The sequence below is a fragment of the Durio zibethinus genome, chromosome 7, assembly GCF_047325235.1.
Source record: "Durio zibethinus cultivar Kanyao isolate XHJ-2024 chromosome 7, ASM4732523v1, whole genome shotgun sequence".
Classification (NCBI taxonomy): Eukaryota; Viridiplantae; Streptophyta; class Magnoliopsida; order Malvales; family Malvaceae; genus Durio; species Durio zibethinus.
Window position 1 is genome coordinate 12,535,760 of NC_143168.1, and position 72,089 is coordinate 12,607,848.

Consider the following 72,089-nt stretch of genomic DNA (forward strand, 5'->3'; position numbering starts at 1 on the left):
TTTATTATGTATCTGTTGATATATATACTTTATTATTATTTATCTATTAATATTTTTATCTATTAATATATTATCTTTATTTTTTATTTTTTTTCTTTTCTTTTTTTTTTGATTACCCGATTGGGATTAGGATTAGGAATAACCAAGATTCTGGCGTGAATTTGGGGCTGGTAGAGTTGAAATTGGATTCAAAGATTGAATCCGAATCCAGAGGGAATTGGGATTGATTAGAAACTCTTCTGATCAATCCATATAAATAAGTGCTGGAATAAAACAGAAAGGACATTGATAGAGAGGGAGCGAAAAGAGAAAGGAAAAAGCCGTTCAGAAAGGTCAGAAGTAATTTTAGGATTTTTTGAAGAATTTTAGGCGATTTTTTTTCTGGAAATTTTTGGAAAATTTTCAGATTTCGGTAGAATTTTTCGACGAAGTTTGAATTTTTCGATGAATTTTTTGACATCGGTTGAACTTTTCGACCAGCTACCTAGTTTCTGGCAATTATTTCCAAAAATCGACCAACTTTTCGAAAAACTTTCGGTGAAAAACCTAAATTTTGATGATATTTTTAAGAATTTGGTGAGATTTAACAGGAGTTCTTCGTTCGGGTAGAGAGAGAAATGAGGAAAGAAAGGGAAAAGAGAGAGAGAAAATAAGAGATCTACTAAAACATAAAGGATATAGCATTTTATACCTATTGAAAATGATGTCGTTTTGATGTTACTGTTCCCAGAAGATCTGCGCATTTTGAAATCTGGCGACCTGACCCGAGCGTCGACCTGCGTGTGACCTAAGCGCGAGCCATTTTCGAAGTTGAGTCGAGCTGAGTTGAGCCGCGTCTCCGAGCCGTTTTCTTTCTAAAATCGAGCCGAGCCGAGCCGTTCCAATGTTTTTTTATTTTTTATTATTATTATTATTTATTGAGTAGATTAGAATTATTTAGTATTTCTTATTTTATTTTATTTTATTTTTATCTTTATTTTTATTTTATTGTTTTATTTTTTTTAAATAAAATTCCAAAAAAATGTTTTTAAGGAAAAGTTGAAAGTATCAATTTTCTTTGAAAATAAATCTTCAAAAAAAATTATTTTTAAGGAAAAGTTGAAAGTATCAATTTTCCTTGAAAATAAGTCTTCAAAAAAATATTTTTAAGAAAAAGTTGAAAGTATCAATTTGCTTTGAAAATAATTTTTTTAAAAAAGGATTTTTTGAGAAAAAGTTGAAAGCATCAATTTTCCTTGTACGAAAGCAATGAGTTTTTTTTGAAGAGAAAATGATTTATATCTAAAGCTAAATCATTTTTCTTTTTTTTTTGTTTTATTTCTTTTCCTTTTTGTTTTCTTGTATTTTTTTTAATGTTAGATAATCCGATGATAGAGCCTTTGCAAGTGAAACAATAGTCTCTTTTCATACTCTTGAGGTGAGGAAATCTTCTCAATTTTTTGCTAAAAGTATTAGAGTTAATTAAGAATAATTTTCAATAATTAATTACTTGATAAATTTTTAAGACTTATTGGATAATACAAAATTAAGCTGGTACCATCTTTGGATGGGTGTTATGAGGGTGCTATAATCTTTTTCACACATAATCGTACTCTCGAACCCTGTTCTGGTTAGTAGACCTGAATTTATTCTTTTAGGAACCCTTAGGCTTAGGTGTTCCCTAAAAGGATAGATTCCTTAGATAGCCAATCGCACCTAAATAAAAAAGATTGGTGACGACTCCTTTAAGTCAATGTCTAGCGATAGATCTCCGGATCTAGACGTTATGACACATAGTCCTCAGTTCCCATTTACGATATTAAGACATTGCCCAGCACTAACCCATCTACACTAAACCCTTATTCTGCCTAGCACCAGCTTTACCGATCCTTTCTCCACCAAACTCGAGCCTATATCTAATCACGACCAACCTAGTCGCACTAACCTAGCTTACTAGCGCACTTTAATCCATACTTAACACCGACCTCTCCTCAGTATAGCCCCATATCAAGCCTTTCAGTTTCCACTAGCCCTGTGCTGAGCACCATTAACCCTTATTGCCAAAACCTAGCACAATCCCACTAAACTATTTCCCACCAACAACCCATTATACCAAAAAAAAAAAAAAAACACAATAACACCAGACAGATCCAACAAAAAAACCAACAAAAGCAAAAAAAAAAGTTTTTATCAAGAATAAAAACTTTGATCTGGGCATTTTGAGATTTTTTTTTTATAAAAACTAGTTTAGGAAAGGTGTTTAGGAGATCAAGGGAAATGTTTAAGGATTTTTTGAAAAATTTTGATTTTTTTAACCTTGCCAAAAAGTAGAAAAATTTGAAATTTTCGATTGAATTTTTCGGTAGCCATATAGTTTTAGCCCAAAATCTAGGTTTTTTTTTTTAAAATTTTTCAGTAAAAATTGAATTTTTTAACCTTTATATTTTGGAAAAGCTGTCTAAATCTGGGCTTGTTTGAATTTTTCAATCAGCTTAGATAGAGAAAAAGAGAAAATTTGAGGAAAGAAAGAGAGGAATAAGAGAAAAATAAAAAAAGTAAGATTTGAGCTATTTACAGTATAACAAAACATGATTATTTTTGCTAAAGGACATCTGCGTGTCGACCCACCATCTGGACTCGAGGTCCACGCAACTGACCTGTAAATTCGCCCTTCTTTAAGTCAAATTGCCCTGAACCATCCAAACTAGTTTGAACCGTATTGGATTGCGTTTTGTCTACAAACTGCTTTCAGCCGCTTGAACCACTTTGAATCGGTTAAAATGTGTTGAACTTATCAGACCACTTTTGAACCAATAACCAGAGTTGATTATGAGTATTTTTGGTATTTCTTTCATAAATTTTTTAAAATTTTATTTTCAATTTTTTATATATATTTTTTATTTTATTTTTGATTCTTTTGATATTTTTATTTTATTTTTGCATAAACTTTTGGTGTGAGAATAAAATAAATGTTAGAAAAGACTTAGGTAAAATAAAATAACTTTTATTTGAAATTTAGTAAAAGTAATTAAAAAAAAATATGTATATATATAATAAATTTAAGACAATATCCATTTTCTTAAACACTTTTAAGAGAAGAGAATAAAAATAAAACTTATGAACAAAAAGTAAACAATGATAAATAAAAATAACAATAAGTAAAATCACAAGTGGTGATTTTACTAATAATCTTAAATTAAGAAATTTTCTTAAAAAATTTATCAAAAGTGTCGGGAATATTTTGAGAATTCTTGTATTAAAACTCTTAAAAAATATTTTTAAGTATCAAAATAAAATCATAAATAGTGATTTTGTTAAAAATATTCATGCCAAGAAATTTTTTAAAATATTCTAAAAATGTTAAAAATATATTAAAGTTTTTTAAGCATAAAAAAACCATTATTAATAAAAAAAATAAAGTGACAAGTGGTGATTTTATTAAGGGATTTTCTCAAAAAAATTTACCAAAAATGTTAGGAATATTTTAAGAATTTTTCTAATAAAACTTTTATAAAATATTTTTAACTATTAAAATAAAACACAAGTGGTGATTTTATTAAAAATATTCATACCAATAAATTTTTTAAAATATTCTAAAAATGTTAGAAATATTGTAGAAATTTTCAAACACAAAAAAATATATATTAATAAGATAATGATAAAGTCACAAGTGATGATTTTATTGAAATTCCTAGATAAGCAATTTTATCAAAATAGTCCTATTATGTTGGAAATATTTTTAGAATTCAACCAATAAGATTTTTACTTACCTCAATAATAATATAAACAATAAATAAACATTTTAAAGATTAAAATTCTCATTGATGATGAAATTAAGAGAAAATTACATGTAGTGGTTTTTTTTCTAAATTTTTAGAATCATAGCAAAAGTGTTGGTATAAGAGAGTTATAGTATACTTTACTTTGAAAATATTAAGATTAATCCGACAGCAAAACATTTTTAAGGAAATAAGTGATTTCTTTGAGTACTTTTGAGGTGAAAAAATTTCTTAAGTTATATCGAAAGTGTCAGGAATAGCTTAGAAAATTTTCAATAAAAAAAATAAAAAATAATGAAATAAAAAATATTTGAAAAATGATCTTACAAAATTAAGTGGTACTGTTTTTAAACAAGCATTATAGGGATGCTATAATCTTTCCAACGTGTAACCGGACCCCCAAACCCAATCTCTAATTGTAGACTAAAAGATAGGATTGATGGTCAATCACACCTCAACAAAAAAAATTGGTGATGACTCTTAATTACTATGTCTAAGGATCGAGTTTTCGGACGTTATAACAGCTTGGCAACTTCACTAAGAAAATAGAGAGTCGAGCCAAAAATCAAGTTTATATGATCATAAGTCTTGGTTGAATAGTCTAGTTTTCTTTATTCATTTATTTTATTTACTTATTTGCCTGATTTTTTTATTTGTTTATTTATTTGAAATATGTTAAAAAAATCTATTCCTTCACACACTACACATGTTTATCATAACAAGGCCATAGACTTAAGCTCCATCTTTCTTAGGAAGGGGTAGAATACTTATACTCTCGTGAGGTGGTAATTTTCGCAATGACTAGCAAAATACTTTCACTCAAATTGAATCCTTTTCATTTGAAGCTTATTATGGGTGAGGATTAGAGTACCTTACTAGTTCAGCGTAGATGACAATGAGGAATAATTTGAGAACCTTTTAGCCTATATCAAATCTTAAATCTTGCATATAGTGAACTCTAGGGTCCAACTTTAAGATAGAGCCATGTCATTCCCTTTTGTAGAAATAACCCAAAATTAGGTCATATACCTTTTATTTTACATAAATTGTGCATTAACTTGTTTTGTCTTTTTCGTTATTTATATTGTATGCTAACTTTATTTTTGTTTTTTACTTTCTTTTTGCACAGTTCATGTAAACATCAATAGGTTTACAATTATTTATTTATTTGTTTGTTTATTTATTTATCTATTTTCATTCATTTCATGCATTTCACTCATTCATAGATCATTATCATTCACTCATCATGCCATTGCATAATCTAACAATCTTTTACTTTATCTAGGTTCGTAATTCAGAAGGCATAGGAGATCAATTGAAAACACAGATACGAGCTTTGAAACTTAATTAAGAGGAATTTGGTCATGACATACAATAAATAAAAATAAGACTTACCGAGTTAGTGAAAAAGCTTGAAATGGCTCATTCTTAAGAAGCCTTATCACACCCAATTTGTTTATGCATTAAGTATACACTAGCTTAAGACCAAAAAGCTTTTCACAATACTAATGCTACCAATGTATTTGATGGCTCAAGAAAAGACTAAGTTAGAAAAGAAGTAGAAGAGATAAGGTTTTCTAACTTCGTCGAAACTCCACAAATTGGTTTATACCCAAATCTACATTCTTATCCAGGTATCCCTCAATAATCTTTTTTGGCAGCCTAAACAAAATCTGTTCTCATTCAAACCTTACAAATTAACCTAAACCTATACTATTTCCCAGTTATGAACAATGCATCCCAAAACCCTAGTGCTTTTCAATCCATCCAGCAATCAAGTTTCCTAATAAACTATTTAGCATATACACCTCATTCTATGTGAAGGCCTATAATGGTGAGACAAACAACTATTTAACCTAAAAAGTCATTGAGTAAAAAAAAAAAAGAAAACTATCATATATCCAATCTCTATGACTTACACTAAGCTTTTCTTATAATTTTTTAAAAATCATCTGATTACACCATTTCTTTTAGAGTCACTAAAACCTTCTTATCCTAAGTGGTATGATGTTGATGCTCGGTGTGATTATCATTATGAAAATATAGGTCATTGTATAAAAAACTGCCTCAGTTTTAAACATAAAGTACAATATTTAATCAAAGCTAACCGGTTAAGTTTTGAAAATAAAGGAGAGCTCAAGATTGTTGAGAATTTATTGCTAATTGTATTAATTGAAAAACTTATCAATGGCGATACCATGATCTTGAAGTTGAAATATATGATCAGGTAATAGATTTTAGGATTATTTAAGAATGTTATTTAGAGATATTTGTTGTCATGGTGATTTTAGTTTTAAAAGCTTTTTTATTTGATAATATTCAACGCATGCATCTATCCATTCATTCTTATAAATCTTTTTTGTTTGCATAAATTTGTAGCTACCTATCATCCTAATTCTTAGTTATGGAAATAATGGTTTAAGGGCTAGATCATTAAAAGTTTTCAAGAAATCTACTTGCCATTTATCTAACAACGACAGAGTAAGAATAAAATAACTAAATTAAAAAATTTGATAAAGCTCAAAATGAAATGAGAGATATTTGGCCCAGATAAAAAAATGTTGAAAATTTTGAATAAAGAAGTGAAAGAAGCCCACGATTGAAGAATCCAAGATTTTTCATACCCTACTGGGTTTGGTTCACGTCAAGTCTAAGTATCTCAAGGAGTACAATCACAACAAGTCTCACTTTTTAGGGCATACTCTAATATTAGAATACCTTCAGTAGCTGCACAAAGATAACCTCAAGGATACACTATTCCTAAAAATAAATATGATCCAATTCAAATCCCTAATGATCCTGAAAAGCTAAAAAAATTAAAAGAAAGTTCATTTGAAACAATAGAAAACTCAAGTGCCTAAAAGAAGATAGATCTTATAAAAAAAAGGCTTCAGGTTTTTGAAAAAATAGATTTTTATGGATCTATGGATGCATCAAAATTTTATTTGATGTTGGATGTGAATGTTCTGCCCAAATTCAAGATCTTAGAATTTTAAAAAATATGATAGGACTAAATGCCAGTGATACATGTCATTATATACTGCAAGAAAATGACTATTGATTTTTATGATGACAAGCTCTTGATTTATGAATTTCAAGATAGTCTTACAAGGTTTGTTGCTAAGTGGTATACTCAGTTAGATGGAACTCATATTATTTCATAACAAAATTGGTGAGGGCATTTGTAACCTAATACAAGCACATTGTAGATTTAGCCCTAGATCGTTTGTCATTGCAAAATATGAAGAAAAACGTTATTGAGAGTTTTAAAAAATATACTCAAAGATGTAGAGATATGGTCGTCAAGTGCAGCCATTATTCACAGAGAAAAAAATCATTGTTTTATTTGTTAGCACTCTTTGAGCACTTTATTATGACAAGATAATTGAAAATGCCACAAAAAATTTTATAGATATGATAATTTCTGAGGAGATAATTAAGATAGCAATCAAAAGTGAAAAACTCAATGACAGATATACAAAGAAAAATGAGACATCTAAGAAAGAAGAAAATGTGCAAACTACAACTCATAAGGAGCAACGAAGTAATGGTTTTATCCCTTATTATCCTTATCTAGTTTACCACCCTTACTATCTTGCCATAAATAATATTTCATCAAATTTTTACCCAAATAATTAGGGGTTCAATAAAGCGTTCACCTCTAAACCTTTGCATTTATACCCCAATAAGTCAATCAATCAAATCCCTTCGGGAATAACAAAAAAGGCAGCAAAGTAACAAAAAAAAGAATTGTGTTGACCTTATTCCTATAATTTACACCAAATTGTTACCCCAACTTATCCAAAATCAACCTTTAGAGCCTGTGTGTCTAGAATCCCTTTAACCCTTTTACCCAAAATGGTATGATCCTAATACAAACTATGATTACCATAATAAAAATCAGGACCACTCAACAGAGAACTGCTCGACATTGAAATACAAGGTTAGAGATCTCATTAAAGTTGAAAAATAAAATTTGGAATGAAAAAGGATCGTCATGTCATTGAAGACTTTCTACCTTGATACATTAGAGGGGAGGTGAACCAAGGGTGTTAAAGCATCGATATGAATAGTTTTGATGTAATGGTTAGAGGAGTTCGAGAATGGTTCTATGTGCTTTTATGAGAAAATGGTGGACACTTCGTTCAATGTTGCAAAGATGTTAATTAATTCAAAATAAAAGACTATGACCCTTTTGTTTCTTTTTTAATCTTTTACTTCTATATTAAACATGCATATGAACTTCATGACTTGTATAAAGTCTGAATCTAAATGTTAATTGAGAGAAATTTTTTTCATTTTTCTTTTTGTCTCAATTTTTCAAATTTTGTTTTCTTTTTATAATAAAAAGTCTAAAAAAAGAATTGGTGGTCGTTATTATGAATTTATCTAAATAAAATATTTTTTGTGTCCTTTTCATGTCCCAAAACCACTCGAAACACCTTAATGCTCCAAAGGACATAAGTTTGAATTGTGTGACGCCTCTTGTCAATACTACAAACATTGAAATGATCAATATGCAAAATCTTTTGAGTTCCTTGAAAATCAAACAAATATAATTTTTTTTTTATCTAGATGTTGGTGATTTGATAGGTGTCAAGGCTATGCATCAAACATAAAGTCATTCAAATAACTGTGAATGCACAAATACACCATTTTCGCATATAAGAGCATATTGTCAGAAAAATATGATTTTTTATTACCTTAAGGCTACCTAGGTCATGCCACTATCTAATGATGATGTGCACAATTAGGACCTAAATAAACCTTTTTAACATAATTTTCATTGTCACATAAACCTTATTGGCTTATTAAGATAAGACAAAGACTAGTTGTCATATGAGTTGTGAAAACAATAAGAAAAGAAAAAAAAGGTTGATGGTTACATTATGCACTTAGAATATTCAAATGATCTTAAAAAAAAAGTAAACAAAAAAACCAAAAAAAATGATGAAAAAAAGAGGTGGTAAAAATAAAATTTAGGTTTTTCAAGGAATCACTCTTCAGCATAAGTGACTAGGCTTGAGATGACAAATGGTCATCTTTTTTCATTCTTTCATAGATAAGAAATTATCCATTGCTACCTCTTTGAACCAAATGAATTCTTTCTAAATGAACCTTGATCGAGGATCACCATTTTCATTAGAAAAAAATACAAGGAAATATTTATTTGATGAAGTAATTCTTTGACAATAAAGGAAGAATTCTTTATGTTGTAAGGGCAAATGTAAAATAAATTGAGTTTTAAAAGTTTTGATTATATTCCAACAAAAGTTAAAATATGCAAGAAAAAGCAAAAGTGAAAATGATACAGAAAAAAAAGAAAGAAAAAAGGAGATGATATGATGTTAAGACTGAAAAATAAAAAGGATAAATGCTCGAAGAAAAGTCTTTTACATGATATGAAATAATTTTTGGTCTCATCACTTTTAAAGGCATGTTTTGGGCCTATTTATCCATTCTTTCAGAACTTCAAATCCTGGCCTATGTTACATACATCGAAAAGTTTATTTTGATCAAACATGAATGCTTGAGTTAAAGAGTTTGTTCCTTGTAGAATCATCAAGACCAACTCTGTTTTTGCCTTTTTTCTTCTCAAAATTTTTTCTTTTACAAGAGTACTTAAGTGAATGATGAAATGCCAAAAAAAGAAAAAAAGAAAAAACGAAGCTTTAGGGTGAAAACAAAAAAATGAACAGTTTAGAGTAGAAATGAGATTACAACATGAAAACTCATTGCAACCAATAATTAAGATGTGTGTAAGGGCTATCATAGAAAATCCTGGCTTTTTCTAATATGATTTTGAACTTACCATAACCGATCTTGATATCTATTAAAATACCACATTGTGATACAGAAAATGGTATCGAATTTTATTCTACCTCAAAAGAATCTTTCAATAGAATTTATTATTGAGCCTAGATAAATAGAAATTCAATTTCCCCCATCAAGTTATGAGGTTTATTTTGATAATTAAGACTTCAATTTGACAATTAACCATCCAAGCTGTTTGAGAAGATGGAATTACATCTTTGTCCAAACATGTGTACAATAATGATCACCATTTTAATAAACTTAAGAGTCACATTGTTTCATGAAGGTTGACTAAGGCAATTCTTGTAAGAATTTTATCATCAAAAGTTTTTGGGAAGGAAAAATAAAATTTTAATAAAATAAACAATTTTTATAAAAATAAGTGGCACAATGGAAAGCACTTTTTAATACAAAAGTATATTTAATCAGTTAAGTTTCACCATAGTTCAACGATTTATTTTCTTCAATTCCTTTCCATCAAGTTCAAGCTGATCATATGCATATTTGATTTGAAGATGAAGATAAAATGGAAAGGAACGTCAAGAAATCCAAATTGTGAAGAAAGAAAGTAGAAATTGATGAAAAATTAGTAGCAAAGAAATGATTTGAAATTGAAATGAGATGTAAGATTCGGGATTGAAAGAAAAATAACATTGAAAATTTAAGAAAAGAAGATTTTGGGCATTTGCATATTTTGACTTGATTTTTTTCAATTAAATTTTTTTTGAGTATTTGCATATTTTGACTTTGTTTTTTTATCATTAGCTTGTCCATCATTGATAGGGATGTACGTATTTGCATTATCATTTTAAGAGAAGACATTTGCATGTATGCATTTGTAAAATACATTTGCATTGCATTTGCATTATCATTTAAATAGAAGACATTTGCATCGTAGTGGTGTTCGCCAATTTTAGAAACATTAAAGAAGAAAAAAGAAAAAGAAAGGGGCAAAAACATATTTAAAAGATAAAAAATTTTAAGGAATTTCAATGAGATGGCACAAAATGAGAGCTTTAAACCTAAACTAGTTGGCATAAAAGTTGGAATCTAGTGAAATTGGCATTACTAAAGAAAAATATTGTGATCAATTATTTTCAAAGTATTCGGTGGTGATATTCGAAACTTAAAATAGGGATTTCATTTCTTTAATGAAGATATTCGAGCCTGTTTTCAAAATCATTCGGTGATAATATTTGAGTATTAAAAGTCTGAATTTCATTTTCTCGATGGTGATATCCGATTATTAAAGCTTGAATTTCATTTTTTTAGTGGTGATATCCAATGCATTTCAAAATCACTCGATGGTGATATCCAAGTTTAAAGTTTGAATTAAATTTTGTTCTTTACATTTGCATTTTCTCGATGGTGATATTCGAGTTTCCTTCGATGGTGATATCCGAAATCATTTACATCATTTCAGTGACAATATCCAAGTTTTCTTTAATGGCGATATTTGAAATCATTTGCATCTTTTCGGTGGTGATATCTAAAGTTATTTTCTTATAATGACTATTATACTTTCATTTCAATTTATTTTTGTTCAAAGCTTCTAATGAAAAAAGTTTTTAGATTTGATTTTTTTAAAAAAATTCAACATATGCTTGTCTAAATAAAATTGTTGTCTTTTATTTTTGCCTTATTCTTGATTCTTAGTAATATGCTTCGAGTGACAACTGTAGACATTTAATTTTATCCGGATTGATTGAAATAGATCCGAATTGTATCTGGATGTTCGATTTAAACCTATTTGGATATTTTGATCATGTTTTTGTTATATATATTACTATTATTTCATTAATTAGTTTAGGAAAAAAAAGAAAAAAAGTAAAAAAAAAAGTAGAAAACTTTAAAAAAATTTTAATTAGTTGAATTGCTTGAATTCAGCTATTGAATTTTTTCTTATCACCCACCTTATCACTACGTAACTTGGCAACACAAAAATCAACCTTAAAGTCTTATCTAAATCCAAGAAATATGGGATTAGCTCTTTAAATTAAGCCTAAAAAAATTACTAAGGAATGGGGTAATTAAAAAAAATCTTGCAAAAAAAATACCCTATAAACCTAAGCCTATCCTTATTAGTTACCAATAGGTAGCCAAAAAATAACACCTAGCCAAACACAATCCTTAACTCACATTTACATTATCAAGACATTGCCTAGCACTGATTTAGTTGCACTAAACCCTTCTTCTGCCCAGCATCAGCCCTGCCAGTCCCCTATCCACCAAACCTGAGCCTATAACTAGTTATGACCAACCCACCCACACTAGCCTAGCTCACTAGCACACCCGAACCCATACTTAGCAACAACCTCTCTTCAGTATAACCCCATATTAAGCCTTTCAGTTTCTACCAGCCTTGTGATAAGCACCATCAATCCCTACTACCAAAACTTAGAACAAACTCACCAAACCATTTCCCACCAACAATTTATTCTACCAAAACCAAAAACAAAAAAAAAAAAATCACAAAAAAAATACCAACAACATCACCACATAGATCCAACAAAAAAAAAACCAATAAAAGAAAAAAAAAGTTTTGCTAGGAATAAAAACTTTGATCTGGGCATTTTGAGTTTTTTCTTTAGGAAAACCAGTTTAGAAAAATGTGTTTAGGATTAAGGGAAACGTTTAAGGATTTTTTAAAAAATTTTGAATTTTTTTAGCCTTGTCGAAAACTAGGAAAATTTGAAATTTTCAGTTATCGTTGAATTTTTTAGTCCCCGACATTTGGGTTTCATGTTAGAATCTAGGTTTTTTTGAATTTTTAGATGAAAATTGAAATTTTTTGGTAGTCATTTTTTTTTTGGAAAAGCCACAATCTAGGCTTTTGTAAATTTTTGGGTTGGCTTAGAGATAGTAAGAGGGAAAATCTGAGGTAGAAGAGAGTGAAGGAAAAAAAAAAGTCAGATTTGGGTTATTTATAAATAAGCAAAACTGCACCATTTCTGCTAAAGGAGGTTCGCGCATCAACTTGTCGCTTGGATCAAGGGTCCGTGCAACCGACCTGTAAATTTGCCTTTCTTTGAGCCAAACCACCTTGAATCGGTCTGAACTCATTTGAACCGTATTAGACCATTCAATTCATTCGCAAATCACTATGAGCTGCCTGAATTGCTTCGAACCGATTGAAACGTGTTGAATCGATCGAATTGCTTTCGAATTGTTGGCCAGAGTTGACATGGGAATTTTCGATATTTTTTCATAATTTTTTAAATTTTTTAAATTTTATTCTCAAAATTTTAATATATTCATATTATTTTATTTATGATTTTTGCGATATTTTTATTTTATTTTTACATGAACTTTTGGTGTAAGAATAAAATAAATGTTAGAAAAGACTTAGGTCAAAATAAAATAACCTTTAGATGAAATTTAGTAAAAATAATTAAAAAATAATATAAATAATAAATTTTAGGAAGTATCTATTTTCTTAAACACTTTTAAGACAAATGAATAAAAGTAAAAATGAAATAATAAAAATAAAACTTATGAATAAAAGTAAATAATGATAAATAAAAATAACAATAAGTATAAGTAGTGATTTTACTATAATCTTAAATCAAGAAATTTTCTCAAGAAATTTACCATTAATGTTAGGAATATTTTGAGAATTTTTCTAATAAAACTTTTATAAAATATTTTTAACTATTAAAACAAAATTACAAGTGGTGATTTTATTAATAATATTCACGTAAAGAAATTTTCTAAAGTTATCTAAAAATGTTAGAAGTATTTTAGAAATTTTCAAGTATTAAAAATATTATTAATAAAAAAATAAAGTGACAAGTGATGATTTTATCATGAAATTTTCTCAAAAAAATTTACCAAAAAATGTTGGGAATATTTTGAGAAATTTTCTAATAAAACTTTTACAAAATATTTTTACCTATTAAAATAAAATTACAAGTGATGATTTTCCTAAAAATATTCATGTTAAGAAATTTTTTAAAATATTCTAAAATGTTAAAAATATTGTAGAATTTTTCAAACACACAAAAAAAAAAAGATAAAGTCACAATTGGTAATTTTATTGAAAATTTTAGATAAAGATTTTTCTCGAAATAGTCTAAAAATGTTAAAAATATTTTAAAAAATTTAACCAATAAAATTTTTACTTACCTTAATAAAAATATAAACTACAAATAAACGTTTCAAAGATTAAAATTCTGGGCGATGATGAAATTAAGAAAAAGTTACAAGTAATGATTTTTTTTCTAAATTTTTGAAATCATATTAAAAGAGTTGGTATAATCTATTTTGCTTTGAAAATATTGAGATAAATTCGACAATGAACCTTTTTAAAGAAATAAGTAATTTTTTAAAAATATTTTTGATGTAAAATTTTTTTTTAAGTTATATTGAAAGTATTAAAAATAGTTTAAAAAATTTTCAATAATAAAAATAAAAAATAATAAAATAAAAGGAGTATTTGAACAAAAATTTTATAAAATTAATTGCTATTATATTTAAGCGGGTAGTGTGAGGTATTATAATTTTTTTTAGATGTAATTGTATTTTCGAACTCAATTTTAAATTTAAAAATCAAAAGATAACATTGATAATCAATCATATATTAACAAAAAATATTGATAATGAATCTTGATTATTACATTTTAAAATCAAAATTTTGGATGAATACGTTAATGAAATATTTTTGTATTTAACCCTTTTTCAAGTCTAATTTACCAATAATCTTTTAATTAGAAAATCTCTTTAATTTTTTTTTCTTCATTTTCTCTTTTTCCTTCTCTCCCCTCTCTTTTCTCTCCCCTTTTTCCCAGCCCCTCCAGCAGCCGCGGATCTGACCGTCAAAGATCAGATCCGGCAACGACGCATGCTCGCTTTCCCTCTCTCCTCTCGTCCTTCGTCTCTTACTCTGTCAGTCCTTTCTTTAGTTTTAGCCGCGGCTCTTCCTTTTTTCCTTGCGGCCGAAAAAAGCAGCCCTTTCCCCTTCACCGGCGTTTTCGTCGCCGACTCCTTCAGTTCTCTTCTCTCACAGGTGAGAGAATTTCTCTCTCCTCCTTCCATCATTTCATCTCTCTACTGCTGAGAGCAAAACAATCACTTAAATCGCCAGAAATTGATGAATTGTATATATTCTTCGCTTGTAGATTAAAAATAGAGATTTTAGTTAATTACAATTATTATTATATGAATGAATTGAAGTGAGACTAAACAGAGAGTGAAAAAGGGAGATCAAATCACCCTCGGTTGCTACTCTCTTTGATTGGCTTCCATCGAAGCAAGCAATGCGTTCATTTTTACTTAGGATCTAAAATTTGGTTCATAGAAATTGGTGAGTAAGACTCTGGAAGCTTCTTCCCTGTTTTCGATTTTTTTTTTCTAGATCTTTTGTAATTCTTTCAGTTTTATAAAATTTCACAACTACATTTGAATTTTAATTGAAATTTCTAGATCTTTATTAGCTATCTAAGATCCAAATTTCAAACAATGAGTCAAGATTTAAAACTTTATTTTGTTGCCTAGAAAACGAAGGAACTAATTTTAGCTGTATTTGAATTTTATTTCAGTTAGAGCGTAGCTATTGAGCTATTGGGATCGACAACATGTCGGATGTTGCAGAAAACAATGCGGTAATTTTTCTTTTTGTCTTAGTTGAATATTCTTTGAGACTTTAGGGTTTTATTGTTGTTATTAGTATGTTAGTATTACAATGCTATCTTATCAATCTTTTCAGACTCACCCAAATGAGACCCCAAAAAATGTGTTTGATTTTGGAGCATTTGTTGGAGACTTGATTGTAGAGGAAGATGCCAGCAGGTTCTTTTAATTGTTTTAATTTCTTAAAACTCTTGAGTCTGACAACAAAATGGCTTCTTTTTCATAGGAGTATCAACATTTTATTTTTGTTTTTGTTGTTTGTAGTGATGATATATCGTTGGAGGGGCTTCAGCAAGAATTGGAAGAATGCAAAAATGATGATGTAAGTAATTTTCGTATTGTTCACTTTTAGACCCTAATGTTTTAGGCTATTATTAGACCACACATGTAATGATGGAAAAGGAAATAATTTCTTGTTCAGTGGTGTGCTACATTTAGCAAACTGAGTTGGTTGAGCTGTAGAGGCTTATATGTTTTTCCCTCACATATATAATGTAGGTGGTTGCCAACATATTGTCTAAAGGTATAAAACTAAGGGAGTACACAAAGGGTGTTGAGAACAACCTTCGACAAGTTGAGTTGGATTCAATTCAGGTTTGTGATTACTATAAGATATCCCCCTGCACACATTGTGATGCATACTATTTTGTTTTACATTCTATATCTATATTTTTCTAAGCCTTTCTTTCTATCTTGACTTGATTTATGGTTATGTTGGATTTGGTATTTTGTTACTAGAGCTTGTAATGCTTGGGCCGTACATTAACTGTGTTTCTATTTGTTGTTTTTGCCTTAGCCATTCTTATAGCATGTAAGAAAGGAGTAGTAATTAGCACATAAGGTTTCTCTGGAGGCTATTTGTGCCTTATGTTATAAGGTTGTTATGCTGCCAAGCCATTTGTTCAAATTAGAAGTGATCTTTGCTTAAGCTATCCTTTATTATCTTCAAGCTTCTTATTTTGACTTATATTTTTGTGTGTGGCTATCACTATTGTCCTTATTATTTGTTTGTACAAAGGCATGGGATCATTCTATTAATTGGTGTTCCAAGTATTGTGGTGATGCAGGATTATATAAAAGAAAGTGATAATCTAGTGTCTCTCCATGATCAAATTCGTGATTGTGATAGCATCTTGTCACAAATGGAAACCCTTCTCAGTGGATTTCAGGTATGCTAGTTCCTGAAATACAGTTTAGCTTTGATGCTATTTGTACCATTATAACATCTTTTTTAGTAATTTTTCTTTCCCTTTTTTAGGTTCCATAACTAATTAATGAACATGTGAAGTTTGAATATTCTGGAACTTTAATCGAACTTGTCATTTCCAAGATTGATTATAAAGAGCCACTTTTAGACCCTGAAGTATGTAACTAGATGGCACTTGGTCCTTTAGACATTCAAATAGGGATATTAAATTTTCACAAAATTGCGAACTAGAGAGCAATATTGATTTGATTTGATTTCCTATTGCTTGATTTTGAAATGACTTTTGAGCTTGTTGGACCTGGCTAGTTAGGTTAAGGCATAGATTAATTTTAGTTAATTTGTGACTGGAAGGCCTTTTGAAAGTAGTACAATCGGGTCAAGCTGTGTGAAAAATAGTCATAATGCCTTGCGAACTAATGGGAAGTATAAGGTATCAGGCAGCTAATTTCTTTGGTCTGAGGGTTTGATCTTGATTACCTTTCCTTGAAAAGCTCTGTAGCCACTAACTTATGAGTAGGGTAAATAGTTTGATTCTTCGATACACTTTGTCTGTACGACTGGTATGTAGGTACGACTTAGCTTATAATCTGGATCCTTCTAATGCTATAAGTCTAGGATTGGTTGCAAGATAATGTTTATAAATGGGTTAATATTAAAAAGACTATAAATGCTGGATGCATTCATGTGTAAGCTACTAGGGGGCCCATGGAGTTGTTTGCTTTTATGTTTGCAATTATTTCTGACAATGGTATTTGTATGCCCCTTTAATTTTTTTCTTGCTAGCACTTGTGAACATTAACCGGAAATTAGCTCAGCAGTGATAAGTTTACTAAGATGTATTTGAATCTTTACATAGGAGGCAAATTAAATGATTCCTTTTGTTTAATCTCCTTGTCATGCTTATATTGTGCATACAGGATTTTGTGGGCTTATTAATGTTGCTTGCTGCTCAACCTTTTGTACTTTTATAAATCAGCTTTCCTTTTTTTTTCTCAATTACATTACAAGATTATGAAATTTATTTTTCATAGTGGAATTGTTTATTGTGAATTTATTTTTCAGGTTGAGATTGGTTCTATAAGTTCAGACATAAAAATACTCCAAGAGAAGTCTATGGATATGGGTCTAAAGCTAAAGAATCGCAAGGTATGCTTCCTTTAGGAAAAATATTCATTGTTTGTTTGCCTTGGAGTTAGCATAAGACAAATGCTCGGTATGTTGATCTTTTGGATGAACAATAATTGTCATCTCATATCTTGCCTCAAGTTTGCAAAGATAGAGAAAATAAGCCTTCAAGAAATGAGTTTTTGGGTATATGTGCTTTATTCACGTGAAAAATGCTCTTTCTTATCGTCCCTGCTTTTTCTTCTCTTTTTCTCTCTCCTCTTGGGGGGTGGTGCAATCTAGGGGAAGCATATTAATGTACCTCTAAGTATCTTTTACTGTTGTATGGTTTACACAGATTTTCTAAGATGGTTGAGGATATATGTTCTTTGTGGTTGTTTCTATGTGCTTGATTTGATTTATAATCGCAAATGTTTATCTATGCATGTTTCATGCATCAAGGGTCATTCAAATATCCAAGAGTTAGGTTCTTTCCTTTTCTATCATTAATTTTGGGGTAAAATACAGAACAACACCTTGTGATTCAGGGTGGAATAAATTTGTCCTCTTGATGTTTAAAAAGTTACACTTAGTGTTTAACTCTGTTAGCATAACCCTTAACATCGTTAGTCACATTTTGTCTTCATTTGCTACATGAATTTCTTGTTTTTCTTTTTCTTTTCTTTTTTGTTTTCCATATTTTCATTTGTTCTTTCCAACTTCCATAAACGTCTCTTATGCTTTCTCTACCTCTAAACCTTTGCAACTGGTTTTTCTTTTCAATTTTGGTGAATCCAGAACCATATCATATGGGTTTATCATAAAATTTGAAATCCTGATTTATTTCTTTAGTTTTGACATTTTTTAAAAATATTTTAACTTTGTAGCAACAAGTGCATATTAATCATACCTTATTGTCTCAAAATAAAAAACTCATATATTAAAAATTTCAAGATCCAATTCAACAACTTGGGAACCAAAACAATTCAAAACTCACATTTTAGAAATTTCAAGACGCAATTTAGATTGGAAACCAAAATAATTGAGCTTGGCAGAAATAGGGATGGCAACACCATTGAGTGACTCACTATGGCTTCCTGATTATCAGAGGTGGTGGCAATAGAATCGGAGCCCATTTCTCCTGATTTAGCTCTTACTTTTTTTGTCAGAAAATTATCAATTGATTACTTGGAGTTTCTAGGTTTGAACAAGAAAGAACAGAAGAGAGAAATAAAAAGATGGGTGGGTAAGATAATTAGGGGAATAAATTAGGAAAGATGAGATTCAATGGCTGATTTCTAGTTCTTGGCCGTTATCGAATTTGTAAAAGGAAGGAGAAAGGAGGTGAGACAAAAGGTTACGGAAAAGAAAATATTTTATTTAATTTGCTTGGCATGATGACATTTTTTTCTCATATCCTTGTCATAAAATATCTGATGAGTGTGGAAGAGATTTGGATGAGTGTTGGCCTGGTGGGTAACGTTGGGAGATGAAGGGAGAGGAAGCTTGAGGAGATGGTGATGAGTGGTGGCCTGGTGGGTGAGGTTAGGAGAAGAAGGAAAAGGAAGCTTAGATCTAACAATGTTAAGGGTAATGCTAATGGAGCAAAACACAAAAGGTTAAATGTCACTTTTTAAACATCAGGAGGCAAATTTATTCCGTCCCTAACCACATGATTTTTTCTGTAATTTACCTTTAATTTTATTTTAAAAAATATATAGGCAGATTGCCATAAGATCGCACCCCAGACAAAAAGGAAAAAAACACCAGTTTTTGTTTTGTATGAATTTTTGATGTATAATTCTTTTTGGAGTTTCAACGGTCTATTCCACTTTCTACTTTCTTCTTCATTTGAGGATGGTGTCATCTTTTCATCACTGAAGTTTATTATTAAAACCTTTATATGTACTCAACCAAACTTTTCAATTTGGTTTTCCTCCATTGTCCTTGCATTCATTTGTACACGTCACTTGAATATCAGATGTAAGTTTCTGTGAGACTGCATGGTTAATTCTGTTAAAGGATGTTTAATTTGCTTCTCTAATTAATTCTTATGCTCTTTAACTTGGTTAATTTAAACTCTCATTTGAGCCTGTTGGCAATATCTGCTCTATGTTGTGGGGACCATAGATGCTATTGTTGTCTTTGTTGACATATATATCATGGTAATCCGCTGTCTGCAATAAAACCTGTAAATCAAATAAAACAAAATTTTACTCCTATTTTCAAGTCTGACCTGGTCTGACACAGTAGACTAGTCCTATCCTATTGAATGTTCTTCTTTAAATTTTTTAATCTTTTCTTTCTGTTAAATTGTAGTTTCTTAGATTCCAACATGGTTATGCTAATTCATAATTTTTTTTTTTTTTTTTGGGAACAGGTGGCAGAGTCAAAGCTGGCTAAATTTGTTGAAGACATTATAGTCCCTCCAAGGATGGTTGACATAATAGTTGATGGAGAGGTATTTATGATTTCTGTTTGTCCACTTTATGTCTCATGTGCATATTATCAATTTGACTTTTACTTTGAAAATTTTTCCCTATTGTCGTGCTCAAAAGTGTCTTCGGTTTATTGTCTTATGAGGAAAAACGTGGTTATTCAATCATTGGGAATTGCATCAGTTACCTAATCATTTTTTTTGTGTGATTGTTTAAGACTCTATGAGGGAATATGAGCTGAAGAATTCTCCATATAGGTCAGGGAGAGTTCTTGATCTGGTGCCTGTTTAAATGTTTTAATGAAGCAATTTATTTGGGACTTTTGACTGCATAGCAAGACACATACTTAAGATGAAAAAAAAAAAAAAAGAGAAAGTTATACCCTCTGCCTGCTCTTTTACCTATTCCCTCTCTAATACCCACACCTGCACGCCCGCAAGAATTTTTTCCCTTTAATCCTTTGTGAACTTAAATGAATGCATCTGAGAAAAGGTGGGGGATCAGACAATTCAGGACAAAATGGGAGATGTGTTTAAGGTGGTTTGGAGATATGAAATGCAGGTCTATTAATGATTCTGTCAGAAGATGTGAGACAACAAGGATGAGAAGGCAAAAAAATTCATAGATGGAAAGTATACAAAAGAACTTGTGCTCTTACTAATCTTACTTAAAACATGGTTCTAAATAGAGCACAATGGTGTAACACGATCCATATAGTCAAAGCTCACATGGTGGGAAATGACTTGTTTTGTTATTCTTTATCTGTTTTGTGGATAAAGTATGTCTTTTGGATGCTTTTGTGGCGGGAGTAACTGTTTTGTGTGTTATTTACGATTTTGGTTTGTAATAATTTCTAGCTCAGTCTTGATTTCTTGAACTTAAATCCTCTCGTGTGGCAGGATAAAGTATGTCTTTTTGATCATTTTGATGCTTGTAGTTTTTAGTGTCCTGAAGTATTCTGCCGTAGTATACATCTTTCATTTTTGCTAATGTACTTGCAGTGAATTTTCTTTCAGGTTAATGATGAATATTTGAGAACTCTTGACATTCTAAGCAAAAAGCTGAAGTTTGTTGAAGTGGATCCTATGGTTAAAGCTTCAAAAGCACTGAAAGATGTTCAGCCTGAGCTTGAAAAATTAAGGCAGAAAGCAGTATCAAAGGTTAACTTAATTCAACTAATGCTTGGATGACATTGAGTAGTTAATCTTATATTATATGGGTGATTTCCACCAAAAAGATTATGTTTTTTTAACCTTTAACCTCCATCACGCGTATCATTCTATTTTGAGTAGATGTCCTGCTTGGAGTATTTTTATGGACATTTCCTAGAGTCTTTTTAACCGATGGAACACTGTGTCTGGAGGTCTATGAGAATTTTCTAGTTGTTGTAGAACTTTATTTACATTTTGTACCCAAACATTTGGCTCAATGATAGGTGAATGTCTCCCCTTCAATGATAGGTGCATGTATCCCCTAACCAAAGAGTTGGGTTTAAATCCCCCTCCCCCAAATAAAAAAAAAAAAAAAAACTGCAAAATTGTTGTTTATCAGTATAATCATGTGTAGCAAAGAACCAATCCCTTGTTAAAAAACTGGACCAATCTTATTTGTTATCTTAAATTAGCACCTACTTTTTATCCTACATATTTTAGATTTGGTTTAACTCTGACCTTGTATAACAACAAAACTGAGAGTTGGAATGCCTTGCTGATATTTTTCGGGAATTTGCTTTGAATTTTTAACCAGAAAAAGTGCTTTTCTTCAGTTTTTGTTGAGTTGGACTGATATCTATTGTATTTAGAAGTTCATATGTATTTTTTTCAAATAAAAATTATCACATGTTTTCTGATTACTATGGTGATGTCAATTTGAAATTGGTTATCAAAAGATGCCAATTGATAATGTAATACCGATCTGTAGCTTACTCTCTAAACTCTAATTTTTCTACAAACTTTATCACTAACAATTTTAAAGGAATACTCTTCATTTATGATTATCTGCACAAGTATAAAGAAATACTCTTCATCTATGCTTATCTTTCTGTAGGTGTTTGATTTTATTGTTCAAAAGCTTCAAGCACTGAGGAAGCCAAAGACAAACATCCAGATCCTTCAACAAAATGTTCTTTTAAAATACAAGTAAGCTTCCTATCAATTCCTTTGGCGGCTCATATAATGTACATATTTTGTTCAACACAATGATGCTCAGATCTATCTCAATATCTGAATTTCTAGGAACACCATGTATGTTTTAAGAATTTTTATCAATTCTAGCACACTCCATTAAATTGTATAATTGTATTAAACCAAAAGCTAATTGGCAAGTATTTAACGTGTACATATAATGGGACTATTGTGTAATAATGACTTCGCTTGTTGTTGCTATAGTCATGCTGAGTTAACAAACAAGGCCCAAGCATAACTGATATAATTCCAAATCTTACAATGTGCTAATCCAACCTAAAGCCAGTAGTCAATTGATTTTAAACTGTTGGTTCTTCTAGGTTGGATGTTTAACCATCTAAAAGTATTGAAGAGTGCCACTAACTCCCTGACAGCAGTTTGGGTCTTTTATTGCTCCTTATAGCCTAGTGGTTTTTAGCTGCATAAGAAGCTTGTATTGATTCATTCATGTCGTATGTACCATGAATCTATACTATTTATAAAAGGGCTGATTGAGTTTGATGTCACTGAGTCAAGTGACACCAACTCACTTGAGGAAATGACACAAAACCCAATTATATAATTTTAAATTTTTTAAAATTCATTTCATTTTTTAAAATTATCCACATTCAACTGATTAAAACTACCCAATATTTTTATATTTACCTAACTTTTTAATTAATTTTTTCTCACTTTTTTAATTTTTTCACATTTTTTTCTTCATCCACAGAGTGGGTGTGACATAATCTAGAATTCATTTAGAATGAGTTCATATCATACGTATGATCTCACAAACCCACTATGACGTGCAAAAGAACCAACTGCATGCATCACGTATGTGTCCGTACTGTTGCATCCTTGCATTCCCACCAACACAGTTTTGTAATTGAACTTTTAATGTTTATGTTAATATCATATGCAAAAGATTTAGTGGGCTGAGTTGGATGATATTTTTGTTTTACATGTTTACTCCACGTATCTAACAATATAGTCCACTTTCATGTTTACATTTTCCCCTTAATTTTATAAGTTGCTGAGCTTGTTTTTGTCATACGTTGCATGTTTGCCATAATCTGATGGGCGATAACCTGGAATTTTAGGTATGTCATTTCCTTCCTCAAAGAACATAGCAAGGAGGTGTACAACGAAGTTCGTGCAGCGTACATTGACACAATGAATAAGGTGAAGGCTTTGGAGCTTTGATTTCTATTTCGTATTTTTGTTTTGTAAAGACTGAGCTTAATCAACTTAGTTTGCGTTGTATTTTATCGGTAATTAATATTTGTTGTTATATGTGTTGCATGTGAATACTTTTTTTTTTTAAAATTTATTTTTAGTAACTATATATAAAAATATAAATATTTTTAAATATTAAGGTTTGAAATATAAATAATTGAAAATTTCTAATATTACTATATAAATTATTTATGTGCTATTAGAATAAGACAAATATTATTTAATTGAAGTCATTAAATATAATTAGAATTTCTATTTGCAAATTGTAATAAATAATATTTTAATGAAAGTCAATTGATGCAATTAGAATTCGGAATTCTTATTTACTAATTGGATAAATCTTATTAATATTTATAATAAAATTTTTTTAAAATGGCAATTTAGAAGTATGATAAAAATGTCCTTTGCCACCCCAAAGTTTTCCAACATGTGTACTTTTATAAATATTATAGGTAATAAAGAAGCTTTATGTAGCTCATATAGATTTGCACTATTTTGGGAACTAGGAGGGGAAGGAATGCGGGATTAGTAGAACAGGGGGACAGAGGTATGGATCCCACTGTTTTGGCCTTTGGGTTTACTTAAGAAGGTGTGGGAAAGGAAAGGAAACAAACCTTGTTTGGCTAAAGAGTGGAAGGAAAAGAAAGAATAAATAATTGTATATGTTTAAAATTATACCATTTTTTAAATTAGAAAAATGTAAAACAAGGTAATTTTGTTAGTAAATACTAAAATTTTTTATGAGGAAACTTTTCCTTCTCATTTTGGAGTTTAAAAAAGGGGCTGTTGAGGGCTTTGGAAGTCTGCATTAATACCTTTAAATCCTTCACCCTATATTAAATTGTTTTACAAATCTCGGATAAAGTACCATTCCTCTGTTCGCTTCTATTCCCTTTATTCCTTTTAAAAGTTTTATCATGCAACTTAATTTACTTTTCTAATTATTGCCGTGCCCTTGTGTAGAACCCTTCCTGCTACAATTTTCAACAAATTAGGATGTAAAATGCCATTAAAATTGTCATGTCAACATGAATAAGCCCACAACTTAAAAACGGTAACTTTGCTAGATTCATTTATAGAGTCCAGTCCACTTATACTCACACGAAAATTTTTAAGGCTGTGTTCTCTCCTGATTTTTGCAGCTATAATTGATGTGGTAGAATGGACCCATATAAGAATTTCTGATTCTCATGAAACTTAAATTTAAAAATTTGTCACTAAAATCATTACCCAGAATTAGAGGGTGGTCAGACAAGAGGTTTGTAGAGGCTATTGTTGAGAAGATTTAAGACAAACTACCTGTTTTATTTCCCACCTAAGTGTCAATTTACTGAAATCTTTAATTCAGATTTTGGATCCCTAAAGACTACAAACCACACTCTTCATTATTTTCTTGCTTAAAGCATATGTAACTTTTTGTCTTCTGTATTGGGTAGCTTTTTTCTTTCTAAAAAAGTTCCTATGTAGAGGTAATCGCTTCATATATTAGGGCTCTCGTGTCTCAACTAACTTATATTGTGTCGTAACTGGCCTTCTCACTTCGAATGGTCTTCCCTCCTTTCATTCTCGAAGCCTTTTCATTTAACTGGATATTTTCCCCTTAAGCACCAGTGAGAATAGAGGAAATTTGTCCTATACGGCCTGTTTTTTGATTTCTTAGTGGTTAGAGCCTTTCTCATGGACTCTATTGTGAACTAGGCTGCATGCCGTATTTTGCCTGTGTATCTGAGCTGAGGTCCTTGGGTGTGGTCTAGCAAGCTTTAAATCAAGTTAAACTTTATTGGCTATTATCTAATGACCAAGACTAAGCAGTAGGTGTGCACTTGCTTTAGTGTGTGAAAAAAGTTAAGGGGTATGCTGCAATGCTTCCTCTTTGAAGTTAACCAGGTAGCTCAGCTCAAGCTTCTATTAATACTGGAGTAGCAGACTGATTTAGCTCTCTCTCTCTCTCTCTCTCTCTCTCTCTCTCTCTCCCTCCCTCGTGCATTGTAAAGCCATACCTCGCTTACCTACTAAGTAACTTGGAAGTTCATGGTGGCAGCTGTATTATCAAATTTTAATTTTTGGTCCATCTACTTGTGTCACATTTACTCTTTTTCCATTGCTGTTGTTACATTTGTATCGGATGACTGTATTTAATAGCTTACACAGTTTGCATGTTGTAAAAGATGAGGATACTAGTATCTGAGATACAATGCTACAAGTGAGTTTTTGTAAGGATTGAATGGTTTTGCACCTTTTACAGGTTCTAAGTGCACATTTCCGAGCTTATATTCAAGCATTGGAGAAATTACAGTTAGATATTGCAACATCTAATGATATGATTGGCGTGGAGACCAGAAGCACTAGTCTTTTCTCGAGAGGAAGAGAACCACTGAAAAACCGTTCTGCTGTTTTTGCATTGGGGGAGAGATTAAACATTTTAAAGGTTTTCTGACAGTTGACTTCGTCATCTATTTAATAATTTGCATTTAGTTTATTAACTATTTAATAGTTTGCATTTAGTTTTTTGATAAACCACTGAATGAGCTATTTTCAATTGTGAGTCTTTGGGCATCAATCACTTCTTTGTTTCCCTTTTCAATGATTCTTTAAGAAAGTTTACATAGCAGACTATGCTTTAGATAAGCAATTTATGAATATAATATAAATAATTTGATTTGATATGTAATTTTTTAGATATGAAGAATTTTTTTCCTTCTATGACTTTTGGTAAATCTGCCAGACACTGTAGATATAAAAATGCTTTACACAGTTTATTATCCCTAACTACCTTCTTCGTAATTCAAAATGACTCTTAACAATGCTTTACTGTTCTATTTTTGTGTTACTTGCTCTCTGCATGTGCATCTTTGTGAATGCGTAAGCCTTTTAAGTTTTATTGTAGTTTTTGAAATGGCATTCTTTTCACTGGGCTTCTTATATATATTTTTTAATCAATTTCACTTTTAGCAAGGCTTCATTGTTTGTCTACAAATAATGAAGATGGTGTATCAAATTGATTTAGTATAAGATTCCATTTTTGGAGCCTAGACTTCTTGTCAAAGATGGATTATTGTAATCTTGTTCATAGCTAACACTCAGTTCATATAAATTGAAGATTTTGTGCTCAAACCCTTGTATGCTTATTTGTCTTTTCTTCACTCTGCCTCCTTTTTTTGGATGGCTGGATGCTAGCTCATTCAAAGTTGATTGAGAAAAGAAAGCTTACTACTTATTGGTGTTAATGTGGAAATATAGTATGAAGTCAGCAGATTGTATAATTTTTCTCTCATGTAGCTTGGGAGAAGTACTCATGGGCTCTTTCAGTTCACTTGGGGTAATTGTGATTTGTTAGAAACATAATAACAAGTTCATTAACTTCAACCTATGTGGAAATTATGGTGGAGAGGAGTAGCTGAGCATTTGAAGGACTTGGGTTTTGCAGGAGATAAAGTATTTGATGGTCTTATTCACATTGCTGGCTATTTGTCTATTGTCTTTTCCTAATCCTTTGGTTGTACATGTTACACAGGTCATGCACTTAGTAAACTTGTCAGTCCAAGAAGTAAAATAAAAAATATATTCTTCTGAGCTTGTTCCTATTGCATGAGACAAAAGTTGATAGATGCCTTCGCTTATTTGATATTGATTTTGTGAAAATGGACATAGGTAAGAAAGATCCCCCTCCAATTGGAATCACCTTTATTACATAGATAGAACCCAAACAGTGCGAAATTATGAACAAGGTTTTATTAAGAAACTTTTTCTTACTTTCTTTTTTTAGGTAGATATATAACCTGGGAAGATCATTATCATGGATTCTCTGAAACCTTAGGAACCTATTTTTGTTCCTTCAATTATTGCCCCGAGTGGCAACCTCAGAAAAGGTTGCAGGAAATCTGTTTCAATTTTTTCCTTTTCCAAGTTCATGCAGCAATGGGCAAATCATGATACCTGGCAACAGTGGCTTAGAGTGTCACGCTAAAATCTTAGCTTTGAGCTAAATCTTCTTCATGCTGCTGAGATTGCTTGCTTAAACCAGTCTTGTTGGTAAAGTTTTGACCTAGCTTCTCCCTCTAATTGAGCCCAAAGGAATTAGCCTAAAATTGTTGAAGATTAGAAACATGTATGTTAGATGTAAGGGTGGTGTGTATTGTTTCTAAACTCATATTTCCTTGATTTGAGAGCTTAAGCACATGGTTTAAATTTATTGGCTTCATGAAATTGATTAATAACTGTTGTTATTTGTTTTCTAGCTCTTAAATCTTGTGTTTCGATTGATTCTGTGGTTTACATTGTTTTATAGGAAATTGACCAACCTGCACTTATTCCACATATTGCTGAGGCCAGCTCCTTAAAGTATCCTTATGAGGTCCTCTTCCGAAGCTTGCACAAGCTGCTTATGGATACAGCAACTTCTGAGTACCCTTTACTCCTTGCTTGCTTTTGACTGTCATCTAATTATAAGTCCAGAGTTCTATGTGTGTTTAATATTTCCTTTTTTCCCTTTTCTCAACATGCAGATATCTTTTTTGTGATGAGTTCTTTGGGGAGGAGTCCGTTTTTTATGAAATTTTTGCTGGTAAAGTGCAGATTTATCACATACATGACTAGGAATATTGTTACTATTACATGGACATTTGTACTGTAGGTTTATGTTATTTGTAGTCCATCTTATGTGCAGCAATTGTCACATGCATAGGACTTTATCAGTGATCTTGAAGTCTTATGTCAGCTTATGACATTCAACAAGTAGTGGAAATTGTCATGCTTTAGGAACTAAAAAATTGATCTATTTTTGAAAACTAAAAAAGGATATAGCATCAAAGATCATTCTCATATCTTCAGGATTATGGAGGGAGGTGCTAATGATTTATCGGTTGCTAACATATCTTCAGGTCCTTTTGCTGTTATTGATGAGCACTTCAATTCTATCCTTCCAAATTGTTATGATGCTATTGGTTTAATGCTTATGATACGCATAATACACCAGCACCAGGTGATTGGTTTAAGTTCTCTTATATTCGTAATTGTCTTTTAGCAATTTGTTTATTTTGGAACTAACGATTGTGTTTAAAGCCTTTGCTGTGGGTATTTTGATAATAGACTCCTATGCTACTTAAATTGACTGCTTGAATGACTGCATGACTAAATTTTATCATGTCAATGGATTCATAAATTTTCTGATAAACTGGGTTTGATTTGCGTATTTATGTATACATTTCTGATGCTTCGGCAAATCTTCATGTGGCGGGTAGCTGATTAAAGAGAATCATGGCTTGTATATGTCCAGAGCAAAGTAAAGCCTTTACATTACATCATTCTATTTTCTGCTTCCGCTTGTGCTCATGCATGTCATGTGCTGTAACATTTTTTTGTAGTTGGAGCAGTGTTTTTGCCTAGTAGGGACACCATAAAGTGGGAAAGTACGACTACCTTGACAAATTTTTTTTTTTTTCGAAGTCAATGCTTCATGCTGCCTGACAGCAAATTTGATTAGCCCTGTTGCATCTCATTCATGATTTCATTCATTGAGGTTTAGGCACATTTCAATCAAACTGCTGGGTTCTCTCGTCTGTACCATCCCCATGTTTTGTTGTCTTTGATTTAGATTATCTATGGTGGTTTACAGTATGTTAAGTGGTTTATTAGTTTTCTTAGGCTCATTGACTTTCGTCCTTCTGAAGCTGAACCCATTATTGTACTCAGTCAGGTGCAATCTATTTTGCAGCTTTTTCTCTGACCTGTTTAAGCTTTGCCTTTATTGTTTTGCTCTATGTCAAATTATGTTTTGCTAGTAATTTCCTATTCTGACATTTTAGTTTTACTTTCTAGCTTATTATGTCTCGGCGAAGGATTCCATGCTTGGATTCATATCTAGACAAGGTTTGTTATCTTCTGATTATAATAAATAATTTTCTCTCTGGCATTCCTGATGGTATTCGCAGAAAATAGCTTCTAGATTTTTTATGCTTTTTCAAGTTCCACACATGTAATGTCTTGACCATCCTTAAGGCATTATGCCAATTGCATATTTATTTGAGCTCATGGAGGCAATGAACATTGTGATATGAAAGCCTAAGTGAAGAATTTTTTTTTTCTCCATAATGAAAAAAAAAAATAAAAATTGAGGGACTGGTATTTGTGGATAATAAATGAAAGTTTTCGTTTCACAATGAAACATTGACTTCTGTTCTAAACATTGTGGTTGCCTTCTGCTTTTGTAATGACAAATTTGATCCTAAAGCTAAGTATCAACTGAATCTGAACAGGTTAACATTTCTCTCTGGCCTCGTTTTAAGATGATATTTGACATGCACCTCAGCAGCCTGCGAAATGCAAATTTCAAGCTGTTATGGGAAGATGATATTCATCCTCATTATGTCATGAGGCGTTATGCTGAATTTACAGCTTCTCTTATTCATCTCAATGTTGAGTATGGAGATGGGCAGGTTAGATACATTAGAATAAGTCATAAGCTGTTGTTTTACAAGTCTTTTGATGAGCTTAATCATCTGAATTATTTATCCTCAAAATATGCAGCTTGAATTGAACATGGAGCGATTGAGAATGGCTGTTGATGACCTCCTAATGAAACTTGCTAAAATGTTTTCAAAACCAAAATTACAAATTGTGTTTCTTATAAACAACTATGACATGACAATTGCAGTACTGAAGGTAAATATCACTTCTCAATTCTTCTTCTTGATTATACTTAATATTTGATCTATAATGTTATGGAGACGTTGAATCCATCATGGCTGAAGATTAAAATTCTGGTTGAATTCTTTTGCTTTTAATGTTAATTTCTTGAAAAAAGTGATTATCTGTTTGTATCAGATGTTAAATTGCTGCCACATCTCAACTGCTTTGATTTCTTTCTTTTTAACTTTTCTTATTGGAATCCAGGAAGCTGGTCCTGAAGGTGGGAAAATTCAACTGCACTTTGAGGATCTGCTAAAGAGTAACACAGGATTATTTGTAGTAAGTGACCAGTTTTTAGGTGTACTTAGACCATGTTGCATCATGGTTAAAACTATAGGTTGGGTGGATAGACGGTTGGACCGTGCTTGCAATGATTATCCTCTTTCTAGTATGTGTCCGAGCATTATCATAGTTTAAACTTTAGTTAAGATAGCATGCTTTTTCATTTATCAAACCACATAAACGGCTAGGATAAAATAATAAAAAAGCCCATGAACTTTATTACTTTATTTAAATAAGTCTTTATACTTTTATTGCACTCAAATAAGCCCTTAACTTTTAATATGCATTCAAATAGGGCTTAACCTTTAATTTGTATTCAAATAAGCCTTTTATTTTTAATTTGTTCCTAAATAAGGCCTTAATATAAATTAATCTTTTATTTGAAGTAAAGGCTTATATGAATACAAATGAAAGAATAAGCGTTTATTTGGGTGCAATAGAAGTATAGGGACTTATTTAAATAAAATTGAATAGTTCAAGGGCTTTTTTAGTATTTTGGTTACTAGGCAATTATCAATGGAGTATTACTTATTGCAAGAGGTTCATTTTTTCTAAAATGATCCCTCTTTTAGAAAATTGTTGTGTGTACTAACTGGCCCTACATTCTTATTTGTGACGGTGTTCACTGTTCCCCATCTCTTGCACTATGGTTCAAAAGAACTATTGTTGGCAATATGCAGGTGTTGATTATGTCAAACCTGCATGTCACTTACGGGAACAAGCACATGCCTGTTGGTGAAGGGCCTCTTGGCCATTTTGCATTTTAATTTTAAATCACAAAAGATTTTAGGATAGGTTCTAGGATGCACAGCGGGATGAAAGGAAGCGGGCTTAACTTTGTCATAAGAGTAGAGAGTGCTCCAAGCGTGGTGTTAATACTTCTGTTTCCACCTTTCTATTAGAAGCTTATCTTTTCTTCATTCATTCACCATGCAGGAGGAACTGCTAGTGGAGCATTTTAGTGATTTGATAAAGTTTGTGAAGACTCGAGCCTGTAAGTATTCCAGTAGATATCTTTCTTACATATTCTATCAAATGCTTTTGGTATGGGTGTAACTGAGTCAAGTTGACTAAATAAAAAGCTTCAGTCCGAGTGGAATACCAAACTTGAGAGTAGAATCTTAGTTTGAGTATAATTGAACCTTTTCTTTTGTAAGCCTTCTGCAATTCAAAATGTTCTCAAGTTAATTGAGCTAAACTTGAGTAGGTTAGATCAATATCAAACTAAAATTTAGCTCAAACTCGAATATTTGCATATTAGACATAAAAAATGTTGGTTATATTAGAAAAAAAGCCTTATTAGACTCGTAAACCACTCAAATTAAGTATTAACAAACAAACTTGGCTCCCCCAGTTACCCGAACTCAACTTAATAGTGAATGAGTTGAGACCTGCATATTTCCAAGTCAATTCCAAGATACTAATAGCAAGACTGCATTTACCTTTTTTGGCACCCTTTATTATGAGATATGACTCATGTGGAAGTTATGTATCAGCGGAGGATCCTAATGCTAGCTCTGAGAGGCCTATAACCGTTGCTGAAGTCGAGCCACTTGTTAAGGATTTTGCGAGCAGATGGAAGGCTGCAATAGAACTGATGCACAAAGATGTGATCACGTCCTTCAGTAACTTTTTGTGTGGAATGGAAATCTTAAGGGCTGCATTGACCCAGCTGCTGCTTTACTATACCAGACTTTCCGATTGCATAAAGAGGATCGACGGCGGTACTGCCCTGAACAAGGATCTTGTGTCCATATCTTCGATCATGTATGAAATCAGGAAATACTCGAGGACTTTCTAATTTTTTGTAATTTTCAATTTAACAAGAGATCTTCCTATCAAGAAGTTGAGTTGGAGCAATGTTGCACGTTCTCGGTATAGTTTTTCTTTTTAATCCAAATTCTTTTTCTTTTAATTCAATTTTGATGAAGTTGAACGACGAAAACTAATGCAAGTTTTCTGTATATTGAATTTGTGCTTCTTTATGCCGTTAGTACTGTTTTCTTTATTATTATTTTTTTTTTGCAAATTTTGTTTTTAAAAAATAAAACAAAAAATCATTAGAAAATGTTGCATTATGAGAACGAGGGAACAAAAAGTAGTATTTTTTTAAATGAATACAAATCATAGGGTGGTCAACAGTAAAGTAAAAAAATAATTAGTGTCAGATGATCTTATTTATTGTGATATTTGAATTTAAAAATTTTTTAATATGTTATATAAATGATAAATTTATTGATATTTTGAAAGTTATTTGTTTGTTATATATTATATTATTTGAAATTAGTTGCGATAAGAGATAGTATCAAATTAATTAATTGCCATAATTCAGATATTATATCAAAAATTTTTTAAATTTAGATATTATATTAGGACTTTCATTATATCTTAAGAGTTATTAAGGATATTAATAAAAAAGCAAATTTTGTAAATGAAAATTTCAATATATATCCAATAAAATAGTTGGAGATTTGAGAACCGTTAGAACATATACAAACCATAATGCCAATGAATAATAGGTTTATCAGAAGTTATCAAGAAATATTTTGGAGCTGTTATCCCCAATGTACAAAATAATAACTTGCCTTTTTGGAACATAAAAGGTATATTCGATAATAAGTTGCTTGTTGAATGAATATTGATTTAATTTAAATGGTTCATTCACCCTTCTTAAAGGTGAATTTTAGTAAAATTAGGCTTTTCATCTTCAGTGTTTGTAATTGTTAGGTTTTAATTTCCATCGTAAAAAAAAAAAAAAAAAAAACCGTGCACATTAAGTCTTCTGAATTCTTTTTACATACTAAATAAAACAATTACTAATTTTTTATCAGCTTTTATTTGGATTTAATTTTCTTTTAAGATGATTTTAAAAACATATTTTCTCATATCAATTTAATATATTCAGGATTTTACTTTTGAAATGTGTGAAAAGAGAGATGATCAAAGAAAAATGAGTGAGAAGATTGATATGGTAAGTGAATGATATAAAAATTTCATATTAAATTTCTTTCATAGTAATTTAAGATTGATATGGTTGTAAATAGCATCAAGATTTCTGTAAATTTCAAGATCGAATCAAAATCTTTTCATGATTCTATGTTTCTTAAAAAAAAAAAAAAAATCTAATGTAACAGTTGAGTCAATCAAAACCTTGAAAATTATACAATCACATAAGATCAATATACAATCTGCATTTGAAAGTTTGATTGTTGTAGTTGTTACATAATATCTAGCAGATTTGCATATAATAGTTAATTGAAGGTAAGTGAAGGAGTACAGTTCCAAGAATTTGGAGGAAATGAAGATTCAAATCTAATTCTTTTGAGTTAAAAAATTCTTTTTGATCAAATTAAATCAAATGAAAATGAAATCTATCTTTCTCCTCTTTGCTCTGGAGTTAGCCCTCCTTGCCCACATTTAGGACAACTTTTCAGCCCAAATCCTTGGCAATCAAAGCATCTGAAAACAATTTTTTCGTCAGAAGCATATTTAGATTATTTGAAATAAACTATTTCCTCCGTATTAAACATCTGGCTTACTTCCATCTCTCAAAGATGTTCCCATTTTTTTTGTTTTTTCCTGTTCCCTGTAAAATCAATCAATCAATCATGCATGATTTCAGTATTAATTAATTACATTCACTCTTCTTCAAAAGGAAATTGATATGAATCAGCTTGAAATTTTACATAAAATTCTTTTTATTTACTAAAAAAAAAAAGAAGAAGAATTGTATAACAGCACCTTGCATCCCGGACACTCTATAGCTCCTTTTCCGCCACATTTCTGACATCTTTTCAGAATCTGCATGCAGTACATATATATATATATATAAATATTCATTGTCAGCTATTAATAAAATTAATCATCTCCATCTCTTTCTATTTTTTCTTTTCTATCGAAATCCAAGTGTTGACCGAAAAAAGAATCCAGGACGCACAGGGTCTAAATAAGTAACAATAACATTTCACAGCTGAAATTCGATAATATTTATATTGTATTTATTTTATATGAACTATATGTAAAATAAAAAATTTATTATTTTAAATTCATATAGTTATATTAATATAAAATATATTTTTACAATTTTTATTAATATTTTAAATTATATTATTTTTATATTATTTTATATTGCATCATTATATCTTTTTTAATATTAAAAAAGAATTTTAGTTTTATTGATGAAAAAATCGAATTTGACTATTTGAGAATGGAAATACTTGTACTAAGCCAAGTGATTTGGTGAAAATTTTCTCTTTTCTGAAATTAGGTTCTGTGACATATTTAATTTCTCATTCTGCATTGACTATAAAAAGCAAAAAATAAAATAAAATGGAAGATCTAAGCCGCTTCCAGTGGCTGAGTTGGTGGCCTATAATTAAACCATGATTAAGTTGTACTTGGAATTAAAAATACTAGTTGTAGGCAATCTTTCTTGTAGAATTATGGTTACTCAAAAAATTAGGTAGAACGAAAAAATTTTACCGAGTTTAAGGGACCGGATTTTGCAGCAAAGGCAGTGACAACTCTGGATCTTTGCTGCTTATTTCCATTAACCATGGCAGGACTGCATCTGCATCGAGGAAGAATTGGTAATGAAGAGAGAGTTGCCATTTTGGGTAGGAAATGGGAATATTGGTGACAATTTTTCATTTTGGGGACTAAATTTGAGGCTGAGCGAAACTGGATAAAGCATACCATCACCTATGATGCCCACTTGGCTTGGCTACATCTCTTTATCACTCAAAATTCTCACACACCCAATTAAATATTGCACATACAAAATTGAAAAAATAAATTTATAAAACGGCTACTCCAAGTCACGTATGGTTTTTTCATTTAATTCATATTACATAATCATATTAATAAAAAAAAAAAACTATTTATTGTACATCATAATATCATATGCATGATTTTATTAAAATAAAAATTTATCATTTAATTGTTACATGTAACGTGTAATAAATAATGAAATTTTTTAAAAAATATAATTATATGATATAATTTAAATAAAAATGACATATATCAAAGTGAAGTAACCATTTAATACGATCCAATTCTTTTTCCAAATGAAAACTTACCTTAAGTTCAAATGTTCAATGCACAATTGTACTCCATTTTAGTTGTTAAAAATTACAAGTAGACAAAAATTAATGATATAATAATTTAAAGATATGCTGCTTTATTGACTACAAAAACAATGTTAAAATGAGTTAAAGTTTACATTGAATTTTTTCATAGTTTTAATTTATTTTGACATTAAAAGATGTTAATTACATATGATATATTAATATGCATGAAATAAACTTTACATGTTAACTTAACTCGTACTTTATAACAATAGTTCAATCCCATGCAACCTCAATTTTCAATTTACGTTACTCTAAAATATTTTGCACATAAAACAAACTTTTAAATGCCAATATATATTTTATTAATTTTAAATATTATTTATAATAATATTTTTTACATTCACGATTCAAATCGCTTATGTGAAGAATTATTTATTTTTTCATTCTCTTAAATTTTTTCTTTTTATTTTTTAAAGTTTGTTTAACTTAAATTAATAATGTTTTATTTGATTATCTAAATTAATTTCATGATAAAAATATTTTCTCTCAAATAATATAATAAGAAAAAATATACTTCTCATGCAAAATGATTTTTTTTTTTAATTTGTAAAAAGAAACCTTTTTTTATTTGATTTGTTTCTAGAACGGGCTTGGACCCCAAATTGAACCCAAAGACTTGTGTCTGATTGGGTAACTAGCCCACTTTTTTTTTTTCTTTTTCTTTTTCTTACCAAACACACTGTTTTGAAAAGATTAAATTTTTTTTTTCAGTTAAAAACTTTCATTAGCAATCTATAAAATAATTTAAAAAAACCCAAAATACCTTTATTTATTTATTTTTTTATTTATTGAATTCTAAAGTTGATATGCATGTGCGAGTGACATCAGTTATCATTTACGCATAGTTTTGGGCTTTAGTTTGTTTGGGTTTTGAGCTTTTTTTTTTTGGGTTGGGTTGTTCTATTCTAAGGGATGGAGTTTCTTTTCGTCTCCACTATCGCTTCTCATTTTGCAAGCATTTTACATGGTACCATAACATGTAAAGTAGATGCGGAGCATGGATCTTATCAGCATATATCTGACATTTATGGCATTTACGAGCATAATCAATGCAATCATTCTCCATCGTCAACCAGTAATATCCTGCTCTTATGATCTGCCTTGCCATCATATGTCCACTAGTATGTGCCTCACATATTCCATCATGCATTTCTTCAATGATTTTCTTCGCTTCAGTCTTATTTACGCACCTCAATAGTACTTGATCCCTACTTCTTTTGTACAGGACATCCCCATCTAGGAAAAAGCTCATAGCCAATCTTCGGATGACCTTTTTATCATTTTTTGTTGCTTGAACTGGGTACTGCTGATCCTTAACATACTGTAGGATGTCATAATACCAGGGCTTTCCATCTTCTTCTCCCTCTACATTAGAGCAATAAGCTAGTATATCCTTAACATCTAGCTTGATGGGCTGAATGTCAGTATTGTCATTAATTCGAATCATTGCAGCTAAAGTAGCCAATGCATCAGCAATTAAATTCTCTTCTCGAGGTAAGTGATCAAACTGGATATCTTCAAATTGTTTCGTCAACTCTAGAATATACTTATGATACGAAACGAGTTTTGAATCTCTCGTCTCCCATTCTCCTTTCAACTGATATATAATTAGAGCTGAGTCTCCAAACACTTTTAGTACTTTCATTTTTCTATCTATAGCAGCTTGTAAGCCCATGACACATGCCTCATATTCAGCGATGTTATTTGTGCAATTGAAATTTAACCTCGCTGTTACAGGACAGTATTGTTCTTCTGGAGAAATCAAAATTGCCTCAATTTCATGCCCCAAGGCATTAGCAGCTCCATCAAAATACATTCTCCAACATTTTTCTCCATGCTTCCTTTCCTCCGGTTGAGCAATAGTCATCAAGTCTTCATCAGGGAATTTCAGCTCCATCGGCTCATACTTTTCAGTAGCATGATCTGTAAGAAATTTTGTTATAGTGTCCCCTTTTATTGCTTTTTGGCTCACGTATATAATATCATATTCTGAGAGCATTACTTGCCATCTAACGATTCTCTCAGATAAATAAGGTTTCTCGAAGATATACTTAATTGGATCCAGTTTCACTATGAGCCATGTAGTATGATAGAGCATATACTGTTTGAGTTTTTTGGCAGTCCACGCTAATGCACAACACATTTTCTCCAATGAAGAATACTTGGATTCATATTCTGTGAACTTTTTTCTCAGATAGTAAATAGCTCTCTTCTTTCGGTTGGCCTCGTCTTGCTGCCTCAGCACACATCCCATTGAATTTCCACATACGGTTAAGTATAAGATTAAAGGTTTTCCTGGACCAAGTGGCACCAATACTGAAGGGTTCGATAAATATTGCTTAATTTTATCAAACGCCTCTTAACATTCTTCATTCTATTTTCCAAGATTATCTTTACGGAAAAGCTTAAATATGGGATCACATTTGTAAGTAAGCTGAGAGATAAACCGAGAAATGTAGTTCAATCTCCCCAGAAAACCTCGAACTTCCTTTGATGTGTTAGGAGGTGACAGATTTTGAATAGCCCGTATCTTATCGGGATCAACTTCAATTCCTCTTTCACTGATCACAAAGCCTAACAACTTCCCTGACTTTACCCCAAAGGTGCACTTGGTTGGGTTTAATTTGAGCTGAAATTTTTTCAACCTCTCAAATAACTTTCTGAGCTAGTGACATGATCTTCATCCTTACAAGACTTTGCAATCATATCATCTACATACACCTCGATCTCTTTGTGCATCATGTCATGGAAGAGTGTTACTATGGCCCTTTGATATGTTGCCCCAACATTCTTTAACCCAAAAAGTATGACTTTATAACAGAAGGTTCCCCACATGGTCACAAAAGTAATCTTTTCCATATCATCTGTAGCCATTTTTATTTGGTTATACCTCGAGAAACCATCCATAAAGGAGAAAATTGAATGCTTAGCCGTGTTATCTACCAGTGTGTCAATATGAGGTAAAAAAAAGTTATCATTTGGGCTAGCTTTATTCAAGTCCCGATAGTCTACACACATTCATACTTTTCCATCTTTCTTAAGAATTGGGACTATATTGGCTACCCATTCTGGATACTTAGCCACTTACAGAAAACTTGCATCAAAATGTTTTTTCACCTCTTCTTTAATTTTTAGTAGCATTTCGGGCTTCATCCGTCTTAGTTTCTACTGAATTGGCTTACATTCTGGCTTTAGGGGTAATCTGTGCTCCACTATCTCTGTGCTTAACCCTGGCATATCCTAGTAAGACCAAGTAAATATATCTACAAATTCTCGAAGAAGGTCTGTCAATCGTTGCCTATCTCCTAATGAAAGTGAAGTGCCCATTCTGACCTCTTTCTTATTCTCTTCATCTCTCAGATTCACTAAGTGCACTACCTCCTGATGAGGTTAAATTGGCTTATTTTCTTGTTCAATCATCCTCATTAGGTCCGAAGGCATAACAAATTCTTCAAAATTTTCTTCATTGTCAAGTTCATCAATGTTAATTGAATTCTCAAAGCTAACCTCTTGATTGTTATCATGATTATCTTCATGTTCATTTAAAGACCTGTAATTGAATGAAATGGGATATGTTGGCAAAATGTGCTTGGAAAGAAGGAAATAATGAAGACACAAGAAGAAATGAATGAAAATGCATCCTTCCTAATTTTTATTAAAAATAATAAATGATGAATGGCCCAAACAAAAAGATCACCCCAATGCCTTGGGCAATAGCTATTGAGATGTTATAATTACATTGCATCAAAATCAAAAGTTGAAGGCATCTCGATGGCACTCCAATTATTGAGCTCAAAATCTGGTGGACAAAGGCAAACCCAGTCCTCTTGATTAATCCCCACATCATCTTCAACAACATTAATGGTTAACTGGGCAAAATCATCTTCCACACTTTTTCTTGTATCTGGGTACATGAATATTCCAGGTCTGAAGGTTCATACAAGTGTGGGATAAATATCAGTCTTGCTGTCTTTCTTGATGGCCTTTTTTTGATTTCTCACTCTGCCATCTCATAGCCTAGGCCTACCCTGTCACTATTGTCTATTATTGTCGGAGGTTCTTTAATTCCCTGTAAATTTTTGCCTAGCCCAAGTCTTAGATACCAGCCCTTATTGATGACTTGGCTCACCACTATCTTTGAAACAGGTTAATTTTGAAATTTTTCTCCTACAGAATTGACCAATTCAAAAGATCGATAGGAGCATTCCAATGCTTCTTCGGTAGCCTCTACATATGGAGTGTTCAATGGTTGGGTTACTAGTATATCTTCTTCCTTAACTACCACTACTAATTGACCTTCTACATTGAACTTGATCTTCTGATGCAAAGTAGAGGGCACAGCTCCTGCCATGTGAATCTATGGCCTTCCTAACAGACAGTTGTAGGATAGAGAAATATCCATCACTTAAAATTTTACATTAAAGGTGCATGACCCAATTTGTAAGGGCATCTCAATATCCTCCAAAACTTCTCTTCTGGTCCCATCAAAGGCTCTCACAATCATTTGACTGTCCTTCATGTGAGTGTAATCAATGGGTAGCCTTACCAAAGTTGACATAGGCATGACATTGATAGCAGAGCCATTATCGATAAGGACTTTGGCTATAATATGGCTCTTGCACTTGACTGTGATATGCAGAGCCTTGGCATTTCTTTTTTCCTTCAAAAGAATCTCATCATTACTGAATGAAATGTGATTTGGCATGACTAGATTTCCAGCCAGGTGGTTCACATATTCAACAGATACGTTATGTGCCACGTATGCCTGATTCAACACTTTTAGCAGGGTATTTCGGTGTGGCTCTGAGTTCAGCAGCAGTGATAATAATGAGATTCGAGCTGACATTTTATTCAACTGTTCCACAACTAAATACTCACTATGTTTTACCAGTTTCAGGAATTCACAAACCTCTCTTTCTGAAACTGGTTTCAGTTGATCTTCTTCAGGTTCTGTTTCAAGATTATTTCGTCTCTCTCCTTCTTTAACCTTCTCTCTTCTAGCTTTCTCTAGCATTTTTAGAGTGTAACATCTTTCACTTCGAGTAATACCTCTTACACCAGTAATATTGGAAGCATCTGCTTTGGAAACCTCTTCTTTCTGTCTCTGAACTACAGTGTCACAATCATATCTCTAGGATATAGCTTTATCATCTTTGTATGGAAAAAGAGTCGAGACTTTAAAAGTTACCAGCCTGGGGAAGAGTTTGTCTATGACTGACTTTGGTTTGTTCCCACATTGAATTGTCACTGGTTTTAGAAACAGCTTTACAAGCCTATCAGTCATGTGCACCTCAACATTCTTCAAGTCTTCTTTTTCTTCATAGATCTCAATCTGATGTGAATCCAAGAGTTTTTGCACCTTCTAGTGAAACTGCTCACAGGTCTCAATGGAATGGCCCATTGCCCCATTATGATACTTACAACTAGTACCAGCTATATATGCTCCATGATAACTGTGTGGACTTACCAGTTGTATCATGTCTGTTTTTCATAAAACATCGAATAGTTGGCTGAGAGGTGTCTTAATATTTGTCACTTCTTTCTTCACATGGCACTCATGTTCTTCACCTATAGCATTCACATTATGATTCGACAAAAGATTGCCACTAACATTCGACGCAGTCATCCCTTCAGTATCAAAGCAAATCATCCCATCTTTGATCAACCGTTGCACTTTGTGTTTTAGGGTAGTGCAATTTTTGATAAAGTGACCAGCAATCCCATAATGGTAGTCACAGTGGGCGGTGGGATCATACCACTTAGGGTAAGGTGACTTGAGGGGTTCCAATTTACTTAGAGCAATCAAATGACTGTTGTAGAGCTCCTTATATAATTTCGTATAAGTTATTAGAATTGGGTCAAAAACAGGTTTCTCACGAGTGGTTAGTTGCTCCCACGAGCCACCAATGGGGTTAGTTGGGCGATTTTGGGGTCTTGGGGTAGGTTGAATATTAGAATTGTACATGGTATTTTGGGGTCTATGAGGGGTTTGATATGTTTGGGGGTATGGTGGTTGTGTAAATGGTTGGTATGGGTGAAAGGAAGTGTTATTTACAGCGGGGTGATATGACAGATATTCTGGTGGTGGGTAGGGTGAATAACCTCTAAGTTACTGTCTATCAAAGCTCACAGCCTGAGCTTCAGTTTCTTTTTTCTTCGGGACTCTTTTGCTAGATGCTTCATTTTCTTCTAGCTTGCCATTCTTGATGGCACTCTCAATGATTTCTCCTGAGATTACTATATCAATAAAATTTTTCGTTGCATTCCCTATCATCTTTTCATAATAAAGAGGTTTTAAAGTACTAATAAACAACACTATAGTTTTTTTCTCGGTCAGAGGAGGTTGTACCTGAGAAGCAACATCCTTCCACCTCTGGGCATACTCTTTAAAAGACTCGTTTGCCTTTTTTTTCAGATTCTATAAAGACAAACGATCATGGGCTAAATCGATGATATATTGATATTGACTGATAAAGTCATGTGCCATATCATTCCAAGAGCGAATGTGAGTTCTGTCCAGCTGAATATACCATCTGATCGTAGAGCCAGTAAGACTGTCCTGAAAAACATGCATCAAGAGTTTTTCATCATGAGCATGAGCTGTCATCTTCCTGTAATACATGGTAATGTGGGTTTTGGGGTACTTTGTACCGTCATATTTTTTAAATTTTGATACTTTAAACTTATGGGGAATAACCACATCAGGGACTAGACAGAGCCTAACAGCATCAACTGACCCATAAAAGCTAAATCCTTCCATAGCTCGTAGTCTTTGCTTTAACATACTGATCTTGGAGCTTTCTTGAACTTCCACTCTTATATTTTCTTTCTCCTTCTCTTTTAAATCATCTAGATCAAGAATTGGTTTTGCTACCTTTTCAGTGAAGATAGGATTTATATAACTATTATACTGCCCTGGGTTAGAAGCTGATGGCATTCCAAGATATGTTGGATATGCGAAGTGTTGTGACGGGACTTTTTAAGTAAATTGAGCTTGAGGTGGGCCAAAGCCTGGAAGATATAAAGGGTCAGCCACTTCTTGTAATGGGGGAACTTGCTGGCTTGTATTTTTTTCAACTCCTTTCTTTATTCATGTTATTAAGAGCTTCCAAAATTTTGCTTAGCTCACTTTCAATCTTCTCCTGTGCTTTTTCTATCTTTTCAAATCTATAGGAATTTTTTTGCTCCATTTGTCTTGCTCTGGATCTTGTGTTGTATCGATAGGCAGGGTTCTCGCTAGATGGAGCTATCCTAGAACCTTGAATACCATATCTTAGAATTAGTAAATTTGTATGATTATCATATGGTTACTTTGTTAAGTGTAATGAATGAAAATACAATGAATGAAAAATACATGTATGCAAAGAACATTTGCCTTAGAAACGGTATTCAACTAAAAAATTTTATTTATTCCAAAAAAACTTTGATCTACATTGAGTTTATCATCCTAGAATTATAGCCATAAAATTGTTTGATTTGTTCATACTGGCCTTAGCTTCTTCTATGAAGTTTAAGAGACGCTGTCCATGTTCTCCTACTAGGGCCACCACTTGTCTTAATGCCTCTGCCTCTTCCACCATTTCTCTTGCCTTACATACCCCTTTATGGATTTGGGTTGTTAAGTGCTCAATGTATTTCTGCCTTGCTAAATTCTCTCTTTTACCACACTAGATTTGGTATGATAATTCTCTATGTTCTCTAACCAATACAGTGATGTGGTCTCCTTGTTCATCTAACTTTTGACTTAGCCTGCTCAAATAACTGTTTAGCATATTAATTTCTGCCTGTGCTTTAGTACTTTCTTATTTCAATTCGGCATATTCTTGTTTCAATCTTTTATTTTCCTCAGTCAGCTCGGTAATGGTTATCTCTTTGGCTCTTTCTCTCACACATAGCCTCTTATGCTCATGGTGTAACCTTGCTAGATTTTCAGTAGCTGTATCTCGTTCTCTAGCAATCTTGTGAACTTTAACTTCATAACTTTCGACTCTACCTTTCCACTGGGCTTTTTCTTCTTGAAGCTTCTGAATCTCTTGCTTTAACTTGCACTTTTCAGATTCAAATTCTTTTGTTGTGAACTCTAACTCTGATGGTGTCTCTTCAAATTTTTCTTCTGTTGGTGGTTGAGAGATTTCATAAGTGAATACCATTTCTTGTCTTCTCTTTGTTCTCCAAACCAAGTACCCTGGGGTGACTTTTTCAGTGAACGGTCCAGGACTCACTCTTTGGGGATTTTTCCATGCTTTAATCATCTCATTCATCCTTTGAAATGCTTTAGGCTCACTGTAAGAGAAATCTAACTGATGAAGCCCATAAGTCATAGGAATAAATTGTTCTCCCCCAAATTGCCTTCTCACTAAGTGTGGTGCATAATTCGTCACTCTCTATAAACCCAGAAGTGGAACCACTGTACTATCACCACATTGATACAACATAGGCTCACGATTCATCCATGGGGCCAACCATCTCACCCTGGCACTTTCCAATATTTGTAAGAAAGTTATTTATTCTTGTTTAGACTTTCGTTTTGACTACCCACTTTCACAGAATTCTTTGATCAAAAAATGATTACGGATATAAAGCTTCGAGAAAGCACCATTTCCTTGTTCAAAATGGCTTTTCATCCACAAGTACAATAACTGTATGCATCCTATGAAGCACCTTCCATTCCGACGATAATAACTTAAAGATCTGATAGTCTCTGCTAATATTACTATTGAAGGATTACAACCATTGATCACATTTTTGAAGAAATTAACCACCACTATTTCAATATACCCCAAAACCTTTGGAAAGATCACTAGTTCGTATATAGCCAAGGTAAATATGTTTAACCCCCGTTCTTCATTGGCATGCTGTATCAGAAACTCATGAAAGAACTTCCAAGGTAGGCAGACCTACTCTTGTTTTTTCTTTGTATGAGAATCCACAACTTCCTTACCTATCCCCATGAGTTGAGCTAAACTTTTACGAAATCCTGACTTATATTTTTTGACAGATATCTTGTCTGGAGTCTTGAGGTGTAGACCCAACAAAATCGAGTATTATTCGATAGTGGGAGTCATATTAGCTTCATTAAAGATGAAACACTTGTATGCAAGATCCCAGAATTGTGCTACAGCTCTGATTAGTTGATCATCGACAACCACTGCTAGAAGGTGTGCTATATGCCCATGTTTCTGACAAAATTGCTCTTGTCTTGATGGACTCATCTTCTTCCAAATATCAACTAGATCCTCTAAATTGTTCTGCTTGAGGAGGATATATGTTTCTTGAGACAGAGTAGAATCATACCCAATGGCAAGCAATCTCCCATCTTCAGTTGAGTCTTTTCTGACTGGGCCCTTACTTTATTGGGTGTCCCACAAGGTGCTAATACTGATGAAGAACAAACTAAGTGTTTATTGGTGTCCATGAAAAAAATTATTGAAGATCATTTTTCAAGCAAATGTTTTTTATGCAACTTTATGATATGCGTATGAACCAAAAGAATAAGAAAAAGGTTAGTATACCCAAAAAAAGTACAAATAACTAAGTAAATTTAAACATCACACAAAGTAAAAGGGATGAATCCTATGCTTTTGGTCAATTCTAAAAGGGAAGAGTGATGGCTCTATCTATAGGTTAGGCACTCTTAAGGTTCACTATATGCGATTTTAGGGTCAAAGTCTAAAGGTCTTCAAATTGTTCCTTACATCCTTGTCCATCACAAACTAGTAAGGCACCCTAATCCTCACCCATTACAGGCTACAAGCAAAAAAAGGTTCAATTTGAGTGGGAGTATTTCGCTAGCCACTGCAGAGGCATTAGACCTCACGAAAGCAATAGGTACTTTACTCCCTCCTAGAGGGACGGAGCTCGGGTGTAGAGCTCATGTTATGCACATGCATATGAATGACATAATTAACAAGGTAGATAAACATGAATGAATAATAACACATATATACAAACAGGTTCAATTTTATTAGGCTTTTAGATAACATAAATTATTTGTTAGCCTGACTCTCAAAGTCCCCAGCGGAGTCGTCAAGCTATCATAACGTCTAGATCCAGGGATCTATCGCTAGACATTGACTTTTAAGGAGTCGCCATCAATCTTTTTTATCTAGGTGTGATTGGCCACCTAAAAAATCTGTTCTTTTAGGGAATACCTAAGTTTAAGGGTCCCTAAAAGAAAAGGTTCAGGTCTACTAATTAGAACATGGTTCGGCAGTTCGGTTATGTATGAGGAAGGTTATAACACCCTCACAATGCCCATCAAAAGATGGTACCAGCTTAAATTTGTGTTATCCAATGAGCCTTAAAATTTTACCAAGTAATTAATTATTGAAAATTATTCTCAATTAACTCTAATACTTTTAGCAAAAAATTGAAAAAATTCCCTCACCTCAAGAGTATGTAAGAAAACTACTGTTTTACTTGCAGAGGCTTCATCGTCGGATTATTTAAAGAAAAATCAAAATCAAAATCAAAATAAAAAGAAAGAAAAGAATGATTGTTCTTGTACAGGAAAAATTGATACTTTCAACTTTTCCTCAAAAATTGATTTTTTTGAAAATTTATTTTTTAAGGAAAATTGATACTTTCAACTTTTCTCCAAAAATATTGTTTTTTGGAAATTTTGATTTTCAAGGAAAATTGATACTTTCAACTTTTCCTCAAAAATATTTTTGAAAACTTTGATTTTCAAGAAAAATTGATACTTTCAACTTTTCCTCAAAAAAACCTTTTTTTTGAAATTTTACATTTAAGGAAAATTGATACTTTCAACTTTTTCCCAAAAATATTTTTTTGAAAATTTTGATTTTCAAGGAAAATTGATACTTTCAACTTTTCCTCAAAAATATTTTTGGAAACTTTGATTTTCAAGGAAAATTGATACTTTCAACTTTTCCTCAAAAACCTTTTTTTTGAAATTTTATTTTTAAGAAAAATTGATACTTTCAATTTTTCCCCAAAAATATTTTTGGAAACTTTGATTTTCAAGGAAAATTGATAATTTCAACTTTTCCCCAAAAATAATTTTTGGAACTTTGATTTTCAAGGAAAATTGATGCTTTCAACTTTTCCTCAAAAATATTTTTGTTGATTTTTATTTAAAAAAAATAAAATAATAAAACAAAATAAAAGTGAAAATAAAAAAATAAAATAAAGAAAAGTAAAACAAAAATAAAAAAATAAAATAAAGGTAAAAAGAATACTAAATAAACCTAATCTAATAAATAAAAAAAAATAAATAAAAAACAAATAAAATATAAAATAAAAAAATTCAAAAAAAAAAAAACCTGGAGTGGCTCGGAGTACGGCTCAGCTCGACTCAGCTATCGGCTCGGAGGGGGGAGACACGTGCGGGTCAAGAAGCGGGTCGACGCTCGGGTCGGGTCGGATCTCAGTAAAACGCGCGGATCCTCTAGGTCACTTAAGGTAAAAATGACATCGTTTTGAGAGGGTATATAAGGCCCTTCCTTCTGTTTTTTGACAGAAAGCTCCTCCCCTCCTCTCTCTTCTTCCTTTTTCGTTTCGTTTCTCTCTAAACGATCGAAGAACTCTGGTTGAATGTTCACCGGATTATGAAAAAAATCACCGGAATCTGGGTTTTTCGTCGAAAGTTCACCGGAAAGTTGGTCAGTTTCTGGGATCCTTCATCAAAAATTGGGCAGCTCGTCAGAAACTTCAAAGTTGGCCGAAATTTTCACCGAAAAATGTAACTTTCGCCGGAAAATTCAACCGAAATATGGAATTTTCTAAAAATTCCCAGAAAAAATCACCAAAAATCTTCAAAAATTTTTTGCTAACTCCCAGAACACTTCTAAACCTTTTCTTAGCCTTCTATACTCTTCTATACGCCTTTTTTCTCTCGAATTAGTAGCTTTTTGCTCATTTATTTTTTGTGTGTTTTGTTCTGTTCCAGAAGGTCCCTTTTATAAGGATTGATCAGAAGGGATTGATCGGGAGTTTCTGATCAATCCCAAATCCTCTTTGGATCGTGATTCAATCATTGAATCCAACATGGACTCTTCTGATTGAATCCCAATCCAATTTCTAGCTAGATAAATCAAAAAATAAAAAAAAATCAAACGAAAATAAATCAGATAAATAAGAAAAATTAACAGATAAATTAAAATTAAATAACAGATAATTACATAAAATTAACAGGAAAAAAAAGAAAAAAAATAAAGATATATACATATTAATAAATACATAAATCTAAGATAAAAAAATAATAATAAAAGAAAAGAAAAGAAAAGAAAAGATATATATACATATATAAAATAATAATAATAATAAAAATAAAAATAAAATAAAAATGTAAAATACAAAATAAAAATAAAATAAAAATAAAATGAAGAGAAAAAAGAAAAGAAAAAAAATACAGACTTACCCATTTGGATCAGGCCCAATTGATCCGAGCTTGGACCAAATTGGATGTTTACAGTAAGTATTATATCATTGAGATTAAAATTAATTGTAAGATATATGTTTAAATTTAAGAGTAAGTATTATATCATTGAGATTAAAATTAATTGTAAGATATATGTTTAAATTTATACTTGTTAATTAGGCGGTTAGGTTAATTTTGAATTAGATCATTTCGATTTCGAGTCACTTTTGGGTTTGGCTAATTCTGGTTCAGATCATTTCAGTTCAGGTATTTCGAGTTTGATATCCAAGTTATTTGGGTTTAGGTTATTTCGGTTTGGATCATTTTGGGTTTAATTTATTAATTTTTAGAATTAAATTAGATTAAATTTAAACAGATTATTTGATCGAGTTCGATTCAGATTAAGTTAGTTTGGATCATTTTGGGTTTAATTTATTAATTTTTAGAATTAAATTAGATTAAATTTAAACAGATTATTTGATCGAGTTTGATTCAGATTAAGTTATACTAACTCTACCAACAACAATTACGTTTTTATATAAAAAAACATTATATTTTATTAATTACAATGTTTCTATACTAAGAAATGTTATTGATATTGTAAATATAAAATTTATTTTGTTATTAATTTTTACAACCAACTACGTTTAGTATGTTAAAAACCTAGTGCTTAACCATAAAAAATTTAAAATTTTAATTTTGAAACAATTTACTATGTTTTTCTTTTAAAAAAAATTATTTTTATTATAATAATTTTTTTGCATAACATATTATAACATATGACTATGTTTCCAACATAATAATGTTGTATAAATGAAAATTTTTGATTTATTTTAATTTTATTTTATACAATATCAACTATATTTATAATTTAGAAATGTTGTTTTTCTAAAACTTTATTAGTTGAAAATAAATATTTAAATTTATAAAATTCAATTATACATAATCATTGTCAGGTGTCCAATTATGTGGATGCAACTTTGTTTGTCAGAATAGGTCTCAATTTATCATACAATTACATTGATTTTCAATAGGGAAACAAGTGAGGTTAAAAGAGGGATGACTTTTACATTTGATCATAAATCTTAAAAAACCTTAGAGAAAAGTGAGTTTCTGATCAGGGCTATCACTTTTTTTTTAAACTAAATCTTAAAAAATCTTAGAGAGGGCGTTGGTTCTCGGAATCTTGGATCTGGGGAAAAGTATGATACCTGAGGTTTTGTTTGATTTTCGGGGCATTTTGTATTCAGATTTACTCATTTGGTTGGATAGAATCTTGGTTTATTCATTCATGTATAATTATCACAATCTCTTTGACAAACTATAGGAAACTTTTGTATTTTGTTTTAATAAAAAATATCCAAATGACAAATGATGCCTTTAGCTACTGTTAGGGGCATTTGATGGTCAAAAGGATATAGTAATCTTTTTCTTTCTTTAAGCTTTTAGCAGACCACCAAGGGGCATCTTTGTCATTTATGCTGACTTGACATGTTAGATTGACTTGACATGTTAGGTCAGCCTGACAGGGTTAGTGCAACTTTAGCTCGGCCCTATCCTTATTGTCTCATTTTTGTCTTTCACAGCTTACCTATAAGTATGGAGATCTAGGTGCCATAAAGACAAGTTCATACCAGACTCTTACTTTTCTTATTCCTTATTGACCTGATCTTACTGACTTGCATGTCAAAGTACAAATGTAGGGACCACACCCTATATTTGCCTCAACCATTGTTATCTTCTGCATTCCTAGGAACATTCCTCAAGTTGGAGCTTGGCACAAACATTTGGCGTGTCAAGTAGGGGAATCTCGTATATTAGTCGAGCACAAAACCATGCCACCAAGGAAAAGAACCCTAGAGAAAAGAAAGGCAGTCACCCTAACGAAAATAGAAACTCACCTTAGCTAGCATTTTGTTCCTCTAACTCAACCTCAGGCAGGTCCAACCATAGAGCAGTTCCAAGCTTTTATAGAACAAATACAAGCTCTCAAACAGATGTTGCAAACCATAATCCCATTACAGGTTTCTAAAGTGCCAGACTTAATCACATCGAGCCGAGAAGCTACCAATGTACAATCAAGCTATGAAGAAGTAGAGGCCTTTTCAGCCTCTAAAAAAGAAGAACACACACATCTGACTCATCACCATCTTACTCATAACTCCATACATGCCACTACCCAAAAATCCAATAGACAAACCATGAATTTCAGCCAGACAAAGACCTGAAAGCTCAAATGTAGTTGAAAACAAAAGTAGTGGCATTTGAGGATGAGTTCAAATTCCTAAAAACTTTTCCCTTCACTAAAGAGATTGATAGAGCTGTACCCACCAAAAGAATCAACATGTCAACCTTAGAGACATATGATGGTACTTCTGACCCCTTTAATCATTTGAAACTTTATAAAAATAACATGATGATGTAGAAGGTAGATTATGCTATAATGTGTAAAGGTCTAGCCACTATATTGAAGGGCGTCGCTTGATCTTGGTATAGTAGCCTAGAGCCTAGGTCAATCACTGCATTTAAGGAGTTCAACCACTTATTCTTATCTTGATTTATGAGTAGTAAAAGAGCTAAAAAAATGACCTTAAGCTTGATGTCGATTCAACAAGGGCAAAATGAAACTTTGAAAAGCTATGTCATGTGTTTTAATATAGAAGCCCTACAGGTTAAAAACCTGGAACAAACAGCCATTGTTGTCGTATCGACAAATAGACTCAATAATAAAGAGTACCACCTTAAGTTGACATTATTGCTAGAACCACCAAAAACTTTGGCCGACGTCCTATTAATAGTAGAGAAATACATCAATGCTGAAGCAACAATAAAAACAAATCAAGATGAGAGATGTTGATCCCCTCTCATTGATGGTCAAAGTGAAAGAGGCTAATCCCCCCTCCTAGGTTGTAAAAAAGATAAAGACTTTTACAATTCTTCCCAGAGAGAGACGACATAGGGCTAGAAACCCCAGTGAAAAAAAAAGCTACACTACACTGAATACTTCCCTTGAGAGGATTTTGATACAAATTAAAAGAAATCCTGACCTCAAATGGCTTAAGCCACTGAGATAGAACACGAGGAAAGATCCAACCAAGAGATGTGCCTTTCATAAGGATATCGATCATAATATTAAGGATTATGTTGACTTGAAAAATGAAATTGTAGCCTTGATAAAGTATGGACAATTGAAGAGATTTATTGGGTAGATAAGGCAAGACCAACGTAGAATGGATTACAAATTAGACACCACAATGCCTACTAGAGGTAGAAAAAGAAGAACAAAATAAGAAAGAAGAAAAGCTTGAGAAAAAGAAAAGTCGACCCAAGAAAAAAGCTGAATTGGTAATAACAGAGCAATCGCTGAGGTGATTGAAGTGATCGTTAGGGAAAGCTCCACCTTGGTAAAAAGAAAGATTAATCTGGGCATAGTAAAGGCAATAGGCATCTTGGCTAAAAAAAAAAGATTAGAGAGATGAGCCAATCTCATTCAGATTGATAGATCTAAAGAGAATCCAACAGCCACATAATGATGCCATAATGATCACAGCCTTAGTATATAATCATATGGTTAAAAAAATCTTATTTGATAATGAGAGTTTGATTGATGTCATATATTACAATTGTATGAAGAAGATAGGGATTGGTGAAGATAAGTTGAAGTCAATCACCACCATATTAGTAAGCTTTGAATATGAACATGTGCTTGTAAAAGGGACTATCAAGCTCTTAGTCTCCCTAGGGACTGAACCAAAAACAATCACCATGGTTGTGAAATTCATGATAGTGGGTGTTTTTTCTACCTATAACATGATATTAGGTTGATCTAGCTAGTCTGTTATGTGGCTCATAGGCTCAGCTCCCCACTTAAAGGTGAAGTTCCCAACATCTGCTGTGGTTGAAAAAGTTTGAGGAGACCAGTTCACAACATGACAATGTTATATCACAATGATAAAGGGTAGGATTAAGAAACATATAGGCAACTCTACTAACATCGAGGTCAAAAGCAAAGAAAAGCAATAACGAAGACCGATAAAAAGTAAGAAACCACCAACAAAAGCATAAAAAGTAAGGTCAATATGATATAAACATGCTCTTAAGTCGCTCTGAGCTATCTAACTCTAAAAAGTTTAATTTTGTCCCATTTTTGAAAATTTTTGATACTACATAAGAGGTGACTGAGCTTTTAAGCCGGCATAAACATTTGAATGTTACTTGGATTGAGTTAACATGCAACCAAAATACAGTAAGAAATGAAATACACACTTTTACTAATGTGTCTAACAAGTTCTTCAACATACTAATCATCACGACATGATCTATTTTCATCGAAAATAGTCCTAACCTAATTGAACAAAAAGAGATAATTGATCAAATGTTGAATTTGGACCAAAGTCGACTTGAGCCAACAAAAGACCTTGTGATAGTTCTATTTCGAGATGACGTTCCCCAAAAACACATGCAGATCAAAGCTAAAGTCTAACATAAAGACCAACTGATTCAACCTATAAAAGATAATGCTGACTTGTTTGCCTGGACACTATCTGACATGTCTAGGATTGATACCAAAATGATGGTCCATAGGCTAAACTTAATCCCAAGGTGAAACCAATCTGACAAGAAAAAAAAAAACTTTTGCCCTCGAAAGGTAATAGGCCATTGAGAAAAACATTGAAAAATTATTATAAGCCAACCTTATCAAGGAGGTTTACTATCCTGAATGGATAGCCAATGTGGTTATAGTTAGGAAGCACAACGAAAAATGAAAAATGTATGTTGACTTTACTAATTGAAATAAAGTTTTCCCAAAAGATAATTTTTCTTTCTTTAGCATAGATTGACTAATGGATGACAGCATCGAGCATGGCCTTCTCAACTTCATGGATGCCTATTTTGGCTACAATCAAATCAAAATGTTAAAAGATGATGAGGAAAAGACAGCCTTTGTTACCGAAAAAGGTCTCTATTCTTACAAAGTCCATTTGGATTGCAAAATGTAGGGGTGACCTACCAAAGGTTGGTAAATAAGGTGTTTAAAAGCCAGATCGATCACAACATAGAGGTATATGTAGACGACATGATAGTTAAGAGCAAGAGTTTGATAGAACATCTAGTAGACCTTAGCAAAACTTTCAACACTCTGAAAAAATATAATATGAGACTTAACCCGAGTAAATGTGCTTTTGAGGTTATATCATACAAGTTTCTTGGTTACAAGATCAACCAATGAGGGATAAAAGTAAACCTTGAAAAGGTTTAGGCAATCATAGATATGAATGCATTAACCTCGATAAAAGAGGTATATAATAAGCATGATAGTCGTGTTTAGCTGATTCATGTCTAGATTGGCAAAATGATGTCTACCACTTTTTAAAATCTTTAAAATTGTCTCTAACTTCAAATGAACCCTTTAATGTCAAAAAGCTTTTGATGAGCTCAAAGAGTTTTTATCCTCTCCTCTATCCTATCTAAACTGAGGCTAGGAAAAATATTGTACTTATATTTAGCAAGCACAAATCAAGCCATCAGTTTGATCTTAGTTCAAGAAGAAAAAAAGAAGTAAAGATCGATCTACTTCATAAGTGAAGTATTGAAAAGGCTCGAAATTAACTACAACTGTATAAAAAAATTGGCCTACGCTATTATCACCTTAGCCAAGAAATTTAAGTTGTACTTTTAAACCCATGCTATTTATGTTTTGATCGACTAACCATTGAGACAGGTTCTACAGAAGCCTGAAGTGTCTGAAATGCTGATCAAATGGGTAATAGAGCTTAGTGAATTTGACTTACATATCTTACCTAGATCGGTATTGAAATCACAGATGCTGGCAGACTTCATTATAGAGTGCATCTCGGTATGATTAGAAAAAAAGTTTAAGAAAAAAAAAGAAATTTCATATAAAGATGAATGGAAGCTTTATGTTAATAGCTCGAACACAAGTCAAGGCAAAGGAACCGACCTTATTTTGATTAGCTCGGAAGGGCTACAATACCCATATGCCTTGAGATTCAAGTTTAAGGCATCCAACAACGAAACAGAATATAAGGCATTGATAGCAGTCCTAAGATTTACAACTAAGCTGAATGTTAAACACTTAATTGCTTATAGCGACTCTCAACTAGTGGTCGACCAGATAAATGGTGACTTTGAAGCTCGGGAAGATGAAATTTGATAATACCTTAACAAAGCACTAGCTTTGATATCCAACTTCAAGAAAGTTAAGGTGAGAAAGATACTGAGGTTAGAAAATTCAATAGCATACTTTTTATCTAAATTGGCATTAGAAACAGTGATAGGAAGCTTGAATCAAGTTTTAGTAAAAGAACTAGCATGTAAAAGCACCAAGCACTAATTCATAGGACAGGTTATGGAGAAAAAAACTTGGATGACATCGACCAAGGCATACTTGACCACTATAATACTACCTGACAAAAGAGTCTAGGCTAAGTTACTGATGAAAAAGACACCTCGGTACATAGTGATTGAGTTAAAATTATACAAGAGATCCTTTAGCCTACCCTACTTGAGATGTGTTGATGAAAAAAAAGTGAAGTATGTCTTATGAAAAATTCATGAAATAATATGTGGAAGTCACCTCGGACCTTGGCCTTTGGCTTATAAAGTGTTAAGGCAGGGCTATTATTGGCCTACCATTAGGAAAGATACAATCGAGCTGGTAAAGAGATGCGACAAATATTAGAGATTTGCTTAAGTGTAACATTTCCCTTTGATCGAGCTCATAACTATCGTTAGTCCATGGCCCTTCATGTATTGGAGGATGAATGTCCTTGGACCATTCACCCCAGCTATAGGTTAGAGGAGATTTATTCTAGTGATAGTAGATTACTTCACAAAATGGTTGAAAGCCAAAGCCTTAGTTATTACCACGAAAGCATAGGTTGAAAAATTTGTGTGGAAAAACATATTTTGTAGGTTTGGATTACCTCAATCTATGATAACAAACAACATTAGATAATTCGATAACCAAAAGTTCAAATAATAGTGCTTAAATCTTTATATTGACCTTAGATTCAGTTGCCTACCTTCAGTCTAATAGGTAAGTCAAGGCCACGAATAAGATAATATTACAAGCCTTGAAAAAGAAGCTTGATACAGCAAAGAGGAAGTGGGTTGATGAATTATTAGGAGTGTTATAAGCCCTAAGGACAACTATTAAGGTGCCCACCAGTGAAACCCCTTTTCATTCGGCATTTGAAATAGAAGCCATGGTACCAGTTGAAATTGGCTTACTAAGCTTAAGAGTTGAATTGACATCAAAAGAAAAAAATGAAAAGGCATTTAAGGTTGACCTTAACTTTATTGAAGAACAAAGAGACGTAGCCTTAACATAGATTGTAGCCTATCAACAGAAAGTGGCAAGCTATTATAATAAAAGGGTCCCATGTAAACACATGAGGAATAATGATCTGCTACTTAAAAAATTTGAAGCCTCAGAGACAGATGACTAAAATGGTAAATTGGCCCTGATGTTGGAAAGGTCGTATATTGTTAAATAGGTCGTTCATGATGTGACCTACAAACTGTAAAATCTGAATGGTGATGTCATACCAATGACATGAAATGTAGATAATTTAAAGGTCTATTACCAATTACGAACCTCACACTTGTATTTTATTTTGTATCTTAATTTTGTACCCGAATAATGATGTCATTCCTAGAGCATAGAGTATGGAGGACTACAACTGTATTAGCAACAGCTCGATTCAAATCGAACTCAAATTTTATTATTCTTTACTCAGGCATGTGACACTAAAGATGTGAAATGTAGATTGAGTTTATTTCTAGTAGTTTGGTCTGATCCAATCTCATACTGGTATTATTTTCCCCTTGAATGCATTAGTAAAGTTACTTAACCCAATAACTTTAAGTGAGCTCACACTGTCCTTAGTAAGCTTATGTATCAATGGTTTGAAAGAGTTTAACTTAGAACTTGGGTGGATTTTCAAGATTAGTTTGATTTAAACATTCAAGTAAATTTTTAGTTTAATTGTCCATCTTTAGATTGGTTAACTGCCCCAAAATTAATGCAAATAAAAAGGAAATAACCATAAATCTGAGCTGAAACTTTGAAAATAGCTTGGCTTACTCTTTCATTGATTTGGCTGAGGCCTTGTCAACTGAGATAGCCTCTAGCTTGATCGACAACAAGTTAACCTTTCTCCTCAGCTCAGCTTCTTTCTTATGAGAGGCATTGAAGTTGGACCTGACACTGCCTAGTTCCTTTGAGCTTTTCTTGTGGTTTTTGGCAAGGGTTGCCATGTCTTTTTTGACCTTCAGCAAGTGGCCCATGGTAAGGTAAGCACAGTGAAGAGCCTAACCATTGTTGTCCAGTAGCTGAGCTAAGAACTTCTTTTGGACTGCACATATAGACCTCACACTTAGAAAAATAAAAAGGCAAAAATAATGATAAGAGATTAAGCTGAGAATAAAATATACTTATCAAAGGGAGGAACTATGACTTTGTAGAACTTTTTGACCATGTTGAGGTTAGAGATCGAATCATCTCTGTTGGAGCATACTCTAACCTCGTTGATATCTTTTCCAAGCTAGGCCTTAGTACCCTAACCTTGAGATTTTTTAGTGCAAAGAAAGAGGCCTTCACACGTAATCTTTTGAGGGAAGATAGGGCATAACGGTACTGACCACCTTATCTCTACCCTTGGATGGAGCCTTGAGCTGAATTTTTTTCCTTTTTTGGGCCTTGGAGCATACTGGTATAAAAAGAAGTCGAAGTCATCATCACTGGTCATAACTATAAAATCGAGCTAGTAGTTAGAAAAAAAAATTAACTCAATACAAAACCTTATAAGATTACCTTAAACCTACCCCAGTACTTTATCTAATTAATTATTTCAAGGGAGGTCAGCGCATGGGCATCGATAATGAGCTTTCATTATGTGTGAAATCTAAAATTTTATCCCAATTTGATAGATCTAAGATGGAAAGGACCACCGGTGCATTGTTGAAGGACCTGTGTAAACTTCTTATATCCCAAGGCTCCACCTCGAGTTCACCATTTTTATTTATTTTTTTACTCTTTGAGGTAGAGAAAGAATAGTTTTCAATTCTTTATTAAGCTCGAGCAATCAACAAGAAACTTTTTTTTTGAGCTATGATGTAGAACCACCAATTGTCACTAGGATATTTTTTAAAGGAGAACTTTTTAAAAAGAGGAAAAAAAAGAAGAATATTGAGTTGTTGACAAAGAATAATGACTAAAATAATGTACCAAATGGAATTAAGGGTGAGCTGAATGATTGTCAAATTATAAAAATTAAAAATTAAAATGAATAAAGGATGAAAATGAAGCCTCAGATTGATCATAAATGAATCTCAATATACATAATGTTGATATGGCTACAGTATATTGGTGATTTGGTCTGAGGAGTTCAACATTATTATGTTGTATCCCTCTTTAGAAAACAAGAAGGTGGTACCCAGAGCATGGACATGATGGGCCAAGCACATGTTAAAGTAGTCATTAGGATTTGCCTTGACCTTTAGCTTGCCTATCACGTCATTGTGGATCACATCGAGGTCACATGGAGTATATACAAGGACCTTAGTGGGTTTTCTTTTCTATGAAATTCTCTTTCTCGTAGTCATTTTTTCCAACCAAGGTACTTATTTCATCTTTCTCTTCTTTGAGACCTCTTGTTAGAAGACTTTGACTCTTAGGTAGAAGGTGAATCTTAAGTAAAAGTCATGAAAGAAAATAACTCGATTCTGAACAAAGTAATAGGAGAATGAGACTCTTCAGGAAAGGAAAAAAGGTTAAGAAAAACTATTTAAAGAAGAGGAATAAAAGTAGAAGAAGATGGAAGAGATTAAACCTTAGAAAAGAGAACGATCAAAGAAGAATAAAGGTCAGCCATATATGATAGACTGACCTAAAAAGCAAGAAAAAAAGGTGAGTTTTGAAGCTCGAAGTCAATTTGAACACATAACTCTTTCGTGCTTAGAACTCGCACACCTCTTGCCAAAGCATTTTCCTTATTGCATCGTTGCCCATTCTTAGACATAAAGTTAAACCAGTATGCCATCCTTGAGTAGTCCTAACCTTTAATAGTAAAGAGATTAAATCATCATCTTATTGCCCATGCTGACCTCCCCATGGCTCTACCCTGTAACTCTCTTTCTTTCCAAAACTCATGCTAAATGACAATTAGAAATATGTATCGAACTAGATGAAGAAAGAAAAGATTGAAAGGCTAGAAAGCTTTTGAGATAAAAAATTTTTTATTGAAGTGAGAGCAAAGAGAGCAAAAGGTAAAAAACTAAGGTCGTACCAACCCTTTATATAGAGCACACTACAGACTAGAGGGACAACACACCTTGTGCCACATGTTAGAGTGCAGGTGAAAAGATGTTTTTTCATTTTTTCGCTTTAAAATTTTCCACTCGAGCCACCTCTCTCCTCATTTAATGTTGTCAAACTAACCTAACAAGATGAACCTCAAGTCAGACCAATCGAACTAAACAACTATCAGAGATAAACAGAAAGTCGGTTCACCTTTAGCATCCAAAATAGAGGCTCAAATCTAAATTTTTGAAAGAAAATATAAGTCTCACCACGGCCAGACAAGCTCCAACAATAATTCTGAACTACCTCAAACAAATATCACCTCAGCAACCACTAAATTTGTTATGCACTCGACATAGAACATACACGCAAGATCGCCAATTGTCAGGTCGGACTACCATTCAAAAATGGTCATCTACCAAAATCGACCTCCCACCACAATGTCATCCTTTGACAAACAACTCTCCAACCTCTTTTTTTTGGGTAATTTATCCCACACTAGGGATGTTAGTAGCAAATCATTTGATCTGATACTCAGATTTCTTGATGGAGGGATAGAATGTTAAGGGTATTTGATGGTCAAAAGGGTATAGTAATTTTTTTTTCTCTAAGCCTTTAGCAAACAACTAGGAATAATCATAGTCATTTATGCCAACTTGACCTGATAGGGCCAATGCCACCTTAACTCGACCTTGTCCTTATTATCCCTTCTTTGTCCTCTACAGCTTACCTATAAGTATAGAAATCTAGGTGCCATGAAGATAGGTTCATGCCATACACTCTTTTCCTTCATTCCTATTTTTTTTTCCTTTTTGACCTGATCTTATTAACTTGTGTGTCAGAGTACAAATGTAGGGAGCATACCCTGCCTTTGCTTTTAATTGTTTTTATCTTTTACATTCGCAGGAACACCCCTAGGTCGGAGCTCAGCACAAATAGCTATAAAAAAAATAAAGATTTTAATTATTTTAAACTAAATATACCTAATTATGACATTTAAATAGACATAAAGCCATAATTGCTTTATTATAATATAAAAAAAATTCAGTTATGGCATTTGGAAGAGAAGAACACCTTATTTGATTTGGTTTTATAATTTATAAAACCTCAGCAATTATGACATTTGTTAATATAAATGCCTTAATAGCTTGGTTTTTGTAATTGATAAAACCTATCAATTATGGCATTTGGGACAGATGAACAACTTAATTGACATGTTTTATAATTTATAAAATCTCATCAATTACGACATTTGTTAATATGAATGCCTGTATTGCCAAGTTTTTATAATTGATAAAACCTATCAATTACAACATTTGGAACAAATGAATGCCTTAATTGACACGTTTTATAATTTATAAAACCTTAGCAATTATGACGTTTATTAATATAAATGCCTTATTTGCTTTTGTTTAAAATTTTGGAAAATTAGTTTAACTTTTCTTTGAAGGAAACGTCTTAATTGATTTTTTTTTTCTAAATTATGGCATTTATTAGTAGAAACGCTCTAATTAAATCCAAATAAAAAAATTTAAAATTACTCAATTACGGTGATTGATTTACACAAACGCCATAATTGAGTAATTTTAAAACCAAACCCATTCACTTTTTATTCTTGAACCTTGAAAAACCAAATGGCTAAAATACTTCAACGATAGAAGAAACCATTCTTGTGTTTTGAAAACCATAAACCCATTCACTTTTCATTTTTGTTTCTTTATCTCTCTTGTCACAACTGACCATGGTACTATCAAAGGCGTCGCATATTGTCTAACTCTGGTAAGTGTGAATTTTTTTCTTTTATTTTTCTCATGTATTCATCTATGTATGCCATTTTTTTTTCTTCCTAACTATATATATTTATATTTATTTATATATGCATTTACCATCGTTACCAATGTCACACTTTCCTTGCAATGCATGCATGGTTTTTTTTTTTTGTTTGGTTGGAGTTTTATGGTTTGTCGATTGGTTTTATAAAAAATAGATCTTTGATGAATATGATTTACAATTTCACCTTTACTACCATAGATTTGTAGATAGAAAGTTTAGTTGAAAACATGCCTGTCTACTAGAATGGTTTTATATTTTTTTCTCATTTGTTTTGCATGGACTCTTATGATACGATGAAACATAGTATGGCTTGTATCATGTATTTTATTATTGGTTTTGTTTTTGTGTAATGCGTATTGGTGTATTTACTATATTGGATATTGGTTGTGTTTATTGTGTGGATATGTAGAAAGAAAGTTTGGTGTATTTTGCATTGGTTTGTTTATTACATTTTATATAATTCTAATCAAAATTATAGGTAGTATGGTTTTGGAATAACATATATTTCCATCTATCGAACATGAAAAAGACACATCTGCCTTGAAAAAGAAAAAATCAAGGGGGCATGGTAAATCACTTAAAGCGAGTGGGATAAAAATTCAAATGGAGTTCAATCAAAATGGGCAGCCTATGTTAAGTGGAGGTGCAAAGTTGGCTAGCCACATTACAGCTATCGTTTGGTAGAGTATATCCATTACCTACCCTAGTTGAAGGATGGTTCCTGATGATAAGAAGGACGGTATATAAGATTTGGTTATCGTAACTTTAATCAATGAAATCCAAAGTATTGTTAATTGTTAATGGAATTGAATTACTGTGTTGAGTTTATTTAATTTAATCTTTTTTATAGGAACTATTTGACATTTCTTTCGAGAATAAGAAGCTTGTGTTATAATTGGCTGAGAAAACATTCGGAGACTTTAAGAGTATATTGACAACCAAATATATTTTACCGTTCGTTGATAATTCTAAATTATTTTTTGATCCTTCAATGACATATGCAGATTTATCAGTTATGAAAAGTGATCGCAGTTTGTTCAAGATTGTCTATCAGATGTATTCTCGATATGCATACCTAGTTTCTTAATTTTTTTAGAATATATTGTTTAATATAATTGTATGTTAATATGTAATTGATCTTTTGTTTTCTTAGAAAATCAAAGAATAACAAAAAAAATCAGGCCCAACAAATGTATCACCATCGAATATCAAAAAAGTTATGCAAATGTCAGCATGATCTTGTAAGTATTCAGAAGCTTTTATTATACTCATAGAGGAATATTATGAACTGCATTAAATGGAAATGTGAAACTTATTTTGATTAATGGTTTCAGGAAACATCCAGCCCTAGAATCGAAATTTCTAGATGAATTGTTTGAAAAAAAAGACATATGTGTAAATATGGATTATATGGGAATAAAGTAATTAAAGAAATGGGAAAAAGATTGTAAGTTGATTTCGTTTTTATATCACGTATTCTGAATGTGCTTTTATGCATGACTAAATATTGTATTTAGTTAGTTACTCACCATCAAGTTATGTTTTAAGATGAATTTGCTATGAGATATGAATTCAGTGACTTATGAACCTGTTATGGTGAAGATTCTGTCTTTAGCTTTAGGATCAAAAGAGAAACATGGTCGAGTTTGAGGGGTTAGGAGATTTGTCTTGCCATCACAATACTTCAAGAATCAAATGAAACCCCACGTAATGAAAAATAAAGAATATAAAGCAATAATTCAGCAACAATAGCAAAGATTTATGAGCAAGAGCAATGCCTTCATGAGTAACAGTAATGGCTCATTATATTAGAGGCAATATTGGTAGCAATGCAACCTAATATTACTTGGGGTTAGTCAGTTATCGACATCCAACATAGAAATGAATTCGCGAATCAAGTATTACAACAATCCCCTTCTCCGATAATCATCATTATTATTTTATATTTTTAGTTAATTTTTAAATTTTCTTAATTATTTTTGAAATTGTTTAAAGGAATAATATTTTAGACTCCTTTGTAACAAAATGTTTAGCCTTAGATAATGACACTTGCATAGTCTGCCATGAATGTATTAACCACTTATGCACGTGAGCATTTATTAGAAGGAGATTGCATTGGCATTAACGTCGAGAGTGAATTATTTGATTAACCTTCGACTCAGTACATAGGGTAGTTAAAGTTGATGCATTTTGTACCATCGATGAGATATTGGCTTCTAATATTGTTGTGTATATAAGGTTAGCTTATTATTTAATTTAAATATATTCTTTCAATTTATTATTTTATAGTATATAGTATTATTAAATGATGCTGTTGATTGTCATCATATAGATTCCTATATAGAAAGAATAAGGAGAGATAATTGATTGATAGATACAGATTCATTGACCTAAATTCTATCAATCATGATTTTGACACTCTCAGTACCTGTGCTTATCATGTAGGTCAATCATTGCAAAACCTTCCCAATATTATCTGGCACCATATAATTCCTAGTAAGTTGTATTCATAGTAATAATTGGATCATTTATGATAACTAATACATTTTGTATAAATGTATGTCGAATTTATGAGTTTAATATGTAATACATTTTAACATTATCATCCATATTATTTTGTAGTAGTCATTGGCTGCTTGTTATAATTGAGATTAATATATGGACTCCTTGCTTATTGAACTCCAGAGAAGCAAGGTCGATGCCTAAACCCTTTGTTGCTAATTTAATCAATAGGTATTACATTTTATATATAAGTGATAATTTAATTAAAATATGTTTTTGTGTAATTACTAATATTTATGTTTACGATGGTTTTTGTGTTCAATTTAGGGGAATGGCTTTAGTTCATAGAAATAGAAAGTTCAAATGGGTGACATTACTGGTAAACATAAAATATGTTCTTTTATGGTGAGTTTGTTTAGAAAAATGGTTATCAACCGACTCAATTTCATTTTCAAGTTCCTTGTCAACTAGGAGTTACCAAATGTAAATATTAAGTTCTTTGTTTTATGAGAGAGATTGTTATGTATAATCTTATGAGTACACAATTTAAGGTTAGAATAAATACCTTATAATAAGTAATATGTTTGACTTAAACTTATATAATATTATGCATGTTGATTAATATTGACTTCTTATATTTTGTTTATAGTGGGCGTAAAAGGAAAGCTTTACGCAAGAAGAAATTGATGAAGTTCACAAAGAATGGTGTGATTATGTATCCACTTTTGCACATTAAGGATTGATGATAACCAAATTGGGCTGTAAATTTATATAAACTTTCCAAATTTTTTTGTATAGGCACTATAATTTTATAGTTGTTACCCAATTATAAGTTTATATATTTTTTAAATTAATACCAATCTCCAATAGTTTCATTTAAACACTATGATGACCAATGTCTTATATCATTCACATTCTACAAGTGGAATGTAATCACATTGGGCCAAATGGTTCATCCTAATGATGAATTGAAATTCAAATCTTTTCGTGACACATATATTCCACAAATCATTTATCTTAATACAAATATGAAATACGTCATCCTAATTTTTTAGATCAAACACACAAGCACAATTTTTGTTCTAATAATACAAATGTGAAATTACTCTTATATACAAGATTAAATATTACATTTCAATTTAAAGAAATAAATTTATAACATCCCAATCTATTTGCAAAAAAAAAAAAAAGAAAATTTTTCCTACCATAATTAAATGAAAATAAAGAATACATAATATTATTATCTTTATACAAATTGTACTGTGTTCTATATATGTCCAAAAAGAGTAAAGTCAAAGGATGGGTGATAAGCATTGCATTCGTTTAATTGCTTTCTAATATAGTCCTTTCTAAATACAAGTGGTAGAGTAAAGAAAAACTCAACTTTGTGATTTTTTTTCAATATATACTCACCAGTAGCAAGCATTTCATTAGTCGAAAAACCGTCAAGTTTCAATATTTCATTAAAAAGTGACATTCTTTTATCACTACTTTTGACTTCTTTCTTGAGGAAAGCTTGAAATGATTTGAAAAAAAAGTTAGATTTTACAGTTAAAAAAATTTGCAAAATGACACCGTTTAGGATCAAGAGGTTCGTGCGTGGACCCAGATCTAACTCAGGGTCCACACATTTGACCTACCTCTAGCTTTTTTAACTCTCGACCATTCTAATTGAATCGGTCTTCGACAGGACCAAACTACCTTTGAACTGTTGAATCGATTGTTGGACCACTAAACCGCCTGTTGGATCGGTGAAACCAGTGTTGGACTATTGACCGATCATTTTTGGTATTTTTATTTTTTTAAATTTAAATTTTGTTTTTAAATTTATTTATTTTTTATTTATTATTTAATTAATATGCATGTTTAAAATTTAAATTTGTTAAAATATAAAATATTTATAAAATAAAAATATTTAAATTAAAATTTATTTACATAATTTACCCTAAAATTTAACAAACTTTAAGAAAATAAAAAAATAAAAAGAATAAATAAAATAGAAATAAAAATATAAAAAATAATAATAATAATAATAAATTTTTAAATAGTAGTGAACATGTAACTTATAAAAGAAATTTTTTAAAAATTTTTACCATAATGATGGTAAATTCAAAAGAAAATTCTAAAAATATTTTTTTAAAACAAAATAAAAAATAAAACAAATGAACAAAAAGTAAATAAAAATAAAAACTAACAATAAAAAATTTAGAAAATTGTGAACGAGTAATTTTTTAAAAACGATTGTTTTTAAATTCTACCAAAATAATGAAAAATTTAGAAAAACAAAAAAATGAAATAAAATAAAACAACAAAGGTCACAAAGAATAATAATAATAATAATAATAATAATAATAATAATAATAATAATAATAATAATAATAATAATAATAATAAATATATATAAATGTTATAAAATCTTACAAAATCAAAATAAATAAAAACAATAATAGGATTATAAAGAAAATTACAAATGAGTAATTTTTTAAAAAATAAAATAAAATAAAAATATTTTGATCTAAATTATTCTAGAATGATAGATAATTTATGATTCAAATTATTTTTTTAAATAATAAAAAATCTTCATGAAGTTTTAAAGATTACAAATAAGTGATTCTTAGAAGAAAATTTTAAAAAATATATAAAATAAAATATTTCTAAATTTTGCTAGAATTATGAAAAATTTAGAATAGAAAAAATTTAATAAAATTATAAAAAGTTTTTTAATAGAATTATAAAAGTTTTATCAATTTAACGGCGAAGCCTCTTTAAGGAAACAAACGGATTTCTTGAATACTCTTAAGGTGAGAAAAGTTTTTTGGAGATTTTATTAGAATGATGGAAAAATCTTATGAAATTTTTTATATTTAAATAATTAAATTTAAATAAAAAATAAAACAAAACAAAAAACCATTTAATTAAAGACCAATTTAGTATAGCATAAAGTTATTTGCTATTGTCTTTGGATGGGTGCTATGGGGGTACTAATCCTTCTCCACGCTTAACTATACTCTCAAACTTAGCTCTGCAATGTAGATCGAAACTTATCTTTTTTATGAAATTTTAATTGAACTTAGGATCTCTTTAAAATAGGTAATTTTAACTTAGTGACCAATCACACCTCGACCAAAAAGATTAGTGGTGACTCCTGCTATTTAACATCTAGCGATCAAATCTCCGGATAGATACGTTATGATAGCTTGGTGACTCTATTGGGGAATCGAGTCAAGAGAGTTGAGCCAATGAATAACTTTATATTGCCTTAGGAATGATTTGATGGTCTAATTTATTATTATTATTATTTTTTGTTTTTATTTAATCTTTCAAATTATCTTATTTTACTAATGTTATTATTAATTTATAATTATTGTAAGAAAAATCAAATGTTTAATTTGGTGCATAAAATGATTACATGTTCCTTCACACATATTACACGTACATATGTATGCATAAGTTCTGGACTTGAGCTCAGTCTTTCTTAAAAGGAAGTAGAGTACCTACCACCTTCGAGATGTGATAACCTTCATACAAGCTAATGAAATACTTTCAATCAGATTAAACCTTTTCTATTTGTAACCTATAATAGGTGAGAATTGGAGTGCCCTACTAGTTCAATATGGACAACAGTGAGGGACAATTTAGGAGTCTTTTAGCCTATTTAATAAACAAGCCCAGCATATAAAAACCTCAAGAAACTTGCCCTAAGATAAAGCCATGCCAACCCATTCTGCAAAGCTAAGACCCAAACTAGGACACATGAAAGAACAACCCTTAACAATAAAATTTGACAATATAATTTGCATTATTTTGTTTGATTCATTCCATTTTCATGCATTTGCATTTATTGATCTTCATATAAAGAGGTATTTGCTACATAGCAATTGTCGATGAGGTGATTTCACTTGCATCCATGGAGAGTTTGTTGCAAGCTAGGATTACACCCGCCTAGTATGAGACTTCTAATAGTTTAAAAGTCATATCTAAAGACACCTAACGTAAAGAGGGAGATTGTTTACCAAGTTATCATGTGTCCACTATTCTAGAAAAGATATGTCTCGATCTTAGAAAAAATGATTTCACCAAGTTAACTAGCATTTGGAAAAGTTAGAGTGAAACAAGATAAGAGGCATTTCATAAGAAGTATAGGGATTTGACATTACTTTTTTCAGTGGTTGTTGATAGTAATTTGGTCTAAACTATAGTATAGTTTTGGGATCCCTCATATAGATGCTTCGTGTTTATGAAATGGATATGGTGCTAGCAATTGAGGAATATTCAGTTTTGCTTGCCTCAGTCATTCAAACCCAAATAAGATCTATTGGAAAAATAAAATGTCAGGCTATTAGAAAAAGCTTGCTAGCATAATAGGGGTTAGTGTGCAAGAAGTTGATAAACGTATGAAGTCAAAAAATGAAAGTACTTATATACCTTGATTTAGAATAGCAAAAATTTTAATAAAACTATAAAATTTTTTAAAATAGAATTATAAAAGTTTTTATCAATTCGATGACAAAGCCATTTCAAGGAAACAAATGGATTTCTTGAATACTCTTGAGGTAAGAGAAATTTTCTAGAGATTTTATCAGAATGATAGAAAAATCTTACAAATTTTTTTTATATTTAAATAATTAATTTAAATAAAAAGCAAAACAAAAGACCATTTAATTAAACACCAATTTAGTGCAACACAAAGTTATTTGGTACCGTCTTCGAACGGGCGCTGTGGGGGTACTAATTCTTCTCCATACGTAACCATACTCTTGAACTTAGTTAGCAACATAGACCAAAACTTATCTTTTTTATAAAATCTTAATTAAACTTAGGATATCTTTAAAAGGGGTAATTTTAACTTGGTGACCAATCACACCTCAACAAAAAAGATTGGTGGCAACTACTGATATTTAATGTCTAGCGATCGAATACCAAGATAGATACGTTACGACATTTTTTGGTTTTTTTTGCTAGTTTTTTTTGGAGGGGCTGTAGGTCTTGGTTGTTTCAAGAGAAATTTTTTTAATGTTTGGTAGCATTTTCAGCTCTTAAGAAATTTTCTTCTTTTGCTTGGCTTAACAGGATTCTCACTTTTCTAGGTTTTGTTTTTTGTCTCTTTATTTTTTTGTTTGCAAGAAAGGTTCTATTTATAGAGCCTTTTAGGATTAAAATCCCAGATTTTATGGGATACAAATCTCAGATTTTCAAAGTCTAAATTGTGGTATTGTTTTTCAAAGCCAACATAACACTTTTTGTGGTTTGATTTTGTGCTATCAAGTTGGGCAGGTGACAGGGTGACTTGCGAGTGGTGCAATAAATGCACTAGAAACCTTCGACGAAAAAAAAAAAGAAAAGAAATATGAGAGAAAGAAAATAAAAAAAAGGAAAAGAAAAATATATAAAATGTAATAATAAAAATAAAAATAAATTGGATTCACAATAAATTTAATCAAAATATCTAAATGAGTCCAAATAAAAATCGAGAATTGATTAACATTTAATTTTTTCGGATAAAATTGGTGTTTACAATCTATGTAAATATGAGGTATATTTTATTTATAATTTTTTTATTATAATTTTATAATTATTTAATCATAACAAAAAATTATTTCATCACTTATAATATGAAATTTATATAAAATTTTAATAGACTCTATATAATTTTAAATTATATTGATTAATTATAATTTAATGATCATTTAGCTTTTATAAATATAAAATATATATTTAATTTTTTAAATATTTTATACGTTTTTATCCCCTAATTTGACATGTGCAAGCCATCATCTGAGTCAATGGGCCATACTTTCTTTTGAAAGAAAAAAAATTCATTCTGTGGGTGGATCATTAAGGACACTCTTGAAACCTTACAATATGATTGGATTAGATAAAGAAAGAGAAAAGAAAGGAAAATAGAAATAAAATTGAAAAAAAATATTATCAAGGTATCAGATAAAAAATTAAAAGAAAGAGATAGATCTTATCATTTTAAATACCATACGATAATATAATACAAAAATGATATAAAAATATATTAAAAGCAATATAGTTTAAATTTAAAAAAAAAATTGTAAATGAAATTGACAAAAAAAATTGTTTTGTTTTTGACTTGTCAACATGGATTGTAACTCGATAATTTTCATGTTTCAATGTGCTAAATATAAAAAAATAAATGTGATTATATAAATTATTAGATTTAGGGAGAGATGCTTAAATCTCTCAGTATTTCTCAAATTTCTTCATTTTTTAATTACCTCAAATTAAAAAAAAAATAAAATATTAAAATGTTACTATACTCTTATTGTTTTCTTTAAATTTCTGATAAAGCCTTTATGAATTTCTAAATCTAATTTTTACCAAATTCTTTAGCAGCTCTTCATCAATTTTTTTAATATTTTCTGTTTCTACTAAATTTATAGCATAATAAAAACATTTATGAGTTTAATATTTAGAAATTTTCAATTATTTTTAAGCGTGAAATGGGGAGAGAATTAAAAGCCTTATTTTTAGAAGATATTTATCTCTTACAATTAAAAATTAGGACATTATTTTACAGTTTAGTTTGGTATTTCAACAAAAAAAATTAGTTGACATCATGTATTATTTTATAAAAAAAAGATTATAATTAAAAAAGAAAATACTATAATAAATTCTTTCTTTTTTTTTTACTATTGAACCAAATAATAATTGTTATCAAAGTTTTATAGCCTTTGGTTAAAGGAGCCATTTAAAAGTGCCATAACCTTTGGTTAAAGAAGCCATTTGAAAACGTCATTTTCTCTGATTAGAGGAGCTATTTAAAGTTTCATTGCCTTTGGTTAGAGCTTTCTTTAAAGTCTCATAGCCTCTGGTCAGAGGAGCTTTTTTCAAAATTTCATAGCCTCTGGTCAAAAAAGCCATTTAAAAGTGTCATTGCCTTTGGTCAGATGAGCTATTTAAAGTTTCATTGCCTTTGGTCAGGGGAGCTTTCTTTAAAGTCTCATAGCCTTTAGTCAAATGAACTCTTTTCAAAGTTTTATAGTTTTTGGTCAGAGAAACCATTTAAAAGTGTCATAGCCACCAATCTAAAGAACCATTTAAAGTTTCATTGCCTTTTGTTAGAAGAGCCATTTAAAAATGTTAAGCCTTCACTTAGAGGAGTTTTTAAATTTTCAAAAGTTATTAAGCCTCTATTTAGAGGATTCTTTCAAATTTTCAAAAGAAAAAAAAATTATGTTTAATGTTTAATCATTTGTATGTGTTTGCTCGAACAAAATTGTTGTCTTTTTGTTTTTGCCTTATTCCTTATTCTCAGAAATAGGCAAAGAAGGGCAAATGTAGACATCTATTTTATCCAATCTCCTTTCAATCTAAATAATTTCATTATTATTATTATTATTATTATTATTATATTTCCTCTCTATATCTAGTTAGATTATTTCTTCTTCGGATTCAAATTGCACCAAAAGTCTTTGTGTATTAAATGCATTAGCACGCGCTACTCACCAAAAAGCTAATCTAGGTCCAAGATTATGGTCGACCGTCAACAGCCCTAAAAATTGGCCTAACTTTAGGCATGCAGATTTCAACCAAAATCACAAATCTTCTATGATTTGGATTTGTTAAAAGCTCTATAAATTAAGACAGAACACGGTAAAAAAAGAAAAAAGAAAAAGGGAACTTAGAGGAATATAGAGAACCAAGGGATAATATTGCCAAAAAAAAAAAAAAACACAAATAGAGAGTAACATTTTAGGTAGATACGGGGTTATAGCCATTCCAAAAAAAGAAACACATAAGCATAAAAAAACACCACAGTCCTCATAAAAGAGGAACCCATCAGCACAAAAAAAAATTTGAAACAATATTTTCTTTGATCTAAGGGTTTGGAAATTATTTTTAAAGAAACTAGTTTGGGAGAATGTTTAGGAGACAAAAGGGTTAGCTTAGGATTTTTTAAAAAAAAATTTATGTTGCCGAAAATTGAAAAAACTTGAATTTTTTGATGACCAATTAAATTTTTTTGACCACCAAAATTTGATAATTGGGCTAAAATATGGGAAATTTTTAAGCTTTTTGGTACTAGTTGAATTTTTTAGTAATGGCATGGCAACGATCGACTGAAAATTAGGTTACCACGATGATTGGTAGAGGAGGTTTGGTTTTTAAATAGACTCTGAGATTTTGAGAAAGAGAGAGAGAAAGGAAATTTAAAAAAAAATAAAACAAAACAAAAAAAGGCCTTTTATAGGCCTGTCAAAACGATGTTATTTTGGTGTCTAGATCCAACTTGACCTGCACCAGAATCCATGTGTGGACTCGCGCCTGACTCGACCCGTTTGATAAGTTTTCCCTTTTTTTTTTCTATTTTGATTTATTTATTTATTGTTTTTTACGATATTATTATTATTATTATTATTGATTCTTTTAGAAATAAGAAAAAAAGTAAAAAAAATAGAATTAAAATAAAATGTAGATTTGGTAAAATTAAAAAAAAAATGCCTAAATCTTAAAAAAAATAATTATTTAAGGAAAATTGAAATTTTGTTACCACCAAAATGTTGCTTAAATTTTACCAACACTAATAATTTAAGAAATAAATTTTCCTAAAAATTAATAAAATAAAAAATAATGAATTGTTTAAATGAAAATTTTAAATATAATTTTTTAAAAGAAAACTAAAAGAATTTAGTTTTCTTTAATTATTGCGTGTAAAAATAATTTTTTGGATTTCACCATAGAATTGGGATGATCTAAAATTATTTTTACTAGAATAAATATTTATTTAAATAATATAAAAATAATAAAATGCTTCTTTAAATGAATATATTAATTATTACCAAAAATATATTTTTAAGTTTTACCAAATAGTTGAGATAATTAAAAAATATATATTTATTTTTACTAAATAAAGATTTCTTTAAATAATCAAAAAATGATGAAAATAATTAATAATAAATAAATAACAAAAAATTAACTATTTAATTAAACCTCCCATGTAAAAATTTTAAGAAAATTGAGAAAATCTCATATTTTTCTTAATTATCATCAATGAAGAATGGTTTTTAAGATGTCGTCAGAAAGTTAAAATGATCTTAAAATCAGTTTAAAAATTTTTAGATTTTTTTTGAAAAATCAAAATAATCCTAAAAAATCTATTTAATAAATTTTGAGATTTCACCAAAAATTCAAAAAATCAGTTTTAATAAATAGACAAAATATCTTATGATAAAATTTTGAGAATTTTTGAATAGTTAATTTTCTCCAAATTTTTTCTAAATAAAAATTTTCTATAAATTCCACCAAAGCATTAGAGAATTTATAAAATACAATAATAATAATAATATTAATAATAATAATAATAATAATTTCAAAAAAAAATTCATAAATAAAATTTAGGAAATTAAATTTAAATATAAAGAAAATCGTATCGTCAAAGGATTACACATGTTTAATTGATACATTTTTTTCAAACAGGCGACATGAGGGTGCCTATACCTTCTTCACTCGTAACCATACTTTTGGACCCAACCCTGATTTCACAGATCTAAATATTTTTTAATAAATGTTACTTAATGTTAATATTTTTATTAAAAGATGATATTTTTGGGTGACCTATCACACCCTACAAAA

General features: G+C 31.1%; 2 protein-coding genes across 4 annotated transcripts; one reads left to right on the forward strand and one right to left on the reverse strand.

The window, feature by feature from the left end:
* Positions 1-14,265: 14,265 nt before the first annotated feature.
* Positions 14,266-32,287, forward strand: LOC111276753 (vacuolar protein sorting-associated protein 52 A). Of its 3 annotated transcripts, XM_022862533.2 has the most exons (22): positions 14,266-14,577; positions 14,745-14,874; positions 15,110-15,172; positions 15,277-15,359; positions 15,465-15,522; positions 15,699-15,794; positions 16,268-16,369; positions 17,470-17,553; positions 19,892-19,972; positions 20,966-21,109; positions 21,996-22,087; positions 23,212-23,293; positions 25,593-25,775; positions 27,636-27,751; positions 27,853-27,911; positions 28,228-28,328; positions 29,165-29,215; positions 29,602-29,781; positions 29,873-30,007; positions 30,239-30,313; positions 31,253-31,310; positions 31,813-32,287. In XM_022862533.2, exons 3-22 carry the CDS (start codon positions 15,146-15,148, stop codon positions 32,115-32,117), a joined length of 2,112 nt encoding a protein of 703 aa, XP_022718268.2. In that variant the 5' UTR covers positions 14,266-14,577; positions 14,745-14,874; positions 15,110-15,145; the 3' UTR covers positions 32,118-32,287. The 3 variants fall into 3 exon arrangements, with proteins under 3 accessions (XP_022718268.2, XP_089619623.1, XP_022718266.2); XM_089763497.1 differs by lacking the exon at positions 14,745-14,874 and having other exon boundaries at positions 30,239-30,422; XM_022862531.2 differs by lacking the exon at positions 14,745-14,874.
* Positions 32,288-33,444: 1,157 nt separating this feature from the next.
* On the reverse strand, positions 33,445-35,055 carry LOC111277833 (SSUH2-like protein). Its single transcript, XM_022864254.2, has 4 exons — positions 34,799-35,055; positions 34,058-34,117; positions 33,856-33,902; positions 33,445-33,775 (listed from the first exon to the last, which is right to left on the reverse strand). Exons 1-4 carry the CDS (start codon positions 35,012-35,014, stop codon positions 33,688-33,690), a joined length of 411 nt encoding a protein of 136 aa, XP_022719989.2. The 5' UTR covers positions 35,015-35,055; the 3' UTR covers positions 33,445-33,687.
* Between the last annotated feature and the right edge of the window lie 37,034 nt (positions 35,056-72,089).

Bases quoted from the DNA above. Each gene is read 5' to 3' on its own strand.
- LOC111276753 (XM_022862533.2), top strand. From the start codon at position 15,146: ATGTCGGATGTTGCAGAAAACAATGCG. The intron at 30,008-30,238 runs GTAAATATCACT...ATTGGAATCCAG, and splicing joins TGACAATTGCAGTACTGAAG to GAAGCTGGTCCTGAAGGTGG. The intron at 30,314-31,252 runs GTAAGTGACCAG...TTCACCATGCAG, and splicing joins GTAACACAGGATTATTTGTA to GAGGAACTGCTAGTGGAGCA.
- LOC111277833 (XM_022864254.2), bottom strand. From the start codon at position 35,014: ATGGTATGCTTTATCCAGTTTCGCTCAGCCTCAAATTTAGTCCCCAAA. The intron at 33,903-34,057 runs GTGCTGTTATAC...TTGATTTTACAG, and splicing joins TAGAGTGTCCGGGATGCAAG to GGAACAGGAAAAAACAAAAA. The intron at 33,776-33,855 runs GTAAGCCAGATG...AATTGTTTTCAG, and splicing joins AACATCTTTGAGAGATGGAA to ATGCTTTGATTGCCAAGGAT.